At 32.7% G+C, this 72,089-nt stretch overlaps 2 protein-coding genes and 1 non-coding gene across 3 annotated transcripts; 1 reads left to right on the forward strand and 2 right to left on the reverse strand.

Annotated features, from left to right (window-relative positions):
- Positions 1–31,631: 31,631 nt before the first annotated feature.
- Positions 31,632–31,735, forward strand: LOC121214269 (small nucleolar RNA R71). The gene has a single exon (XR_005909853.1). It is a non-coding gene; the product is annotated as a small nucleolar RNA R71 (small nucleolar RNA).
- A 7,309-nt stretch (positions 31,736–39,044) lies between these two features.
- On the reverse strand, positions 39,045–41,631 carry LOC107921417 (homeobox-leucine zipper protein HOX11). The gene is made up of 4 exons (XM_016851271.2): positions 40,866–41,631; positions 40,462–40,757; positions 40,281–40,360; positions 39,045–39,715 (listed from the first exon to the last, which is right to left on the reverse strand). The coding sequence occupies exons 1-4, from the start codon at positions 41,128–41,130 to the stop codon at positions 39,391–39,393; spliced, it is 966 nt and encodes a 321-aa protein (XP_016706760.1). The 5' UTR covers positions 41,131–41,631; the 3' UTR covers positions 39,045–39,390.
- Positions 41,632–66,849: 25,218 nt separating this feature from the next.
- LOC107921619 (uncharacterized) lies at positions 66,850–67,678 on the reverse strand. Its single transcript, XM_016851449.2, has 2 exons — positions 67,104–67,678; positions 66,850–66,949 (listed from the first exon to the last, which is right to left on the reverse strand). Exons 1-2 carry the CDS (start codon positions 67,676–67,678, stop codon positions 66,850–66,852), a joined length of 675 nt encoding a protein of 224 aa, XP_016706938.2.
- Between the last annotated feature and the right edge of the window lie 4,411 nt (positions 67,679–72,089).

Consider the following 72,089-nt stretch of genomic DNA (forward strand, 5'->3'; position numbering starts at 1 on the left):
AATGCTTGAAAGATGACTCTTGAATTGTCCATTGGCTAGCCAAATAGACACCAGCTCCTTAATGGTGTTTTGAATGCTTGATTTATTCTTTTAAAAGAGCAAAAATAGCTGGTAGAAGAAAGGTTGTTGCTGAATTTTAAAGAGTATATAATGCTCTTTAAAACTTCCTTAAATGATGTATAAAACCCTTTTTGTAACAGCTCCTTCCTTTGTATTCAAATAGCACTTGAAAAGTCACGTCAATTAAGTTGTAACAGCCTTGAAATGTAACGGTTGTAAGCTGAAGAAACTCTTGTAATAAACACATTAAAATGAACTCATTAAGCATATTAAACACTAATTAAACATATCAAGGATAAATACTTAACTTAAGTAAATGAACTAAACATATGCATTAATTATTCCAGCAACTAGTTAATTAAAGAAGCAAGAATAAATAAACTTAACTCATGCCTCAATAAATAATTCTAGAAACTAGATTAATTAAGAGAAACACTTAATAAATAAAGTTCAAAGAAAACACTTATTAATTAAGCTAAGATGAGTTGAATAAATATCCAGCAACTCATTTATTAAACTAAAGATGAGTTTATTAAAATTTTAGTTCAACTTGGAATAAAATGCAAGTGAGGCCTATTGGGTTAATCCTTTCATGACGAATAGATTTGGCTTCTTGTTCATCCCAAACTCGATCCACATAGCTTGCCAATGCATCTTTAAAGTTCTTAGCTCGTGACCTAGTTATACGCCCTTGTGGCAGTTTAATGGATTCAGTAGAAACATCCTGGGCTGAGGTCGTATCACCTTAATAGTGAATTGTTCTGGTAGTGACCGTGGAACCTTTTACACAATTTTGGTCACAAAAAATCACATGCCAACACAAAAAGCCTTCTTAGAGATATCACAAAAGTGAGCGTAGAATTCAAATGGTTTCTTCCTTATTCATTTTTAAATTCTCAAACTTGGTAGTCAGTATTTGTAGCTTTGACATCCTTACAACAACTTTTCCTTCATGTTTATTTTGAAGAATTGTCAAAGCTTCTTCGGTAGTCTCACACATTGATGTAACCTTGAATTTCTCCATATCCACGTCACTAAAAATGTCATTTAATGCCTTGGAAATTTTGGTAGCTAGACTTATTTCTTCGGTAGACTGTGCCTTTCTTTTGAGCGACTAGTTCCATCTGCTTCGGTAACTATTGGTCGGGTCCAACCTTCTTTAATGGTTCCTAAGTAGCACCAGCATAGACATAATGAATGCTTTCAAACGTTCTTTCTAATAGGCATAGTTTGACGAGTCTGCTAGAAGCGGAGCTCGAGATACTGAACTTCCTTTTTTGATTGGTTTCATAACTTAAAACTGATCACTAGATTACCTTCAAGAACCTTATGAATCCATGTTTTGATGCCAATTAAAAAAAGATTAGTTGGCAATAATGGAACACTAAACTTTACTAATGTTTGTTGCAACGTTAAATAGAACAAGAATTGAACTTGTAAAAGGAATAAGTAAGAGGAAGAAGAAACAACAAAACCAAGCTTTGTTACCGCAGTGCAAACACAACGGTCCTATGTTTGTGGAGCCTCGCTCAAGATATACTCTTATTTAATCAACCGCAACAGTTCATCTCTATCGGTTAAAGCCCATAACCCATTTACAAGCTAAGTTCATATAGTCCTAATAGAAAACAATATCACAGTCAACATTCATTAAAGATAACTCCCAACTCCACTCAAGAGAGTTGATCAACAATCAATAAAGAATATGAAATGCTCAACACATGAACAAGAAGCAAAGGTTGGTTGCAAAAATGCTTAAGAATTTTGTAGCTTTCCAACTCTTCAGGTCGTGTAGCACCAAGGGAATTAGACACCTATTTACAGTGTCAATTAGTAGCTTGATACCACAAAAAATCCCTTGGATAAATCTTATAAAAATCTTTTGGTCAACCCTTCATCTAACTAAGGTTATATGAATAAGGACTCAACCCTTATCCAATAGACTCTGAGCTTTATCAAGACAGTCGGTTGAAGAGTTAAAGTGTAATGGCCCAAATTTAAGGTCATCAGAATAGTGGTTTCGTAACCAAAAATTTGATTTAAAGAGAAAATTATTATTAATTTTTAAGATTTATCGAGTGATTAGATATAAGTATTAGATTATTGATAAGAAATTTTATAGATTGCATGCCTAAATTGCCTATTAGGACTTAATTGCAAAAGTGGGTAAATATGAATTTTAGATGATAAATGATTTGTTTGAAGTGCATAATCAAAGTAGAGGTCCTTAAATAGTAATTAGACCATAAAATTTTCATGGACAAAAATAGGCATGCATAGATAAAAATAACTAAAGTTTTAATGAAGGGCATTTTAGTAAATGAATAATAAAAAGAATAAAAAGGGAAAAAGATGGCAAAAATATCATCTTCTCCATAGCTTGCTGCCGAATTTGAAAAGACACCATAGCTAGGGTTTTCACACTTTTTCAAGCTCATAGTAAGTGATTCTAAGCCCCGTTTTTAATGCTTTTTACATTTTTGAGATCCCGGTAGCTAAATTCAGCTTATTCTAGCAATAATTTAACCTAGGGTTTATATTTGGAAAAATACTCATAGGTGAAAAGTGTTTATTTTTATGTTTTATTATAGAACATGAAGCTAGAAATTATGTTAAACAACTTTTGCGAGCCAATTTTAAGCGAAAACGAGTAAGTTGACATAATCGGTAAAAATCCCTAATGTACATAAGTGTTAGAGTGAGAATTTGATGTTGTCATAGAAGAGAAAAATGTTCATCATGTTATATAACATAAGAATATGAGATGAAGTTTAATTTTTGAACTTTGGGGTAAAAGCGTAATTATGCAAAAGTTTAGGGGCAAAATTGTAATTTTGCCAAAGTTAGAATCAATGGCTGTTTTAATGAATGTGAGTATAAAATAAGTTAAATTTTCTATTATTGATCAAGAAAAAGGGAATTCGAGGTTAGATCGAGGAAAGAATAAAGTTGAAGACTAAATTGATAAGTTTGGCTATATTTGCTACCGAGGTAAGTTTACGGTAAATAAATACAATATTTTAATAATTATTATTAATCTGCTAATTTCCAGCAATTATTTATTTATTTCATGAATTTATTTGATATTGACTCAAGTATGAGATCATAGAGAATTGATATTAAAAAGCCCCGTTGAAACATTAGGAGTGTATTGGATACAAATGTCATGACATTTGGATAAAGAGATCCCATGTAAGACCATGTTTGGGACATGGCATTGGCATCATTGAAGTTATGAGAGGTCCCATGTAAGACCATGTCTGGGACATAGCGTTGGCACCAAGATGAGAGGTCCCCCGTAAGACCATGTCTGAGACATGGCATTGGTACCGATATGAGAACTCCCATGTAAGACCGTATCTGGGATATGGCATGGGCACCGATATGAGAACACCCATGTAAGACCATATCTGAGATATTGCTTTGGCAGTACATGAAACATCTCATGTAAGACCATGTCTGGGACATGGCTTTGGCATGTTATTATCAGAAAGAGACTCAAGTATCCTTATTACTCCGATGTGGTTCAACGGGCTAGTAAACAAATTATGTTCCATGAAAGTTCAGGTAAAAGCATAAATAGAAAATTCAGGTGAGTTATAAGAGTTAAGAACATATTATGTTATCAATTTAGAACCAACATTTCAGCAAGAGAAGAGTAAGTTATAATCATGAGTTATCTAAGTAAACAAGTAAGTGAATGAGTAAGAGATCAAGTAAAGAGGAAATTAAAGATTATGTTACTTGGCTATTATTATTTGTGTTTAATGTTGCTATTTATTTACTTGTAAACTTACTAAGCAATATGCTTAATTTTTTTATTTTCTTTTTATATAGCATTAATAATCAAAGTCGAGGATCCTAAAGACGTCGGAGATCATCCACACTATCAACCACAACGACTCGGTATTTTAGTATGAACTATGTTTGAACTATGGCATGTACAGGGACTTATTTATTTTGAATGTCGTATTATAATTTTGCTAAAGAATGATGTGTAAATATCTAATGATTAATGGATGTCAAAATGACCAAGTATGAAGGTGTTTGTTATTATACATGTCTATGTGATAAATTATGCATAGAAATCATGAAAGAGTAATAATTTGCAAAGAAACAAATTTCAAACAGCAACAGTGACGTGATTTTGAAAAATCACTTAGGATATTATAAAATGAATTAGAGGGTGTATGATATATAGAATGAAATCTTGTTGAGTCTATTTTCATGGAAAAATAACGGTTTAGAAAAAGGAATTTTATATTTTGAGATATGTGAATTTTAATGAGACAGGGTCAGAACTGTTTTTGGAGTCCCCTGTTCTGAGTTTAGAAAATCACTAAAAATTGTAAAAAAAATATTTATGAGTTGTAATTTATATGTATAGATTCCTTATTGAGTCTATTTTTTGTAGAAATAAGTGATAACACCATATGAAAATCCTACAATGAGAAAACTTATTTTTAGTGGCAAGAGATGAGGACAATCGAGTGGTGAAACAGGGGAGACTTTAACTAATAAACTGTACTAATTTACTGAACAAAAAATTCTGAAAAATTTATGGTAAGATGATATATGAGTCTAGTTTCAGTGAAAATATACGGATTTAAAGTTTGAGTTCCGTAGCTCGAGTTATAAATGATTTAGTGGCTGCTGCATGAGTGGACAGCTTTATCATAAATAGTGAGATAAATTTTAAAAGTAAATTTTTATACCCCGAACTAATAAGTTAAGTAAAGTAATGCCTTGAGCTTGACTCCGGCTATAGTCTTGGGTAAGGGGTGTTACATAAAGAGTCCTAATCTAACACCAACTGTTGTTTTGTTAAACATGTTAGTGTTTTTTAGGCTAAAAACATCAAACATCCTTAAGGTTAAAGCATCCATGACCAGAGTAGAAATTTGTTCTCGTTCTAATTGATCATGGATCCAACAAGACAAAAACTGAAACAAAAATAAAAAATATATAAGTAAAACTAATTTATGATGGTTAGAATTAATGAATTTGGTGTAAAAATAGAATACAAAATATACCTTTCATGAGCAATATTTGAATACAACCATGGGCTTTTGTGAATATAACGCCTATATATTTTACCTAAGCGTAGTACTTGAATTTAATATGTTGACTTGATATGCATATTTATGTGGGTTTATCTTAAGAAGTACAAAGCGTGACATACCTTTGTAGCATCATACTCAAATGTTGATACAATGTCATTCCTTTCAAAAGCGTATAGTTGTAATATAGTTAATTATTTTATCTTAAAATATAAAATAACAGATAATAAGGTACCCAGTTTAATTCAATCTTATGATGAATCTTTTGTCACTATATCTCCCTTTTAATCATATTCCATAAATGAATTTTATCACCACATACAATATTACTCCAACCAAAATTTAATACCTTAAATTATTTCACCTACATGTACATATATAGGATGGAATTAGATGAGTTCAATTTTGCAAATTTATTGAATAATAAAGATCAATGAATTTATAAAGTGTAGTTAAAAATGAGATCGAGCGATCAACTTCTTTAGTTGTTTGGGACAAACAAATTTCATCTTTTCATAAATCTATTTGACTATTTCGTTTAAAGAAAACTTAGATAAAGTTAATATTACGATGAATTAAAAATAATTAAATACAAAAATTAATTTTAAAGTTTTTAATCATATTCTAATATTTTTTTGTCTTATTTCGACTTCAATGTTTGAGTGTTTTAAATTATGAATTATTTTCAGTAATTCATTAAATTTCGACAGTATCTTCAATTCCACAAAATCAATAAATAAAAATGAAAAACCTTATATAGTAATAGAAAAAAGCATTGGAATCGTAAATATCGATAAAAAAGGGAAAAGTTACATACGTAATTTATATTTATGAAGGCATTTTGTACACAATATTTTTTGTGAAAAAATATTTTCATCAACTTGTGTGCCTCAACTAAAAAAACATTGGACTTTAAAATCTTTTTTAATAGTGCTACATATAATTCTCCATGACTAAAAAATATGATTTTGGTGGAAGATTCCAACGTTTACGATTGTTTTTCCTTGAAATTTATCTATTGTGAAAGCAAAATATATGACAAATTACCTTTTAGTCATTCCAAATGGAATACCAACTTTTATTGTTGGAATCAATGGGATACAATGTAAGAAAGCTCGACTCCCACAAATTGCCTAGTCGTCATTATCTAAAAAAATGAAAAATTAATCTTATTCCATTACAAAATCGAAGTTTTTTTTTGTGATAATTAAATTAATCTTGATAAATTTATAATAATCGAATTTTATCTATTTTTTCATTTCACTATTGGTGTAATGTCCATAAATTTTTTATATTAATTTTACGGTGTTTCAGATTAAATTGATAGAAATACTCTGAAATGCACAAGGCAATTCACATAATACAATAAACAACATGAGGGCCCATATTCTCTACAGTACATCGGCTATGTCCAAAAGAGTCCGACACATTTTACCAAGCAATTCTATAATGATAAAAAACAATTTATAGACACGTTCAAAACCAACTTAACTTAAATTAATTTCACAAAATAAATTTTAAGAATTCATGCATTTAAATTAACCACAATAAAAGGTAATAGAAATTTAGAGATCACAAACTTTAATTCCAAGTGTCGTTGCTTAGAATTGAGGAATTCTCAATGACCTTCACTTTTGACGATTCGCCTACCTTTTCACTTCAATGTGGAAAAACGTATGAATTTATTAAAACTAAATCTAAATTATTAATTTCTTTGCAACTAATCTAATTTTAATCTTAAAATATATTTAATTATTCTAAGTCAAACCATATATATAAGGATATAAATTTGAAAAGATTGCTTAGGTTTCATAGTGATATGTATGCCAAGTAGCATCCTAACTTGAAGACTTGTTTATCCTTTTTAGGTTAAAGTTGATAAGTTGAGAGACTGTTGTTATTGAAATATATTACACTTTATAAATATTAATATTTCATTAAAAAATGATACTATAATTTCGTTTACAAAATAAAACATTTAATAAAAAAATATTCTCTTTTATATGTTAAAATCTTACAACCTTTCATTGATTTTATTTATTTATTAATATTTTATAATTATTGACTAACTTTCTTTTACTATATTTCATTGATTCCTTTTTAAAACTAATTGATACTATAATTACCTTGATTTATATATATTTATATATATTAGTACCATAATTTCTCTCACAATTAAATGCAATTTATATGTATCTCACCCTCAAAACTTTTGCATAAACCTTAAGTAGCGACATCCTACCCTTATATATATACAGTGGCAAATTCAGAAATACAACTTAGGGGGTAAACTTATATTAGTATTGTGGACTACATGTTTTATTATTATTAATTTTCATGTATTATTATTTAATAATTAAAGTATACATATATATTTATGATTTAAATATGAATAAAATTAAAGTTTAACCTTATAACCTTTATAATTGCATTGTGCTTTCAATTTCTAATAAGTAAAACCAACATATCAAAATCCAAAATCTAGTATGATCTTCTACCATCTACAAAAAAAAGAAACCAAAATTAAAATATAATTTTTGAATATACAAATCATATGATCTAAAATACAAAAAAAAAAGGAAAAGAGAAAAGAGAAATCACTCACCTACTTGAACAATATGGGCATTTTAAATTGTAATCTCATTTCTTTCATGTCACAGAACTCATCAATAATTGAATCATCATCAAAGGTCTATGGAATTTCTCTTTCAATGTATGTGATCATGTAACTCCCCAAATAATCATCTTCCATTTTATTTTGAAGTTTTGTATTCACAATCTTCATAGCAGAAAATGCACGCTCAATAGTAGCTGTTGAAATAGGAAGAGTCAACACAAGTCGAATTAATTTATCAACAAGCGAGTAAATGACTAACTTTCTTGTTTTTGTCAACTTTTAGCATAATTTATGAATTGAGGAAAAATTCTGCAAAGTTGTATATTGACGAATATCAAGCTCAAAGTGTTCTAGTTGACATCTCAAATGCAACTTCTCTTGCTCTGAAAAGTCTTCAAGATAGAATCTCTCTATAAGCCTACAAATATTATCGATATTGAAAGACTTGTAGTCATCCCGAGGATCCAAACTGAACAAAGCATAAATAATTCCACCATATCTTCTTTAAACTTTTCATTCAATTCTTGCAATTGAGAGTCAATTGTAGCATGAAAGTGATGCTCCATTGTAATTGGATCATTTTGAAGATGAGATCGGCCTCGACTTGAAGTATAAAGAGCATTCATATCAAGAACATCTATTCCATGCTTCTCACAAAAAGATTTCACTTTTTCAAACAAAAGATCCCACACATCTTCTCTTAATCTTTGAATCAAATTTTTTTGTTGTAGAATCAAGATGCATGACATTCACAATATATTGAGACTTACATTGCAAAGGTTGACAAAGATCATGAGTAATTTCCATGATATCAATCATAATATGTAAAACGAACACAAATTCAAATGATGTAATAACATCATAAGCTGCATTTGAATCTCCTCGTTGAGCATAGGTTGCCGCATCAAAGATTATGTTTTTTTAAAACTGAACAAGTAGCTTCAAACATAATCTTTAAACTTCGAAGAGAGCTCAAATGGAAACTCCACCTAGTATCCCCAAATTGCTTTAAAGTGCCTATTTGGTTCAATCCTTTACCAGTTTCCAATTTATCAATGGAAAGAAGCCTTTCAATTCCAGCTGCTTGATTAGCTTGTAACTGATCATGTCTTTTGCAAGAAAAACCAACTATACTGACAACAACAGTTAACTTTGAAAAATTGATAAATTGTAATAACCTCTCGAGATGTTGCTACTAAAGCCAATTGAAGACGATAAGCAAAACAATATATGTAATAAGCATATGGACACTCATTAGAGCCAAAAGCTTGCAACCTAGACTATTCTCCACACATATTACTAGCTCCATCATATCCCTAACCACAAATATCTCATACACTAAGATTGTGTTGAAGAAGAACATCAAATATTGTCTGTTTCAAACTTAATGAGGTGGTATTAGAAACACGAACAAGATTGAAAAATATTCCTTTACAAAACCAACTTTATCTACAAACCTTAAAATAATGGCCATTTGTTCCCTTTTGGATTCATCCCTCGCTTCGTCAACAATAATGCAAAATTTTGATTCACCAATTTCCTCACAAATTGTAGGTCCCTAAAATTTTAATTTTTGAATTGTTAAAAATTGTCAAATGTGATTAATCTGATTTAGTGGTTAGGTGTTGTGAATAGTGTATGAGAGGTTTTGAGTTTGAATCCTTGTCCCTTTAAATTTTATTAATTTTTTCCCAACCCCTGACTTTGGATATTAGAGTTATATAATATCTTCGCTCAACTGATGACAAAAAGAGTCTGTTGGTTTAGTGTCAAGGCTTTAGCTTACCATTTGATCTTATATTCCAATCCTTGAGCGTGCAAACAATAATTATTTTTTCTTCCCAATGAGTGTGCCACACATGTTGGAGTAGTTAGATGATTAGTTTAATTTAAAATTCTTTTATACATTATCCCAATTTTTTCTTGTTCTACTGTCTCATTTTCCCTCATTCCCTTTCTTTACGTTAGTTGTATACTGTTAAAGAAAATTTTTTGATTTCTTCCTTTTCTTAAATTTTTTTGTTCTTCTATTCCTGTTTCTGTTTTGATAATTCATTCTTTTTCCACACTGTCAAGCATTGTGCTGGTTGTAAGTAATTATTGTTTAGCTATAGTTGTGTATCTTTTTCCTTGAATCATTTAGGTATGCTTTTTGGGTCAATTGTTCGATTAAGAACTCATGTTTTTGTCTTTTCGTTAGAAGAAGACCATGAGGGGTACGATATCCCTCCAGCAAATTAAGGGATTCGTTTGGCTATTGTTTCGTTCAAGGGTAAGTGAAGTATGATTCATTTAGAGGTGACTCTTTTGGTTAAGGCTTTTTGTTTGCGATTGTGACTGAAATCTGTTCTGGTGGTTTGACCACACATTTTGATCTGGCAACTTATCTGCATTTTTTTGAAATGAGAAAGACACTCACTTATAGGTGTGTGTAGTTGGATGGGGACTCGATACCCTCATTGGTATGTAGGGATGATCGGAGATGGTGTGTAGCAGATGGGGGTAGAATCTATATCTATTTCTAAATCTTAATATGTATGTGATTTTACATCTGTGTCTGATTATGAAAATGCATCTAATTTTGTATCTAAGTTGAAACTGTATGCTTATCTGATATTTTGTATGCATCTGATATACGGTTGGGTTGAGTTATCCACTGAGCTGGTTAGCTCACCCTTTTGTATGTTTCTTTTTATCAGCAAACCTGGGATCGGATGACACACGTGAACTCAGAATCAATTTCTGTTTAAAACGATTTAAATGAACATTTTGTCTTAATTTAGACTTTTTCAAACTTTTGGATTACGTTTTTATTATTTTGGACTTTGTTTTCGCTTTGTGGACTGTTGTTATAGATTTGGTGCTTTGATATTCCTATCTACAAAACTATTTGTTTACAAGTCAAACCATGGTTTTCAAAACTTCTTAACTTAGAAAATTTCGCTGCAAATCAAAATGATCACTTAAATGGTTTTCTATAATAATATAAATGGTTTTAGTGAAGATTTCTCCCTAAAACTAGAAAACGAATTATCAAATTTGGCACTACTTTACCTTACGATTTCAAATTGACTATCTAGGTTTTCTGGGTTTCAAACGAGCTGGTGTAACTTTTTCCAGATTCAACCATAATGTCCAAGTCGGGTGTGGGGTGTTATATTTGGCAATATTAGAGCGAGGTTTAAAAATTGGGCTATGATTTTTGAGTTCAAAATTTGTATGAAAAGTGTTTTAAATAACTTTTATTTTTAATAATTCTAAAAATTGAGGTTATAAAATTGAATACTGGTCTTCGGCGTTGATCCTGTAAGTACTTATACTTTAGCTATACTTGATAATCTAGTAAATATTTTAGTGCTAGAATTGCTTTACTTTAGCTACAGATTGTGACAACTCTGTAAAAACTTTTGATAAAAATTTAGAATTAGGGTTTTCAATAATAAACCTAAGCTAATGCATAAAAATCTTAAATGTATATACTTAAGCTTAATGAGTACACGAGAAACACATGGACGTGGTACTTGAGGGTGCGGTGGGAGTCGTAGAGGTGCTCAAGCTGAGCCATCATATATAGGCAAAATGCCCAATTTACAAAGGAGTGAGACAGTAGGGACACCTACTACAGAGACTAGGGACACCTACTACAGAGACTGAGTCCTAGTCCCAGACTGTAGGGGACAACACATTGTCCTGAGCTATGTTAAGGGTACTTTACAGGGTCACTGGGGTCCAAATTGGATCTGGGAGTTGAGGGTCAGTAACAGACTGACTCTGGTTGAATGGAGTAGAATTACTTAGGGGTGTTGCTAGGAACACCCCAACTATGGCTGAGTATTTCTTGGAGGCCACTGAAAGGATTATCAACGACTTGACTGCACCCCTAAGTAAAAGTTGAAGGGTGTGATATCTTTGCTTCGTGATGAGGCATACTAGTTGTGGAAATTGGTTAAGGAAGGCACCCAGCTTGAGCGAGTGATTTGGCTTTGTTTCAGATCGCCTTCTAGAAAAAGTATGTGGGGTGAGATATATCGAGGCCCATACACTTAAGTTCATTGGGTTGACAAGGGCAAGAGATATGTGGCCGAGTATGATGTCGAATTCCTGTGACTAAGCAGGTATGCTCAGAGTTTGGTAGAGACAGACTATGATAATAGTATCCGATTTGGGGATGGGCTGAAGTATGATATGAAGGTGTTGGTAACTCCACAACAGCAGTAAGTCTTCGAAACTTTAGGGGAGAAGGAAAGATAACTGATGAGATTAAGCGTGTGGAGCATAAGAGGATGGATCAGAAAAAAAGGTAGGAATAAGAATAAGAAGGATTCGGGTCTTTCGAGTTTAGCTCAACAACCTAAGAAACGGGTCAGGTTTGATAGGCTTTAGAAGGTTGAGGCACTGGTTGGTACTATTGGGATTCAAGTTTGTGGGGATTGCGGTAAATATCATCCAAGCAAGTGTTAGAGAAGGTTGGAAGCTTGTTTTCATGCGAGTCTATGGAGCACCATATTTAAGGATTGTTCTTATAGAGTATATCATATGCAAGCTCTGTTTTAGGGTCTGATTTAGCCATTGAAGGTAGTACAACAACCACCTAGGGGCTATGGTCAAGCTAAAAGTGGTAATGGTTTGGGTCATAGACAGAGGGCATTGAGTAGAGTTGCTAATCAGACTGAGGTGAGGCAGTCTGCATTAGTGTATATGGATAGGCGCCGCGAGGATAGAAATGTGGTCGATGTGATAGCCGTTACATTTTTTATCCATTGTCTTCCTTCCTTCGCATTGATTGATATTGGTTTGACACATTCATATGTAGTTATTTATGTTTCTGTTAATTTCAAAATTCCTATTGATAGTACTTCTAGTGAGATTTTTGTGATTATTCCGTTAGGTCAATCAGTACAAGTCAATAAGGTGTATAGGAGCTGTCTGTTAGAGATACAAGGGATTGTATTCCTGGATGATCTAATGGAGTTACCTTTTGGGGAGTTTACTTTGATTCTGGGCATAGGTTGGCTGGTGGAGTATCAAGTTAATTTGGATTGTACAATGGAGAGGGTATCTTTGAAAATCGAGGATGGTGTAGAGATTTTTATGGTAGGTGAGCGTGGAGATTATCTCTCTAATGTAATCTCCGCTTTGATAGCTAAAAGGCAAGTTCGAAAGGGGTGTGAGACATTCTTGACTTGTGTGTATGACTCGAGTACTGCGGTTTCTGCTATTGAGAGCATTCGAACAATTAGAGAATTTTTGAAATTCTTTCCTAAGGAATTGCCGGGGTTACCACTAGATAGAAAAGTCGAGTTCGGATTTGAGGTATTACCTAAGACAGCTTCGGTGTCCATCACTCCCTACCGCATGGCACCGAAGGAGCTTATGGAACTAAAGGCTCAGCTTCAGAAACTTCTTGATAGAGTATTTATCAGACCTAGTGTGTCTCCTTGTGGAGCACTAGTACTCTTAGTTAAAAATAAATATGGTATTATTAAGATGTGTGTGGATTACCAATAGTTGAATAAGTTGACGATAAAGAGTAATTACTCACTTTCGAGGATTGATGATATGTTTGACCAATTCCGTGAGGCATCAGGTTTCTTCAAGATTGACCTTCGTTCTGGGTAACATCAGTTAAAGTTAAAAGAAGTTGATGTGCTTAAGATTGCTTTTAGGACTCATTATGGGCATTACAAGTTCCTTGTTATGCCTTTCAATTTGATACAAACTCCAGCTGGGTTTATGGGTCTCATGAATAGGGTGTTTTAGTCGTATTTAGATCAGTATTTTATGGTATTTATCGAAGACATTTTGGTGTACTCTAAGACAGAGGTTGATCATGATAAGCATCTTAGAGTGCTTTTGCAAATTCTCCATGAAAAGAAGTTCTACGCTAAGTTGAGCAAATGCAAGTTCTGGTTAAGAGAAGTTACTTTTCTGAGACACGTGGTTTCACCGAGGGTGCCCGTATAGACCCTAAAAAAATTGATGTTGTACTTCAGTGCAAAAAGCCTAAGAATGTGCCTAAGATCAGGAGTTTTATATTTTAGCGGGTTACTATCAAAGATTTTTAGATGGGTTATCGCTTATCATAGCTCCCTTGACTAAGTTTTTTTGTAAGAATGCACCTTTTGTGTAGACCGATGAGCAGCAATCGAGCTTTGAGAAACTGAAATCTGTTTTGACTCAGGCACCTAATTTTCATATAACCTAAATCTAGTAAAGAGTTTGTTATGTATAGTGATGCATCTCTCACAGGTTTGGGTTGTGTAATGATCCAAGAGGGTAAAGTGGTGGCTTACACATCTAAATAGCTTAAGTCGTATGAAGGCAACTATCTGATGCACGATCTTGAGTTGGCTGGGATTGTCTTCACATTAATAATCTGAAGGCACTTCCTATTCAGTGAGAGGTGTATCATCTACACTGATAAGAAAAGCCTCAAGTACCTCCTCACTCAGAAGGAGTTGAATCTTAGGCAACATAGATGGATGGAGTTACTTTAGGACTTCGATTGTGTCATTGAGTATTATCATGGTAAGGCAAATATTATGGTCAATGTTCTTAGTCAGAGATCGATGTTAGATTTGAGGATGATGTTTGCTCACCTAAGTCTATTTTAGGATAGTGGTTTGTTAGCCGAGTTGCAAGTTAAGCTAACTTGGATTGATCAGATTCGGGGTAAATAATTGTTGGATGACTCTCTGGTTGTTCGGGTTCAGCAGGTTGAGGAGGGTAAAACTTCTAATTTTGGGTTTAATAATGAGGGGGTGTTGTGCTTCAGAGGTTGGGTTTATGTACTAAATAACACTGAGTTGAGGTAGTTTATCTTGCGAGAAGCACATAGTAGCCCTTATGCTACGCTCCCTAGTGGGAATAAAAGGTACCGTGATCTCTTGGAGTTGTTGGTGACCTAATTTGAAACATGAGGTAATTGATTTTGTTTCTTGTTGTTTGACGTGTCAGCCAGTTAAGGCTAAGCACCAACTACATTCAGGTTTGCTTCAACCCGTTAAGTTTCCAGTGTGGAAATGGAAACAAGTGACTATGAACTTTGTTAGTGGGTTACCCTTGACACCCACTAAGAAGGATTCTGTTTGGGTCATCATAGATCATTGATTAAATCTACTCATTTTCTTTCGATTAAGACCGATTATTCTCTACAAAAGCTAGTGAAGTTGTATATTTATGATATTGTTAGACTTTATGCGGTTCCAATGTTTACCATTGCAGATCGAGACCCTCGATTTATGTCTTGATTTTAGAAAAAATTGCATGAGGCCTTGGGTACTTGGTTAGACTTCAGTACTACATTTCATCTATAGACTGATGGGCTATCCGAAAGGTGATTGAGGTATTGAAGGATATGTTATGGAGTTATCTTATTGACTTCTGTGGTAGTTGGGAAGACTTTCTTCCACTGGTTTAATTTACTTATAATAATAGCTTTCAGTCCAATATTCAGATGGCACCATATGAGGCTCTTTACGGATGTAAGTGTCGCACTCCCTTGTGTTGGACCGAGTTAGGTGAGAGGAGGATTATGGATCCAGATTTAGATTCTGAGACTGAGGATAAGGTTAAATTGATTTGGGATTGTCTTGAGGCAGCTTCTGATAGACATATCAAGTTTTTCTTAAGGTATCTTCATGGAATAAGGTTCTTTGGTTTGGACGTAAGGGCAAGTTGAGCCTCTAGGTTCATTTGGCCTTATCAGGGTTTGAGACGAGTTGGGTTGGTCACCTATCAATTAGAGTTGCCTCCGAAATTAAACCATGTACACGATTTTTTTTACATATCTATGTTAAGACAGTATCGATCTGATCCATCTCATATTATGTCTGTTGTGGAAATTGAGGTAAGGTCGGATTTGACTTTCAAGGAAGAACCAATTTAGATTCTGGATTGAGAGCTGAAGGTCTTAAGAAAAAAGACTATTCCATTAGTTAAGTTTCTGTAGCGGAATCATTGTACAGAAGAAGCCACATGGGAACCAGAGGACTCAATTCGACAACAATACCAACATCTGTTTGAGTTAGGTAAATTTCGAGGCCAAAATTTCTTTTAGGGGGGACAGTTGTAATGCCCAAAAATTTTAGTTTTTGAATTGTTAAAGATTGTCAAATGTGATTAATCTAATTCAGTTGTTAAGGGTAATGAGTAGTGTTTGAAAGGTTTTGGGTTTGAATCCTTGTCCCATTAATTTTTTTAATTTTTGCCCAACCCCTGACTTTGGATATTTGAGTTATATATTATTTTCGCTCAACTGATGACAGAATGAGTTTGTTGATTTAGTGGTAAGGCTTCAGCTTATCCTTTGGTCCTGTGTTCAAATCCCTGAGCATGCAAACGGTAATAATTTTTGCTTCTCAATAAGTGTACCACACATGTTGGATTAGTTGGATGGAATTCAAATTTTAAAGGAAAGCTGATTAAGTTAGTGTACATGATTTAGTGGCATCTAATGGAGAGGTGGTTAGTGTAATTTAAAATTCCTTTTGAAATTATCCCCAAATCTTTTTCCCAAATTCTTCTACATTTGTCGTCCCCTTTTTCCTCATTCCCTTTCTTCACGTTAGTTTTATACTATCAAAGAAAATTTTCTAGTTTCTTCATTTTTCTAAATTTTTTCATTCTTCTTCTGCTCCTATTTCTAATTCGATAATCCATTCTCTTTTCCACACTATCAAGTGTTGTGCAGGTTGGTAATTAGTTGTTGTTTCGCTTTAGTTATGTATCTTTTTCCCTGAATTTTTTAGGAATACTTTATGGGTCAGTTGTTCGATTAAGAACTGATCATTTTGTCTTTTCATTAGGAGAAGGCCGTGAGGCGTACGACGTCCCTCCAACGAACTGAAGGGTTCGTTTGGCTATTGTTTCTTTCAAGGGAAGTGAAATCTGCTTTGTTTAGGGGTTGACTCGTTTGGTTAAGGCTTTTTGTTTGTGGTTGTGGTTGAATTAGTGGCTTAAATTTAGTAAATCGGTGCTAAAAAATTGGTTTTAATCGTCGTTCCAGGTACTGGATTTCTCACTGTTGGGATTGCTTCAAAAAATAATAAGGTGTGTTGGTCGTTGGGCCGTTGGGCCACAGGAACGTGTTGACCCATTTTCTAAAAATTTTTCTTAGAGCCATAGTGATGTGTGATTCATATTTAGCCACTATGTAGGGTCCGTCCTATAGAAAAATGACTCTGAAACATGAAATCTGATATACTGCTATTGTATGTAATATGGATATGGTTTGTGAAATATTTATATGATTTGTCATCAAATAATTCTATTAGCACATTTTGATGTGGAAAACATTTATGACATATGTGCATTTGATATCTATTAATATGTACATGTGGACTAGGGTGGGATAATGATGTGACGGAGGAAGTATTTTCCGTTTAATAATTTTCCTTATCTAATAGTTTAAACCACATATATCTATTTTGGTGGCTTGACCGATTGTATCTGATCTGGCAACTTGCCTGCATTATTCTGAAAAGTGACATGCTCACTTATAGGTGTGTGCGATTGGATTGGTACTCGTTACCTTAATTGGTGTGTAGGGATGGTCAGAGATGATGTATACTGGATATGGGTACGATCTATATCTATTCCTAAAAATGAATATGTATCTCATTTTGAATCTGTGTCTGATTATGAAATATGCATCTGATTCTGTATATGAGTTGCAACTATATTTGAGTATTAAGAGACAACATCCAAGTATTAATTGAGTTGCAATAGTCTAGAAATATTAAAACAAGAATTAAGCACACATAATTAAGCATAATATCCAAGTATTTATTATGTAACAATAGAAATCAAAAGACATAATTCATCATAGGGTTCATCTCTTCTAGGTATTTAGAAAGTTAGTTCATAATCGTAAATAAAGAAATCTCAAAAACAATATAACCACAAGAAATAAAGGAACACATCATAAACTTCAAAGGAATCAAAATGAGATCTTCAATCTTGATGGAAATCTACTTCAAAGTCGACTTCAATGGTGTTTTTCAAGTTGTTTTCTTCAATATTCTCTGACGGTTTTTTTTCTATCTTCTTTTTCTTCATATAAGGGTCTTAGAATGCCTGAAAAACCTAAAAATTACATTTTTTCCGTGTGTTTGGAGTGTAGTTTACGAAATCGACATGGTTTGGCACATGCTCGTGCTGCTCACACGGCCGTGTGCCCAGCCTGAATGGGAGAGTCCATCCCGTCTGGCCCTTGTGCCTTGTTCCTATTTTCTGGTTTTCACTCGTTTTTTGCTTCTTTTGCTCCCAAATGCTCTCCTAAGTATAAAAAACATGAATTTAAAGGATTAGGAGCATAAAATTCACCATTTTAAATCAAATAATCATCCAAAAATGCATTAAGAACGGGATGAAAACATTTTACTTTTATCACTTATCAAATATCCCTACACTTAGCTATTTACTTGTCCTCAAACAAAATCCTCAACCCACAATAAAATTAACTTTCTCAATTTGTCATTTTCATTAATAATGTTTGAAGATAATTCACAAAGAATCATGCATTAGAAATTCAACCAAAAGGATTGTAACATCCCGAAATAAGGCCTAAACGGAAAGTGGTTGCGAAACCACAAATCTGAGATAGAAAAGTTTATTGTGATTAATTTTTATGATTTACCGATTGATTGGATGCATGTGTTAGAATACCGATAAGAAATTTCAGCGATTGCATGTCTGAATTGCATATTAGGGTTTAATTGCAAAAGTCGGTAAATATGAGCTTTAGATGATAAAGGATTTAATAGAAGTGCATAATTGAAGAAGAGATCCTTAAATGGTAATTAAACCATTAGATTTTCATGGACAAAAATTGACATGCATAGATAGAAATAACTAAAGTTTTAATGAAGGGCATTTTAGTCATTTGGTAATAAAAAGAATTAAAAGGGAAAAAGATGGCAAAATCTGCTTATCTTCTTCCATAAGGGCTGAAACTTCAAGGGTCTCCATAGCTAGGGTTTCTTCACTTTCTCAAGCTCATAATCAAGAGGAACGAAATCCAGAGTTAGACTGGGGAAAGAAAAAGGTTGAGGACTAAGTTGCTAGATTTGAACGTATTTTGTACCGAGGTAAGCTTACGGTAAATAAATGCAATATTTCAATAATTATTATTAATGTTGTTATTTTCCAGCAGTTATGTACTATTTCATGAAATTATTTAACGTTGACTCAAGTATGAGATGATAGAGAATCAGTGTTAAAAAGTCCCGTTGAAATATTAAGAATGTATCGGATACAAATGTCATGACATTAGGGGGATGAGAACCCATGTAAAACCATGTCCAGACATGGCATTGGCATTATTAAGGTTATGAGAGGTCCCACATAAGACCATGTCTGGGACATGGCGGTGGTACCGAGATGAGAGGTCCCCCGTAAAACCGTGTCTGGGACATAGCATGGGCACCGATATGAGAACTCTCATGTAAGACCATACCTGGGATATGACATTTGCAGTACAGGAAACATCCTATGTAAGATCATGTCTGGGATATGGCTTTGGCATGTTATTATCAGATAGGAGACCCGAGTATCCTTAGTATTCCAAGTGGTTCAACGGGCTAGTAAATAGACTATGTTACATGAAAGTTTAGGTAAAAGCATAATAATTAGATTCAGGTGAGTTATACGGGTTAAGAATATTTCAGTTATCAGTTGAGAAAAAAATTTTCAGCATGGGAGGAGTAAGTTATAATCATGAGTTATTTAAGTAAGCAAGTAAGTAAACAAGTAATGGAGTTAAGTAAAGAAGAAAGTAAAGATCATGATACTTGATGATAATTTATGAGTATAATTATTTATGATAAATGTTGTTATTTATTTGCTTGTAAACTTACTAAGCTTTATACTTACCCCCTTTATTTTCCTTCTTTTTATAGTATTGCCAAGCCAATTCGGGGATCGTAAGGGCGTCGGAGATCGTTTCACAGTATCAATAGACCATCTTGGTATTTTGTGATTCGAAACATTTTAAGTTATGGCATGTATAAGGACTTAGTCATTTTGTGTGTGTGTCCTTATGATATGGCTAATGAATAGCATGTAAATACTCAATAATGATTAGCTATTGAAATGGCTATTTAAGAACATGTTTTGGTGTTATGTATGCCTAAATGAGAGTTAATACAAAGAAATTACAAAGGAGTAAAAATTTGCAATTGAACAGTTTTTGGATAGCAACATTGACATGATTTTGAAAAATCACTAAGGATAGTAGAAATGGAATTACAGAGTCAATACGATATAGAATTAAATCTTATTGAGTCTATTTTCACATGAAAGAAACGGAGTAGGCAAAGGAATTTTATATTTTGAAATATTTGAATTTTAGTGAGATAGGGTCCGAATAGTTTTTGAAGTCCCCTATTTTCACTTTAGGAAATCATTAAAAATTGTACAGAAAGAATTATGCGTCATAATTTATATTTCTAGATTCCTTAGTGAGTCTATTTTCAATAGAAACAAGCAGAAGCACCACATGAAGCCCGTACAATAAGATAAGTGAATAATGGTTAGAACCATTAGACAGTGAAATAGGGGAGACTTTAACGAATAAACTGTACTATTTGGCTAACCCAAAAATTCTGGGAATTTTATGATAAGAAGATATATGAGTCTAGTTTCTGGAAAAATTTACGGATCTAAATTCTGAGTTTCGTAACTCGAGTTATAATTAAATTAGTGACTATCACGCAAGTGGACAGTTTTATTGTGAATAGTGAAATAATTTAATTTGATTTATTTAAGTATTCGAAAAATTTTTAATGTTTCCGGTTCAGACCCGAACTATTTCCATTGCTTGTTTTAAGGTCTCAAGGGCCCTTTTTAGGGACATATTGATTGAACATGAGCAAATTAATTTTAAAAGCAAATTTTTATGCTTCGAACTAGTAAGTTAAGTGAGAAAACACCTCATACCCGACTTCGGCAACGGTCTCGGGTAAGTGGTGTTACATTTATTGGTATCAGAGTGAGAGTTTAGTCAGTTCTCGGAATATTTAGTATGAATAAGAGTCTAGCTATACATGACATACTTGTATTTTGATAGTGTGACGACTCTTGACGATTTTAAAATGTTTTTCTTTTATATTTATGGATCTCGAACGAGCTAGTGCAGGTGATGTAGAGAGTAATGCACCCGCTCTCGCAGAAGAGACGGTGCCACCAGATAGTAGTGAAAGGCCCGTTACAGTTAGTCACGGAGGAGGGGCTCGAGAAGCCTTCTTCCAAGCTATGAATGAATGGTTTGCCGAGTTCGTTCGTATGAATCCGGCTGTTAGACCTCTACCCCCTCATGATTCTCCGATCCCTTATGTAGCTCCTCCAGTCACAGGTACAGTTATAAGAGAAAGGCCACCAGTTGATAAGATCAGAAAACAAGGGGCTGAAGATTTTTGGGCTACTAAAGATGATGATGCAGAGAGAGCAGAATTTTGGCTCGAGAATACTATCAGAGTCTTTGATGAGTTATCCTGTACACTTGAGGAATGCATGAAATGTGTTGTCTCACTCCTTAGAGATTCAACCTATCATTGGTAGGTGACTCTTGTGCTAGTTGTACCAATCGAGAGAGTTACTTGGGATTTCTTTCAAGAGGAGTTCCGTAAAAAGTATATCAGTCAGAGGTTTATTGACCAGAAAAGAAAAGAGTTCCTTGAGTTAAAGCAGAGTAAGAAAACTATAACCGAGTATGAACGTGAATTTGTGAGACTCAACAATTATGCTCAAGAGGGTGTGTCTACAGAGCCTATCATGTGTAAAAGATTTGAGGATGGGCTCAATGATGATATCCGAGTGTCAGTTGGCGTTCTAGAGTTAAAAGAGTTTGTTGTTCTAGTTGAAAAAGCCTGCAAGGTAGAGGAGTTGTTAAAAGAAAAAGAAAAAGGCAAAGCTGAAATTGAGGTTCAAGACACGAAGAAAAGGCAGATGAGTAGATCATTTCAGTCTACATCTAAGAGGCCTAGAGAGTTCTTTATTAGATCGAATTTTTCAGCCGGGTATCCTAGTCGAAACAGAGGTAAAAGATTTGTGGGTTCAAGAGCTCAGACTACTACAGTTGCAAGTGAGGGTAGTTCTCGACCACCTAGACCAGAGTGTGCTCAATGTGGTAGATGTCATCTTGGTGAGTGCCGAGCAAATGAAAGTGCTTGTTTTAGATATGGTGCACTCGATCATTTTATTCGTGATTGTCCTGAAATTGTTAAAAGATAAGTAATACTGAGTGCAAGATCGAGAAATGCTCTCACTAGAGGCAGACTATAGAGGAATTTAGGAGTTCGAGCAAGTAACAGGGGTACGTCCAGAGACTCAGAAGCTAGACTAGATGCTAGAGCACCAGCAAGAACTTATGCTATTCGAGCTCGCGAAGAGGCATCCTCCCCCGATGTGATTATGGGATTGATGTCTAGTATGAACATGCTTATAAAATCTACCGAATTTTTGATTAAACTATCAAATCCATTAGGCCAGTATGTGTTAGTAGATAAAGTATGTAAAAATTGCCTTTTAATGATTAGAGTCATTGTTTTCCGGCCGACCTCATGCTATTGCCATTTGATGAGTTTGATGTGATTCTTGGTATGGATTGGTTGACTGCCCATGATGTGATAGTGAATTGCGGAAAGAAATACACTGAGTTGAAATGCAAAAATGGTGATATTATCCGGGTTAACTTAGATGAGTCAGATAGTTCTATTCCCATGATTTTTGTTATGTCTGCTCAGAAATGTTTGAGAAAAAGAAATGAAGCTTATCTTGCTTTTGTATTGAATACTAAAGATCCAAAGTTGAAAATTGAATCAGTGCCAGTAGTTTGTGAGTTTTTCGATGTGTTTTCAGAAGAATTGTCAGGTTTGCCTTCTATTAGAAAAGTTGAGTTTGGTACTGAGTTGGTTCTAGGTACCACTTCCATTTCTATTGCTCCTTATAGAATGGCCCCGTTGGTATTGAAAGAATTGAAAGCTTAATTGGAGGAATTTATGAGTATAATTATTTATGATAAATGTTGTAATTTGTTTTCTTTTAAACTTACTAAGTTTTATGCTTACCCCCTTTATTTTCCTTTATTTTCCTTCTTGGTATTTTGTGATTCGAAACGTTTTAAGTTATGGCATGTATAGGGACTTAGTCATTTTGTGTGTGTGTCCTTATGATATGGCTAATGAATAGCATGTAAATACTCGATAATGATTAGCTATTGAAATGGTTATTTAAGAACATGTTTTGGTGTTATGTATGCCTAAATGAGAGTTAATACAAAGAAATTATAAAAAGAGTAAAAAATTGCAATGGAACCGTTTTTAGACAGCAGCATTGACGTGATTTTGAAAAATCACCAAGGATAGTAGAAATGGATTTAGAGAGTGAATGAGAATTAAAGCTTATAGAGTCTATTTTCACATAAAAGAAACGATGTAGGCAAAGGAATTTTACATTTTGAAATATTTGAATTTTAGTGAGATAGGGTCAGAATGGTTTTTGAAATCCCCTATTCTGACTTTAGAAAATCATTAGAAATTGTACAGAAAGAATTATGAGTCATAATTTATATGTCTAGATTCCTTAGTGAGTCTATTTTCCATATGAAGCCCGTACAATTAGATAATTGATTTCTAGTGAATAAGGGTCAGAATCGTCAGACAGTGAAATAGGGGAGACTTTAACGAATAAACTGTACTATTTGGCTAACCCAAAAATTCTGGAAATTTTATGATAAGAAGATATATGAGTCTAGTTTCATGGAAAATTTACGGATCCAAATTTTGAGTTTCATAGCTCGAGGTATAATTAAATTAGTGACTATCACGCAAGTGGACAGTGTTATTATGAATAGTGAAATAAATTATTTTGAATTATTTAAGTATTCAGAAAATTTTTTATGTTCCCGGTTTGGACCCGAACCATTTCTGTTGCATGTTTTAGGGTCTCGAGGGCCCTTTTTAGGGACATATTAATTGAACGTGAGCGAATCAATTTTAAAAGCAAATTTTTATGCTCCGAACTAGTAAGTTAAGTCAGGTAACACCTCGTGCTCGACTTAGACAACGGTCTCGGGTAAGGGGTGTTACAAGTATACTAAAGATTCAAGTAGTCCAAGCTAAAATTTTTAAAGCACAAAAACATAGGTGTCTCCCCTTATCTAAATAATTACCTTAAATTCAAAATCAACAAGAATTGACATCCTCACTAAAGATTCACTCAAAACACTCAAAATGTTAAAGGCTTAAGTAATACGCTCTCAATAGTCGAACAAGGAATGTCGTTACCATAGGCTTGCTTAAAAATCAAATCTCCACCACTATAAAATGAGATGACACACCAGTCAAAAGGTCTTTAAAAGGTTATAATGAGACTTAGGTTAAGGGTATGGAAAAGGTCAGAAAAGTCGGTTATAATCGAATTGATAAGTTATCGAACTAGAAATCCAATCAGTTGTTGAATTAACATAATTTACATCAACATGACTAATCAATAATAAAAAAGAGCTTTTCAACAGAATATGCAACTAACGATTCATGATCAATCAAATATATTTTTTTCATTTTCATCATTTTTTTTCATTTTTTTCTTCTTCTTTTGATTTTTTTAAACAAAATATAATTCAGCAATTTAGATATTGAAATATAGTTAGGCAACTAATGAAATCAACTCTTGACAAAAAAGAGAGTCAATAAAAAGGATAATTTTACAGCATACATATGAGTTATGGGTTAATATTAACAGGTTAGAAAAAAAAGTGTTAGGATCACTAGGGTTTACTAAGGGTTAATTCAATAGGTAAGCTTTTTACAGGTTAAGTGGGTTTAATCCTAAGTGTCTCTATCATCTCAGTATATCAAATCAATAATGTGGTCTCGAAATGCATAATCGAAGTAAGTTCTAGAATAACAAATCAAGTTGACATACTCACAACCAAAAATAGAATGAGCATGAAATAAAATATATGCTCTATAGCCCCAAAAGCTCACAAAAAATTATGGTTTTGATGTCAATTTTGCAATTTCAAAATTTCAAGATAATAACTTAATTCAAGGAGACAACCTAAAATATTTATTTTTGAAAAAAAAACCTTATCATGCTTGACTCTCTCGTGTCTTAAAGTATAAATCAGCCAATACATAAAAATCTACAAATTAATCCAAAACAACATCAATAAAAATCCCAAATAAAAAAAATCCACTCTAATGGAGGGTATGAGAAAATTACTTAAACACAACAAATAATTCAGGGATTTATCACAAACATACAAATAACCTCTCCACACTTAAGATATACATTGTCCTCAATGTACAAATAGATATAAGCACAGAATAAGCACAATATCAAAAGAGAGAGAGAGGACTGAAACTACCCTGAATTTGGATGAATGCCAGAATAGTGAAAACTGAAATTGTGGGCAAATCTTAATGTAGTGCATGTTTCAAAGGAAACTAATAAGAAGATAAACAAATATAAATACGAAAATAAAGAGATTACAAACTTGAATAAAGACAACCTTCAAAATAATAAAAATAACAGCATAGTTCAAAAGAAAAATAAAAATAAAGAAGTTCTACAACTCAAAATAAAACAACAAAAATAAAAATAGAAGTACAACCTAAAATAATATAAATAAAGTAAATAAAATGAAACAGATCAATGATTATCGTCGTGAGGGCTGTCGGGATCGTGCGCTGCATAATTAGAATGGGAGATATGAAGGTGCTGGTGAATCTGATGCAAAGTTGCGTCAATCCTATCAAACTGCTCAAAGCATCGTTGCTCAAAACGGTCAAACCACTCAGAGAGGTCCTCAAGTGTAATAGCAGGAGCAACAGTAGGGTAACTTTGAGGCGAAGGGGAACAAGGTGGGTCCGCATGGCAAGAAGGATCATCATCTGGAAACTCCTTATGCTTATCTTGTGGATCGAAATGAGACAGTATATATCGACGAGGACCCATTCCATGCCATCGCTCAAACATCCTCATATGACTCATAATCGATAATCCTTATGGGATCATCTGTCCAATCAGTGTAAAGATGGATGTCTACCTCAGAGTATCAAAGAAACCAAAATTCCTCGTTAGGCGATTCACATAAGGGCCCAAACAGATAGGACCCTTCCTACTACTGTTAGACTGGTGGCAAAAAGGGTGATGAAATATACAAGATCAAATGGGCGTCGCATCGCCATGCTCCAAAGAAATATGCATCACAAGTACCGACGACCCCGGTGCTCTCCCTCTGATTGGTCAATGAGTACGCCAAAATGGCTAGGATATAGTGTAGTGCCAGAGGTAGAGAAGTTGCCTTCAACTGACTTGGGTTGTATGGTGTCGTAGTCATAGCAATATCAATCAAACAAAGAAGGTGACTGATAGATGTGGCGGTATAATGTAGGGAACTCCTCAGTACTCATGAACTCTTCGAAATAGAGTCCAAGGGCGGCCCCAAAACCTGGGACGCTCAGATAACGCATCGTACCATCGAGTCTAAGGAAAAAGTGCGTGACTCATCCCATTACGACATAACTTGCTGTAAAGAGAATGTCGAACAAAACTCTAGTGTGAGTTCTGAATAAATAGGCTCAATGATGGTGAAAAATCGATCCCATAGAGCTGTATCAATCAGTGCTCGCACTCTGTTAGCTAAGTGAACCGCTTGTAATGCCTTTCAATCTATGCAATGACCTAAACTCAAGGGTCACTGCCTAAGGTGCTAATATTGGACCTTGTGAGGACCCAGTGGAAACTATAGACATGGATTGCATGCGGCTGAGATGGGGCCTAAAGAAGAAGTCACGCTCAGTGTCTTCTTCGTTTTCAAAGTGGGAACAACGACCTTAGATTTATTGCAAGTATACGTCATATGTACCTGAAAGAATAGATAACTAAAAAAAGAATCAATAGCAATACAAATTAGCATAAGCACAAATCAACAACCAACCCATCTAATGACGAGAGCCAAATCACACAATTTATAACTAAGATAGACTTCTAATATGAAACTAAAACTAATACTAATAGTAAGCAAGTACAAATAAATTAAGTAAGCTAACCAACTAACTAAAAAAATACTAATAACAAACAAAATAATAAAACTAATATTAATAGTAAACAACCTAAAACTAGTGCTACTAAATAGACTACTAATATTAACACTAATAATGATAATAAAAACAATAATAATATGAATAATAACCAATAAACAAAACTAAATTTAAATAAAATAAACTAAAAACTAATACTAATCAAAACAATAACAAGAAAAAGTAAAAGGATAGAACTAAATGGTGGGGGTAAAACGGCGATGGTGCAGGACTGTCGATGGAGGGTGCGCGGTGGTGGTGGACGGAATAATGGTGAAATGGTCCACGAGAAAAGGGACTACAACAAGGGTGTGAGGAGCGATGGAGGTAGATCAAGTTGATGGAAACAGAGATCTAGAGAGCTTGGTGAAACAGGGAACGGAAGAAAGCGTGAGAGGACTCATGGAGAAAGGAGATGTGAAAGGTGATGTGAAAGGGAGACAGAGGTAAACAAGGGGGAAGGGATTCAAGGATGTGTGCAGATGGCTGGTGAGGAGGCGTCTGCAGCGTGAAGGTGTTGGTTGGTGGTCGGATTGGTGAGGGGGGATGAGTAATCGTTGACGAGGCTCGAAAGGGCACGATGGCAAGAAAGGAGAGAGTGGTTGGAATGGGCAATGGTGGCTAGGGATGAACGGTAGAAAAAAAAGTCAGAACAGTTTTGTCAAAAGGGTGAAGAACAAAAGTAAAAAATATGTGACAAACCCTAAATGCCCATATTGGGCCATACGGCCATGTCTGAAAATCGTGGACATGCCCATATCCCGTGTGACATTTCGAAAGTTTTAAAAAATTAAGTTTCAAGACTCACACGGTTGTGTCACCAGGCTATGTGGTCAGTCGTAGCCCATGTGATACTTCAAAATTTAGAAAAAAATATTCCCAGTAGTCACAAAGCCATGTGCAATCACCCTTCACTTCTCTCGCGCCCATGTACGAGGCTCTGTGGATTACATAATCTCACACACGTCTATGTGACAGGTTGTGTGGGTTACACAGTTTTGCACACACCTATGTGACAAGCCATGTGTCTCACAAGGCCATGTCTCTAGCCCATGTAAGTCTCTGTACCCATGTGGGGCAAATTAAAATTGAAAAAATTCGCTCCAGATCCACATGGCCTGAAACACACCAGTGTTTCCAAGCCATCTGACCCTCTTTTTTAAAATTTTTTAAGTAATAAATATAAAAACGAATGTAATTAGTTTAATTTTTTAAACTTTTTTTTAATTTTTTTAAGAAAGTAAAATAAATAAATAACAGAAAAACACTCGAGTTGCTTTCCGAGAAGCGCTTATTTAGAGTCTAAGGTCGACTTCCTTTTTTAAGCTCACGATTAAGGTGGATCTTGGAGATGAAGCTCCTCTCTCTCGATATCGACTTTACCACCAAAATAAGGTTTGAGATGAGTATTGTTTACCTTGAACGTGTCGAATTCAGAATGTGTTACCTCAATTGTACCGTAAAAAAATTTTTTTTTACCACACATGGATTGGCCCCTTTTGACTTAAATTCTAGCGGAAAGATTCATGGATCCAATTTTTCTAATAGTACTTTGTCCCCAACTTTGAATTGGTTCATTCTCTTCACATGCACATCATGGCGGTGTTTTATTTCTTTCTTTTGTTTTTTTATATCTCATCAACCTTCGGCCGCCATTCATCTAGTTCGTCAAGTTGCACCATTTGCTCTTCATTTATCCCTCGAGTTCTATCACTTTTATTAAAATATGGGTCAAACACATTTTCATGAGGGGTTTCCTACAAAGAACGTTGAGCCACATCATTACTAACATTAACAGAACAATTACTATCATCTCACTATCTAGGGACTCTTAGAAAATCTCATGCTTGAAGAGTAATCTTTTCATCACCTACATAAAGCACAAGTTCACCAATACCCACATCAATAATAGTTCTAGTAGCGGGAAAAAAGGGTCGACCTAAGATCATAGGCACCTCAATGTCCTCATCCATGTCCAATACAACAAAATCAACAAGGAATATAAATTTATCAATTTTCACAAGTACATCCTCAATAATATCCCTAGGATATCTAATTGATCTATCTGCTAATTGAATACTCATCCTAGTGGGTTTAGGTTCCCCAAGACCAAGTTGTTTGAACAACTTATAAGGCATGACATTTATACTATCCCCTAAATCAGCCAAAGCACTTTCAACACTTAAACTACCAATGAGATAAGGAACAATAAAACTCACTGGATCTTTAAGTTTGTTGAGTAGTTTGTTTTGGAGAATGGTCAAGCAAACTACATTGAGCTCCACAGTCGACAAGTCGCCTAAGTTCATTTTATTTGTTAACAACTCCATTAACAACTTTACATACTTTGGCATCTACGAAAGGGCTTCCACAAACGGTAAGTTAATGTGCAATTTTTTAAAAGTTCGAGAAATTTATCATATTGTTCTTTTATGTGGCCTCTCTTCAATGCTGCTGGATATGAAACCCGAGGTTTGTATTCTTTAATTACCAGTTAACGCACTTTCTTACTTTCCTCAACTTCATCACTTTTCACAACAAGTTCTAGCTTCGACTTCTTTTCTGGCTCGACTAACCTTTCTACATTTCGTATAGTGATTGCGTGGATTTGCTCCCTTATGTTAGTTTCAATGTTGCTAAGTAAGCTCCCTTGTGGTCTTTCCGAAATAAGTTTGACAAGCTGTTCAATTTTATTTTCAAGTCCATGAATCGATGCTTGCTAATTTTTATTGTTGTTTCAGTATTTTGAAATTCAGTTTCTAACATCGAAATAAATTTAGCTAACATTTCCTCAAGGGTCGGTTTCTTTTCTTGCTGATAAGGTTACTGAAAACACAAAGGGGGTGGTGACCTTTGATTTCCTTAACCACCCCAAGAAAAATTTGGATGATTCCTCCATCCTGCATTATAAGCATTAAAATAGGGGTTATTTTGAGGTCTAGAATTATTACTCAAAAAGTCGACTTGCTTATGCTCCATGTTAGACTTGAAGAGTGAATATTCTTGATTAATCATCTCCGTCATTGGATTTACCTACTTAGAAAAATTCAAGCCATCAAATTTTTTATCCAGTGCTTCCATTTGGCTTGCCAACATAACAACTGTATCTATATTAAAAATGTTAGAGTATGCCTAAAGATCAATCATGAGATGGTTGTAATAACATACTTGATTTATCATGTTTATTAATATAAGGCATTACCATTATTATTTTAGTTTCTTTTCTGTGTGTATAAATAAACTGTTTTATAATAATGTCCTAAGAATAATATGATTATTCTTAAAAGTTCCTTAGTCAAGTATTATTGTTGGATAGGACAACGACAATGCATTAAGACTAACATGTAGTTGGTTGATGATAAAGAGTTGTCATTAATATGGAATGTCAGAATCGATGCATGAATATGTGTGTTAGAGAACAACATATTGGACTGACCCTTTATGAGTATGTTTCTTGGATTGTTATGTAATTGTCACAACATTACTCATAGTGATTAATATGTATATGATCCTCAGACTTGAGATCATCATAATCCCAACATCGTAAGTTGTATATTTTGATACAGTCAAACGTACACCGTAACTAGTTGTACTATAAAGGCTGATGTTGGATATACCACGATCTATGTAGAGGGATATGGTTGATCGAGATAGGATAAGCCCCTCCTACATAATGGGAGTAATATCTTAGGCCACTTGATTGAGTGAGACTAGAAATGCATGGCCATGCAAATAAGTTGATATGAGATGTCATACTTATTTGTATATCGTAGTCTGCTTAAGATATCAAGGAACATGGAATGGACTATGCAAGTGTGACTATTCCATGACTTGCGTCCAATCTAGAGATAAAGGACTTAAAGATTATTTCATAAAAGTTTAATCATAAAAGGTTATATCGAATCATGATTTCTTGTGACTTAGGTAGCAATGATGTATTGCTAGATGCCACTCATTGTTTGTAACATTGGAATCGTTCTAGTATTACTGCTAACGTTACAGGAACCTACAAGGTCACACCCTATAGTTGAAATGAACGGAATAAAACATAGTTGGTATTGTGTTTGGTTGTCGCTTGAATTAAATTAATTATAGAATTAATTTAATTGGGTAATCAAATATCGAACACAATATGTACAAGGTTGTTGTACGCATTATGAGAACATGAATTTAGTTAGTATATAAATTCAAATAAATATATGGTTTACCAAAATTATATTATAATTAATGTAATTATAATTTTCGGTTTAAAATATTATTATATTTATTTTAATTTCTAGAAACCCTAAAAAATGATATATAAGAATCCCGTTTTTTTCTTTGCTTGGGTCTAGCAACTATCAAAGAAAATTCATTTCAAAACTGTTTTGGGGATTCCTTCCGTTCATAATCAACTGGGTGGATTACATAGAGGCCGGGGTCACGATAGATTATGGCTTGGTTCGATAGCAGATCAGACTACTCGTTGTTGAGGCGTTGCTGTCTACTCAGAATAAACATTAGGTAATTTTGTAACATTTATCACCCCGATTCGTTCCTCACACATGGATCCGTGGTTAGGGTCACTGAATTTTTATTTTTCTGCTGCCCCGTAGGGGTGCCGGCGATCCAACAAAAAACACCGGCTACTTTCATCGATTTTGTTCGACGTGCCACTGATAGTTATTCAGTGTTATTTCTTCAATAAACTCTTGAGCTTCCTTAGGTGTTTTATTATTCAGTGTTCCACCAACCGCTGCATCAATTAATTGCCTAATTGAGATATTCAAACCGTTGTAGAAGGTTTGAACTTGTAACCACAAAGGTAACCCATAATGAGGGCATCTTCTCAAAAGATCTTTAAATCTCTCTCATGCATTATATAATGTTTCCATATCAAATTGAACAAAGGAAGAGATGTTTCTCAACTTACCTGTTCTGGCCTGTGGGAAGTACTTCAACAAAAACTTTTTAGTCATTTGATCCTAAGTCATGATAGAACCTCGTGGAGGTGAATTCAACCACTATTTTGTCTTACTCCTCAAAGAGAATGAGAATAACCGTAAGCGTATGGCATTATTAGAAACGTCATTGATCTTGAATGTGTTGAAAATTGATAGAAAGTTACCAAATGAGTATTTGAATCTTCATCTTGCAAACCATCAAATTGAACATACTGTTGTACCATCTGAATTGTGTTTGGCTTTAGTTCAAAATTGTTTGCAGCAATGGTAGGTCTCACAATACTCGGTTCAGTCCCAATAAGAGTAGGCTTAGCATAATTATATGAAGTCCAAGAAGCAGGACCTGCAAGAGGTAGCTAATTATTTTGATTATCACTCATCTCCACAATAATATCCTTTTCTTCTTGATCATCTACTCTATTCTTTTGACTTTGCCTTGCTTTGCTAACCTCTTTACGATTTTTGCGAGCAGTCTTTTTAATCTCACTATCAAAAATTAATGGATCCAATCGGTTTCCCCTAGTCATAAACCAAAAGAAACTGTTAGAAGCAAACAAACAAAAAATTAGAATGTAAAAATTAAATAAAAATATTAAAATAAAAATGGCTAAATTAATATAAATAAAGTTTTCCTAATATTTTAGTCCCCGCCAATGACACCAAAAACTTGATGTCCACGAAACCAACTAAAAAATTGACAAAGACAAGTGTACCTATCAATTAATAGTATAGCTACAGTGAGCAAAGATATCGTTTCCACAAAGACTAAAAGTACTAGCAATTACCGTCTTTCTATTATTTAACAGATAAATTGGAGTGATTGATTAAAACTAAAATTAGCTAAATTAATTAACTAAAGAACACAACAAAGAACAAATCAAGAATATAATCGATTAACAACCAAGAAGCGAGGCAATACCCAGGAAAGAATTCACCTAGACTTCATCTGTCACTATCAATCTAAATTACGCAATTTCTTCATTTAGTATCTTGATCCATAGAACTCCCCAAATTATGCTAATATCTCTCTTCAATACTAAGAGCAACTGACTCTAGGTTGATTAATTGAAATTTCTTTCTAATTAAAACCCCTATTATCGTATTAAGTCGATCTATAGACTCTCTATTAGATTTGACTCTAATATGGTAGATTTATGTCATCCTATTTCTAAGATTGCATGCCACTCCACTCAATTATGCTAGATCTACTCTTAAACAGGGCTTATTCCTCCTCTGATTCAAGCACATCAAATATGGACTAATAGTCTAGAAATATTAAACCAAGAATTAAGCACACATAATTGGGAACAATATCCAACTATTTATTGCGTAAAAATAGAAATTAAAAGACAGAATTCATCTTAGGATTCATTTCCCCTAGTTATTTAGAAAGTTCATAATCACAAATAAAGACATCTCAAAGACAGTGTAACCACAAGAAATAAAGAAACTCATAATAAACTTCAAAGAAATCAAAAGTAGATCTTCAATCTTGATGGAAATTTGCTCCAAAGTCGGCTTCAATGGTGTTTCTCGAGTTGTTTTCTTCAATATTCTTTGGCTGTTTTTTCATATCTTCTTATTTTTGTCATATATAGGTCTTAGAATGCCTAAAAAAACCTAAAAATTACGTTTTTCCACGTGTTTGGAGTGTAGTTTACGAAACTGACACAGTCTGGCACACACCTGTGTTGCTCACACAGTAGTGTACCTTGCTCCAATTTTCTAGTTTTCACTTGTTTTTCGCTCCTTTTGCTCCCAAATGCTCTCCTAAGTATAGAAACATGAATTTAAAGGATTATGAGCATAAAATTCACCATTTTTCATCAAATAATTATCCAGAAACGCATTAAGAATGAGATTAAAAAATGTTACTTTTAGCACTTATCAATAGTACTAAAATCTATGCTACCATCTTCAATTGATTATTATGCATTCACAAACTATGAATTTATTTTGATTTTATACGTTTTATGTTCCAATATTTCATATGTCGCTTGCAATACAATTCAAAATATTTCCTTTCTAGTTCTTATAATTGTTCTCCATAAATATCGTATCCAAATTTAATTCATGAATAAACCCTAAACCAATGAAAAAATCCTAATTAAATCACATATTCCTTGGTGTGTATAAGCCCCTAAAATTTAATAAAAATCTACCTTCTTCAGTTTATTCACTTTCCATGTACAAGCAATAATTCAAACATCAAAATTAATTGAAATTCATCCACGAATGTCTCATCACAAAAATAATAATAAATAGTTGGAATTGAAGTTGAAACCTATAAGAAATAAGTTTACACGTTACGTAAAAAAATTATTTTGTTAACGTTTATTTATTAAGACCTCAATCATAACTGACTTCCCTCTTATCATATATATCCTAAAACTTTTGACATATCTCATTATTTTAGTTGTCGCCATCTCCAGTGACCAACCATTGTAGTCATAAATTAAGATCCTTGAGTTTTTAGTTAAACAAATTATTCAACATCATAAATCAATTAAAATGAATAGAGCAATTTATTCAAAACGAATTTCTTTGGAATGCAAGCAACCAAATTTCATACACGGTAATTATAATATTTTAACTAATTTATTTTGTACAAATCATATTATTATTAAACATTCACGACATATCCAATCATGGAAATTTCTTATATAAAGTTCATACGAGAATTACTCCTATTAATCCAAATTTACCATTTACTTGATTAAAATCGATCAAATTCAGTTGGGTATCAAACTTATGTTTCATTCTGTAATAAATTATATTACTTACAATAATGAATTGCCTAAATTACCATCACAAAATCTTACCTATCTAGTAAATATTTCCTATTCCATATTTTTGTAAATCATTAACTAATATTAACAATTAACCATTTATATATCTACAGTCTTTTAAATTTTTCTTTCTACCTTCTCCATTTTCAATTGTAATTTGTCTTCTCCAATTTTATACCACCACCTCTGCATCTTCCATTACAACACAACACCCTCCAAACTTCTGTCCCTACACTACTACAAGTCCTTATTAATTTTCATAACTCTATCATTTTAGAAAAACCAATAATCTTAAACAGGTTTCTTGTTTTAAAAGGAATTACAATATTATAACCAAACTTTCTCATGTTGGATAATATGGACCTCATATATATAATAAGAATAATTAAATCTTATTTACTATCATTAAAAGTTAGCCTAAATTAAAAGTGATCTAATTTGGTTAACGTTTATTGGGTTTCAGTTATTATATAAAGTATGAGTCAAATATATATATAGACACTCTAACAACTAATTTCAAATTGATGATGTATTGATTAGAAATTAAGCTTAATGGGCAAGAGTGTTATATTAGGGTTGTGGTCCCTAAATTACACAGACGTAACTTTCCTACATCACATGTGACACTCCACACTGGATCTGAATATGTGACATCACATTATGTTGCCAAAGCAACTCAGCTTAACTTGACATAAATTCACAAAATTAAATTCATAATTATTGTTCATATCAATTAATCCATCCACCATGAGTATACGTACATTTATAGTACATAATAATCAATTACATCTAATTACAGGGTTATGACACATAAATTTGAGAGTTAGGACTCAAATCCAAACTCAAGTATCAAATTTTAACCTACTGTCTAGAGATAAAGAACCTCATGTCTCGAGACAGACTTCATTTTCTATTTGGAAATTTTACTTTGATGTCAACAAATCTCGAGACAAAAAAGTTCATTCTTGAGGCAAAGGTCATCAAGTCTCGAGATTGGATCTCAAGACATGTCTCCCTTATTTTAGAATTTTAGATTCGATGTTTGGATGTCTCGAGACAAGGGGTTCTTCTCTCGAGACCTGGTGTAGGGAAAAAATTATTTATCTTCAATGTGGCATTGTCTTAAGACAAATGCCACTTGTCTCGAGACCTAGATGAGTTTGTGTTGAGATCATCTTGACATATCTCTAGATATTAAGCACTCAATTTCATAATAAGGTAAAATTTGTTTTTAGAAATCTCAAGACATGTTACTGTTGTGTTAAAACTTAATGGTCAAATAGTTCAAATTTCACTTTTCCAAGTATCCAAAACCTTGTCATCTTATACCTAAACTTACCTAAAACTTACCTCAATACAAAATCATCAATTCAACATATCAAAAACACATACAATCACCACCAACTCATGACTTCCAACACATAAATACTTAAACAACTAATTTCCACATTCAAACCTATATAATCAAGCATAAATAACTAATAATCAAAAGATAAAATTCAACCATATTAACATTATAAGCCAAACTACCAAAAGTACCAAGACTTACTTAAGTGTCCACCAACCTAGGTCTATGCTATACAACTCAAAACACTTATATACATACCAAATAACAACAACATGACTTTTGAGCTAAACTGGAGAAGTTGGATGCTTGATGAGTCTACTAAAGCTCTCGTTTGAAAGCTGCACACGAAAGCAAACATAACTGTATGTTGAGTAATGTATACTCAGTGGTACTAACATAATTCGAATTCAATTATAAATAAAACAAAACCAAATAATGAACTAAATATCAAATGTAACATGTTAATCATTAAGTAATTCAATGTCATTATTGTTAGGACACATATAGAGTTCCAACTAAAGTGACTGAAAAGACCCTTTATGAGTTATGGATAGGTAAAATGACTAGCTTAAAGAATTTGCACATTTGGGGATGCCCAACTAAGGCTAGGCCATATAAGCCAAATGAAAGGAAACTGTACTCAAAGACTATTAGTTGCTATTTCACAGGATACTTCAAATGGTCTAGGGTTACAAATTTTATGATCCCACTATTAAGACTGTTTTTAAGATGTATAATGTCCATTCTTTAAGAATGTTGAGTAGCCGGGAGGGGGGAGAATTACTATAACACCCCTTACTCGATCTAATAACAAACTTGGACAAAAGATGTTACATTAAAAAGTTCCAATAACTTTTCATAACATTGAGACAATTTACTATTATTGGACTCAATTTCAACTTTTGAAATTCGCTTTTATATTATAGATCAAAATTTATACATATATCCACCATCCAAACTTTTTTTGATAGCCTTAAAATGTAATTTTACTTATTCACACAAATTTATAAATTTGTATACACAACTCAAACAAATATTCCAAATCGCATACAAATAACAACCAATCTAACTTACAAATTTCAATTTTCTACTATTTAATTTCATACATAATTATTTATCAAATATTTCATGGAATCAAGTATATAACTATCAAGTCCATATTTAGCCCATATACCTCAAATTTTATAGTTTTTTTACAAAATAGTCCCTGAAATTAAAATTTTACAATTTTTATGATATAGTCCCTAAAATCTAAAGTTTACAATGCCTTACAATTCAGTCCTTAAAAATAATATTTTCTTATTTTAGAATTTGATCTTAAATCTCAATTTACATAGTTTTGTAAAATAGTCCTTTTTTTAAATTTCAAGATTTTATAATTTAATCCTTACTATTAAAATTTTTTGTTAATTTTTCACAAATTAGTCCCTAATTTTCGAACCATTAAACTCTCATATTCTAATTTCAAAATTTTAAATTCTCAAATAATATAAACTAGTCCTAAAACTCATGTTTTCAAATCCTTACAATTTGGTCTTTTTTAATTTAAAACATGCTAATTTAAGTACAAAATTTCAAATACTTTATATCATGTTCTTATAGTCTTATCAAAAAAAATCCAAACTTGAATTTCTCTATTTAATTCCTCGATTTTGAAATTTTTCATAATTTTCAATTTAATCCTTATCAAATTTTATCAAATTAATCACTTAAAATCATCCCCAAATTATTCATAAAATCATTCACCATTCACATCACACACGAACATAATACTTTCATCACATAGAACATAAAAAATAATTATACACTTAATCCTTAGAATTTCACATCAAATTATACATTCAAATAAACATAACATAATAATTGGAACAACTTACTCATGCTTTCTCCCACATTCGTCTTAATCTTCAAGCCTCCATGGTTGGTTTCATGTGAAAGAATACTCTTGAATTAGAATTTGATGTGATAACAAGCCTCCATGGTTGGTTTCATGTGAAAGAATACTCTTGAATTAAAATTTGATGTGATATCTCACATTTTATTCAAAGAATTTTAGGTTAGAAATATGCTTAAATGGAAAGCTTTTTTCCCTGTCTCCTCCCTCGATGTACCCACGTTGGGGTTTTTACAAAAGAGAATAATTTCTTTTCATATCTCTATACTTTTCTTTTTTTTTCTTTGTTTAACATTGAATTATTTAATAAATTAAATCGGTTAACATTCAATCAAATGATTTTAATCTAATGGTTATAATTTCTCCCATAAAAACATCTCTCTTTTTATAATTTAAAATTTAAAAATAATATTTAATAAATAAAATAACCAAATTACCCTTTAAAAATATTTTTTTGTGTTATTTAAGACATAAGGGTAAAATGATTATTTTCCCATTACTCATTTATTTGAGACATGGCACACTTATGTGTCCTAAGTAATTATTACTTATGTAGATATTATTTATTTATAGTATAATTGCAATTAAGCCCTTTTCTCATAAAATGGTAAAATTACACTTCAATCCTTATTCTTTTCACCACTTTTCAATCTAGTCCATATCTAAATTTTTTAACTCCACCTATCAATTCATATCCATGTGATATTCATAAAAAATATATTTCTTAAGATTTTCCCTTTTCTCTACAATAGTAAATCTGCAATTTTAGTACATCTTTCATAATTTTTACTAAAATTTTAGTATTCATACTATATATTGCCTGCTTCCTAAAAAAAAAACTTTGCTGATTTTTTTTCAGTTTTATCAGATTTTGAAAAAATAACTCGTTAACCATTGTCTAATAGGTGTTTTCTAAATCATTTGTTCTTTTACCACCGAGTTGAATTAAAAGACATGTTATTAACTTATTTATCTTCCAAAAGAAACCCACTTGCTTATTTTGATTTACAGTAGAAACATCATAACTTATTTAATTTTGAAACTGAACATCTAATTTACTTAACAACAAATCATACAAATTATTTAAACTAGTTAACTAAAATCCCAACAAAACCCAAAACTAAAAATAAAGTCCAAAACATTATCCGAAGTCAAAAAGCCCATAAAATTTAATTTAAGTTATCTTATGCAAGCATAACATTACATCAACCATCATGTTATCATTTTTCACGATCAACTATTACATTAGCCTCTACATCAATAGTTACGTCATCACTTATCAATCCATCAAAACAACCAAAAAAAACTCTTTTAAAAATTTAATTTATTAAAATTTTTTGTTAAGAGTTTAGTTTATCTTTTACTTGTTTTACGAGTTTTTTTAAACACTTGAGCCTAACTAAATGAAATTAATTTCTTTCCATAGTGAAAACAAAACCGACAGGTGGCAACTTTCTATGAAATTATAAAAATCTATCAATACCTCAAGTCTAGTTTTTTTTTCCTCTTCCCATCGTTCAAACAAGACAGCCCCTATAAAAATTCTTGCAAGCCAAAATCATTTACAACAAAATAAAAAAATGGGGGGTGTTCATGTTTTTTCAGAGGTCACATCCAATGATTTGAAGAAATTGCCTGGTGGGCTTGGGGATGTCTCAGGGTCACATGTGTTTGCAGAGGAGAAAAAGGATGGGTATCCAGTGGCGGCGGTGGCGGCGGAGCCCTTGGTGGCAAGGCGCTCACATGACGGGCACATGGTGAGGGTAGTGGCAGGTGACTGCATATAAAATGGTTGACAAGTTTTTAAAACTCTCAATTCTTGCAGTTCCTTCTGTAACCTCTTATTTTCTTCCCTCAGTGTCTCGCAACTTCTCTTTAAATACTCGCAATCTACCTCGGTCTGCTTCAGTTTTGTCCTGTTTTGTCCCATAAAATATTTCTAAAAAAACTTGTAAATTACTTCAATATTATTATACCTTAATTCAAATCATTAAAAAAATCAAATATGAAAATTTTATAATAAAATACCTTGTAGCCTCTTATATTAAGATTCAGATTATATTTTACTTTTATAAAAATGAATAAATTAGTGCATGTATGTTATATCAAAGAGTAAATTGATCATTTCTATTAAAAATTTCATCCATTTGCATTGTTAAAAATTAACGTAGCTGACAGAATAACCAGATAATAACACGTAATATACCATATATACGTCATGTTGACATACAAGATTCGACTTTAATAATAAAAATGAACGAAATTTTTAATAGAAAAACTAGTTTGCTCTTTGATTAAACATATAGGGACTAGTTTGCTATTTTTTAGTAGAGTGAACAAAATTTATTCTGACTCTTAATATAACAACTTTGTAATTTTACCAAAATTTTATTTATATAAAACTATAATTTGGACTAATAATAAAGCTATAATTTACTCTAATATGATCTTATAAATTTTTAAATATAAAAAAAAGAATACCTTGCTCTCCTATTCTGAAACCAAACTTCCACTTGTCGAGGACGAAGATTTAATTGCTTGGCCAAAGCAAGCTTTTGCTTCTAAACCAACATTCAAAATTTCCCCCCAAAAAAATCAATAAAAATGTTTGAACAAATTAAAACCCTAAAGCATGGAGATTATTTATTTATTTTTTACTTACAGGATTTAGAGTGTTCTGTTCTTTGAAACTTTCTTCGAGAAAAGCAGATTGTTCTTTAGAGAGCCTGAGTTTCTTCCGAGTTGACCCGTTCTCATCGTCATCGTCACTCACTCTTTCAACTTCAAGGTCTCTCTTCCCTTTGTTTTTTCCATTTCTAATCCCAAAATCCATTCGAAAAGACGACACCGTGCTGTTCGGAGATGAAATCCCCGCTCCTTCCTCAGATTCCTCATCATCCTCCTCCGCCGCCGCTTCCGGTGGCAACTGGTTCACGTCTAACCCTCTGCCGTCTCCATCTAATGTAACAATGCAAAAGCTAATAATCAAAATCCAAAAATAAAAAAGATCCAAATATCCTATAATGATAATCATTTTTTGGGCAAATAGAGAATATAGTGACGTACATTTATGAGTGAGGCAAGGGATACGAAGCTGAGTTTGGGAAGAAGGAAGAAGATGACGGTAAAGAGGTAGATCTGAAGGAACCCTTTTTTCATCACTATCTCCTCCTTTACTTTGAGCTTCAAACGCATCGATTTTATGTTGTGATTTGAACCCATCTCCAAGCCCCATACAAAACCCTAGATCCTTGCTTCTTGATAGCTTTGGGGTATTTCCAAGCAACGAAAATGGCTTGGAGGGATCACCCAAGCTCAAAGCCAACTCCATGTCAGCCTTTTGTTTTTTTTCATACAAAAACAGCACTCGAGAAACAAAAAGAAGAAGCTTTGAATTGATCTTATGTATTGTTGTTCCTTAGAGAGATATTGATATATACGAGGAAAAGAGAGTTAAAAGAAAGAGAAGGTATGAATGTTGTTTAATGGAAGAATTCTGAAGAACACATAAGACCCGCGTCCCCTTCCTTTGTAACATTCCTTTTCTATTTTGCCTTGAGAGAGAGAAAAAGATTGACCGACAAATCCAGGTTGACAAACGCACGTGAATATATATAAATATACACACCACTTCATACACCATCACGGTGGACAAAGGGGGGAGAAGGATATATGTTTTTCTTTTTCTAAGTAACTAAAAACTAGTAATATAAAAAGATTTTCTTGCCATACACATCAAGATTTTGAAGATTTTAAATTTCAATTTTATATAAATTTTTTAAAAAATACGAACAGTTATATCACCTGACCAAATAGATACCAGCTTAGATTATATAACAAATGGTACACATGTATTATACAAAAAAAAAAATCCAGCACCACCACATTTGGATTAAAATTGTTTTTCCCACCAATAAGGAAGATACTTGTTTATACCAAAATGATTATAGGAAAAGTGGAACCCTTTAGCATGCTTTTTCCGTTTTGGCTCAAATTCCAACTTGTTCCGCCTGTACCGGCATTTTTCATTCTGTTTCGCTCATACCGTTCAAAACACTATGTACTGCCGGTACAAAAACTTAATGGCTTGAAAAGTTTAAAGTTAACGAGGCTTTGAACTGCTTGCTTGGCTGTTCTGAAATTTGCCTCAAACTTAGGTCGTGATGCGGTTGAAGGGTGATTGCTTGGTCTTAATTGAGAAACTAGGGAGAAGTTTGATGATTGGTAAAAGTCGATCCAGTTATTGAATATTGCAGGTATTTTTGCTTTCAATTTCAAGCTTTCTGGTTTGCATATGTTGGGGAAGGAGGGTAACTCTGCGGCTCATGGTTTAATTGCAAATAGAATGGAGGGAGGAAATGTGCTATACATTACGGTAGTTTTTGGTATGATAGGAAATGATAACTTTCTTAGATGTTTAAGTAATTGGAAAGTAATTATAATATTTGGTATGTTAAAGTTTTATTTATTTTCTTTAGAATTTAACCTTTTTTAGAATCTAATTTTATTTTGAGAGTTATTTTTTCATGAATATTACAATGTGGTTCTCACGATATTAAGATAAAATTAATTATATTTTATATTAGTTTAGGGTACTAATCTATTAATAAATGTAAAAAAGAAGTATTGTATCCTTCTTCTCTATTATTTCAATGAATTTTTTTGCAAGTAAATTTTTTTTCTAATTTTATTTTTTATATGCATATTTAATCATTTATATAGTATATTATTTACACATTATCTTTATTTTCTATTGGCTTTCTCTCATTTCTTTTCGTTATATTAATTGAAAATTTAATTTTATTATAGTCTTTATTTACAAGAAAAAGGAGAAAAAATTATGGTTAGATTTAGCTTACTGATTTAATCATAATCTATTTTCTGCATGATTTAGCTTTAAAGAATTTGTAGTTTTGCCTAAAGTAGTACTTGGAATTAAATTCTTTTTTTTTAACATTCCTATGTGTTAGCTTTTAGTTAAAATAAAATGTGATTTTAAATATTTTTTAAGTATTTATATGTACATTATTATATTTAGAAATATATATGCAAAACAAATTTGCTTCCAATTAAAATTATAAATTAAAAAATAATTTAAAAATGATCAAGTAAATTTTATTATTAAATATTTAATCTAAATACTAGTTAAGAATAAAGTTCATTATAAAAATTAAATACATGAATATTATCTTTTATTTAATAAGGGTAAATTCATAAATTATCTTTTATGTCAAATGTTGTAAAGTAACATTTCCCATAATCACACTCCCAACAATCACATTCTATTAAATCATAACATGAAAAAACACCAAACACTACTTATATTAAATAATATTTCAACCCTTTTAATAAATGTATCTCTTGTTTAAAAAAAGAGAAAGAATTAATAAAAAATATTTGTTTAAGACTAAAGAAAATGTAAAAGTAAAATTTAATAAAAAAAGTAACGTAAACAAAAAAATATATATTCGTGGTATATTTTGGATTTATTTAATGGACTATATTTGGTAAATTTTATTTATAATATACAAAATTGATAAATATTTTATATTTTAAATTTACTTTACATTTGTAAATATACAAATAACTTTTTTAAATATTAATAAATTTAAAATGATATAACATATTAATATTAATATGTATTAATATCAATAGAAAAATAATATATCCACTAATACGATATTGATTGTATTTATTTTTTTATTATATTTAATTTTAAAATTTTATTATCATCATCTCAGTTAACGTATTTTTTGGTACAAATTTAGCAGCATCACCCGTTCCTTGGTGGAAATTAAGATTATTAAGTTAATTAATGGTGCAATAAATAGACAAGTAAGAGTGATTATTACGTTGTAACCAAAGAAGGGGCCAGAAAAATCCTGATCATCATCACCCCCAACATGAGAAAATGATTTTCCATCCAACTACATTGAGATCATCAAATATTCTTCCATCCTTTCTCTGACTAAAATTTTGTTTACTTACATGCTCATAATGATGATAAAACTGAAAAAAAAAAGAAAATAATGATTAAAATGTGTTGTTTTACCAAACACAATTATTCAGCATTATTGTCACTGTTTTTGGTTTTGGAAATGATGGCCATTTTTAATCATCTCAAGATTTGCAGTTTTCCGAGTGGTCAATTAACGTATCTCCCAATGACGTAAACTTAAATGAAGGCCAATCGCGGACTCTTAAAGTAAATGTGAGTTTTTTTTTTTTATCAAAATTTCAAAATTTTTATTTAAGTCAATGAATTATTTAAGAGTTTTTATTTAAGTAAGTAGACTATTATATTTTTCTTTAAAAGTTCAGTTAACAAGTTTCAAGTAATGATTTAACAATCGATACAGTAGATTTATACCCATCAACGAATATAATAACATAGATTTGATCAAAATCAATCTAATAGTTAATATAATAACATAGATCAAAAAGAAAGTTATTTAGATTTTAATTTGTAACTTTGTGACATTTAAAGTTTTTTTATGAAAAAACCTAGGCTGTAGAAGAGAAAAGGAATGAGAACTTTCACTTAGTTCAGGTAGTGCAAATAGAGAAAGCCATACAACAACGATTTTAGTAGCAATAAAAACTTTCGAATAGTTCAATGATCATTTTGTAAACTTTTGAAATTAAATGACTGAAACATAAACTTATTAATAATTTAGTTAATTTACCCTATAAAAATATATAATTTTTTAATTTAATTTTGAAGTGAAAAATATAAAATTTTAAATGATGATAAACATAAACATTATAAAAAGCTGTTTAAATGACGTATCAAAACAATTTAGCATTTACAATTGAGTTTACTTTAAAATTAAAGGTATAAAACTTAAATTATTAATTTTTGTTATCGTAATAGGACTAAATATAGGAATACATCAAATAGTTTAACCTTAAAAATTGCTGCTTTACTAGATACTTCCTTGGTGCATTAACCCATTGGAAAGAAAAAACAGTTTGTCAAATTAGACATGATGTGTATTAGATTTTGAAAAGTTACTTGGTAAGTGGTAGAGGAAGTTTTAAATTCCATAAATAAAATCAGAATTATTATAAAAATATAAAAATATTTAAAAAATAATATATATTAATTTTTTAAAATTATTTATAAAATAAAAAGATATATTATTAGTATACTAAATATTAATTTAAGGGTTTAATCTGAACAGTTAAAAGATTAATTTAAAATTAGATAATAAATAAAGTGAAGACTGAATTAAAATTTGGTAGCTCATTAAATTATTAAAGAATGGGAACACTGAAAAATAGATGTAAACAATTCCATAGTTTTGTTAGCTATGAAAAAAATAATTAAAGTGAAAATAGGGCCTAATATTTGGAAAATCAAAGAATCAATCATTTCAGAAAAGATATTGTATCCTATGTGCATGTGGTAACCCAAACATAATTCGAAAGGGACCCCTTGCCTTCGTAGAGGGCATCAACATGATCCAAGGGGACCCTCAGGCTTCTCCACCTTCTCCTATACTCTATTTATTGACCACTAATAAATTGGGGGTTATGTTTAGTCTCTAATTTACAGTAGGTTACGAAACTATGTTTAAAGTTTTTCTGTCACCCAATTGATTGTGTTTATTTCTTTTTTGGTTTAATTATATTAACTTTCGCTCGTGATGGAAAGATTATATGACAGGTTTTTAATTAGCGAAAAAGTAAATTTAACCCCAATTTTATATTTTCTATTAATATGATGCTGATTCTATTTAAAAATGTTATTTAAATAAAATTTGGCCCTGATTCGCAAGAAAAACACTCACTAAACTCCCTTAACTCTCTCTCCTTCTAAAACCCAGAGCAGTAGTTGCATTTGCTAATTATTTTTCTTTTGGTAAAATTTAGTTTTTACCAGACCCTAATTCATAAAAGAACTAATTTTTATAAAAAATAAACCCCCTCAACAAGGTTACCTTGTTATAGGTTTTCTACAATTCTCTTTTTACTTGTATTTGAATTATAACAACAATAGATTCTAATTTTCGTGTGAGACTAAGATGCGAGGATTAATTATGATGCACAAAAGTAATAATGTTTGAAGAAAAAAAAGGGGGGGGGAGATTAACTTATTATCTTTTAGGTTAATTTATTTGCTTTATCTCCCAAATCCGCCGCCAAGCACAAAGCCCCCGTCACTTGCCTGCTCAGCATCCAACCTTCAAACGCTGGAGCGCCCCCCTTGATTCCGAGCCTCGAGTGCGTTTAACGCACCATCGTCCAAGCATTTCACGTCGGACAATTCACTTGCCTCACACCAGTAAAGCTGTGGCCCCAGAGCCTCATGCACCAAGCACCTGCCTAAGTCCCGGCCTAGCCACCTTTAAAAGCCCCATTTGCCCACTAAAATAATTTCATATAGAATTTTAAGACACGAATACGAAAAAAATTAAAATAAATAAATAAGTTCTTGAAAAATAATATATTAATAAAAGATAGAAGATTGGTAGAACAAAATATAGTTTTACTAATTTTAAAAAAAATTAAATTAATACTAGGTTAGGTTATGTAAATATATTAACATCCAAAAAATGTTGAGAAAAAAAAATTCTCTTTTGTCTTCCTTGTTTTGCTCTCTCCGTTTCGAGCCTATTTAGAGTGTAAGTTTCAGTCATGCCGTTGTGCATGCTTGTATAGCTTGTCAAGTTTCTTTTTGTTTAATTTGTTGTTCGGTTGTGTTTGAGCATGGAAGTCAATTTTAGGGGTCTTTCAATTGAAGAGAAGGAAAATGCTAAGTTAGTGGTTAATTCTGAAGAAATCCATGGGAAGAATTTGATTACGACCATTGTCTAGGTAAGTTTGTGGGTGAAAGGGCCATCAACTTTAATGTGATGGAGCATACGCTCTTATCTCTTTGGCATCCGATTCACGGTTCTAGTATATCAAGATTATTGTAGATAATAGTCTTTATTTGATCCAATTTTTCCTTATTGTGGATTTAAGGAAGATGATTTCGGGAGGTCCTTGGTGTTTCAATAATTGTATTTTGCTTATTTATCAACTAGCCAAAGGTGAAAATCCCGATGAGATCAAGTTTTCTTTTGCATATTTTTGGATTCAAGTGCACGATCTTTTGTAACAATGTAACACTTTATACCCGACTCGATTATTGATTCTAAGCTACGAGATGCTACATTCGTCGTCGGAGCAACTATAATCGATTACATACAAATTTCATCATTAATAATTAAGTTATAGGTATTACAAGTGTAAAACATGATATATAATTATTTTCAGGTTGTATATGGGCTTACAAAAGCTCAATACCATCTTGAGGTTGAACTACGACTAAACTAAAAAGTTTTCAAAACATTTCAAGTGGGTGTCGCAAATTCCAAGGCTTGGTGTCGTGACATTGAAGACAGTAGCCCAGCTTCCCCACTTGAGGACCAAATTGTAAACTTTTTGAAATAAAACAGAACTGATGTCGCAACCTCTAGCAAGGGACATCGCAACGAGATGACCTAATGTCGCGGCATTGTAGGCAGACAATTAAGTCCCTATTTCAAATTATTTCTACTTAGCATGCTTAACATCATTTGACACCAATGCCCCAATTCAATCATTCCATACTATTAAAACATGTTCAAAACATAGTTATCAAGCTATTAACATCATTTTCATGTATGAACAAAACCAAACTCACAAAATCATAATATTTATACAACCATTTCAACCATTTCTAACATTATATCAATTATCCCTAGGTACATGCCATTGACATAATGAAAAATGTCATACAAACTTAGGTTGAGTCGATTGTTGCTTTCTGGATGCTACCTCATTTTCCCAAGGCTTCGAGATTACCTGAACTTGTGCATGGAGTAAACAAACCGTACGTTGAGTGATAGGGCTCAGTGGTACTTTCATGATTCAAGATAACAAAACATTTACAATGGTTATATATAACATAATCACATAATCTATGCATGTTATAATCTATCCAACCAACTAAATTTCATATCCTAGATACAAGTGAGTACATGAATATAACAATTAACTAATTCATTCTTCAATGTTTACAAGGTAAGTGATCAATGCATACCATTTGGCAAGTACCATTTCTTATACCCTAGTACTATCAATTTCAATCATATAATCACATATCTTTATCTACCATTAGCAATATACCATTCATGTTCTATGATATTCATACCATTTACCTTGTTATCTCACCATTCAATCTCATTTTTGGAGTCTATTGATCCATTCGTATTCGATTCGGCCCCCAGGGCTTGTTTCCAATTGATTTGCACAATAAGATATAAACTTTCTTTGTTAAGCTAAAAAATATACATTTTTATCACATATCATCAGCTTATTTTGTTCCAATACCATTTACTAAATTTACCATTTATAACCCTATATTACGCTCTCCAAGTTTGGATCTTAGTGCATCATTCACTTTTTGGTTTGAACCATAAAATGGGAAAAATCATACAACTCTTTATTCTTTTTCTTGATAAAAAAATATTTTTTCTTATCAAGATAAGCTCATCGTGTTTTTATTATATATTGCTTGCGTCTGTACCATACATTGCGAGTGTGGTGAAGTTGTAAATATTCTAGAAGGCATTCAATCTTCGAAGCTTGCCCCATTCATTATAATAGATAAAGAAACAAATTAAGGTCCACTAAGAAAATATCATTAGTTGACTAGGGGCTATTCCATATTCTTTTAGCACCTTTCTGAAGAATGGATGCAATAGGAGATACGAACCTCCTCAAAGACATATAATGCTAAGAAGAAACCCTCAAACACGTCACTAATACAGTTAACTCCATCATGGATTGGAAAATCAAATGCATAATTAGCAGTTTAATTCCTTACAGTTCCAACATCCATGCCATCTCCTCGATTGTTTTACATTCCTATTTGTTGGAGAAAACGACCATAGAGAACTCCTTATATTTGTCTAGATTCTTCACTATTGTTGTATGCTTAAACTTGCTTTACCCTTTCCCTTGTCCTTTTTAGCCACATTATTCTTACTCATCTGGTTACCACCACTAGCCATTGTATCTAAAACCTAAAGCTTGAATCTACTATTTTCCTTAAACCCTAAAATGAAAAAAACCTAATATTTTAAAACTTACCAAAGGCAATTGAACACAAAATCGTTAACAAAGATCTTAAATAGCAAATTATTTCTCGAAAGATTTCCTTAATCTCCTAAGGTCTCAAAGAAAATAACAAAATAGTTCAATCAAATTCTTATATACTATTTATATAAACTAAGATGTCCAAGGGAATGTTTAAACATCACAATTTAGAATGCTCAATATGGTTTTTACATGTACCATATACATTATGACCTGCTTAATAGGTAGCTTATTAACACCTAACATGTGTTTGTTTCTTTAAATAGAAAAAAACTTAATTGAAGCTTTCTTAATTTAAATTAAACCCACCACAAAAATCTTTATGTTCACAAAACATACATTTTCCTTACCACGTGTATACCACCCTTTCACCTTTAACAAACAAGTAGGCAACTTGTATTGAGGAAAGTCACTTTATAACCTCCCTCTTAATTGGGTGGAAATTATAATCAGAATCTCACTAGAATAGGCCTTACCACCCACACTTCTCCTAATTGCAATCTCGTTGATTAAAACTTCACCTGAGGGCAATACTTTGCTAATTATGGACCTCCCAAATGTATATATATAACACGTAAAGCACCTCTGATCTACCTTGCCATTTATAGGTGTTAGATCCATCTTTTTATGGAGCACACATGGACCTCGCTTGGTTTATTTCAATCTTATCGCCCCTTATCTAGAAGGCTAATATGCTTTATAGCCAATAATGAAAAGATAGTTGTAAACCACATGTTAAGACTTAAGGCTAAGGCATGGTTACCCTTGCCTATAATACCCATCATTGGCCTTAAAAGTGGGCTTGTTCTTCAACCTTCCACTTCTATGCATGATACTCATCTTCATCTTCATCTCCATGAGAACTGACATCCTTTTTCATCTATCTATTTTAGTCCTCAACAAATACTATTATATTAAATAAGTTTTAGTTTATGTATCTTATTTTTTAGTGCTTTTATTTATTTTTTAATCTACATTTTATTTACAATCTCTAATTAATTATATTTTTTAATCTACATCTTTCAGCACTAGCAATAGTGTTGATGGCAACTAAAATAGTAGTCAGTCAGTGATAGTTGACATAATCAATTCGAACGTCATTTGAAAATTTAAATATACGTCTTTTGTCTATGCACTAGTAAACTTAAACCAAATTAATTACTATTTTTTTGGTGAACAAAGACAACACTAATGTGATAACAAAAATAATAAAATACAACTAAGTGACATTAGTCAAATGGTCAAAATCTAACTTGAGTAAATTTTTAACCGACTCTAGGTTCTCTACAAAAATCCGTAACTCATTGCAATACGTACTTGAAAATTTAAACATATGGTCTGCAACTTTGTTTATGGTCCCTCGGAATATATCGAAGACAAACTCTTCAATTATGACCTAAGAGTTGATGAATCAGACGCAACTCTGACATCTTGCTATTTGCAGCATCACCTGCTAGGATAGTTTCAATTAACAAAGCATTATCACACTCTACCTCTACTTGTCTAAATTCAAAATCCCATGCTATCTTTAGACCTTTCAAAATAGCTTTTGCCTTAATTTTAAAAACTGATTCCTCCCTAGTCTTCATAGTGTATCCACAAATCTATCTAGCACCATGATCTCTGAAAAGTCCTCCAATTGAAGAAAAACCATTATGGGCTAAAACTGCACCATCGATGTTGAGTTTAATCCAGCCTCTTTCTGGTCCAACCCAGCAATCCCCAACTATTCTTTAAATGCGGTAGATCTCATTCGACTTCGAGTTTAAGATTTTTTTTTGTCCAAGTCTCACTTGTGCTAACAACATTCTCAACATTTTTATGGCTATTATTGAAAATACAATTGTTACGACTCTTTATAGAAGCCAACACAATATTGCAAACAAAGTCGGCCATTCCTTCTCCTTCTCCGTATCTCCTCCTTGGTTCGTAAGGTTCCACACAATCCAATCTTGAAAATGAGTAGAGAAAAACATGTTTCTTATTGAAATTGGAACAACCAGTTGCCATATCGCTCTTGAAAAGCCACAATCACATAAAGCATGGATGCATGATTCCAATGGATTTCCACAACGAACACAATATCTGACATCAGTCATGTGCCTTTGAGCTCGTTTGTCATTTTTCAAGATCTTATTCTGCCATAATAAGCACAAAAAAACTTGAACTTGTTGGGGAGCCTTACACCTCCATAATAACTCCCAGTTAATATTTGGATCCACACTACCAAATCTAGAAAAGTTACTGTAGGTTTCCCCCATAGAGAAGGAATTCTAATTGACCTCTTCCAGTTGATTCTGTGAAAACACATGAGAAATCACATATGAGAAAGTATAGTTGACCTCCTACTTATATACAAGGGGGAAGTATGGTTGCCATATGAGAAAGCACATGGTTAGGTAATAGAGAAACTAATCTACACCAATCCCATTGTCCTTCTGCATCAATCATGTCACAAACTCGAAATGTCTCATCTGGTTGGCTAGATCCTTCAAAGAAAGGTTTGACTAGCCCAATATTTTTAATCCAAGTTTTGTTCCAAAAATTCACCAATTGACCATCACTAATTGACCAAAAAACATTCTGGATGACTTCTGGCCAAACTCTCATAATATACCTCCAAAGGAACGAAGAACATGCTCTTGAGATAGAGCACGACATCAAACTCTTAACATTTTATTTATTCCTTAAAAATCAAACCCACATAGCATCTGATTCAGCAATAATGTTGAAACCCAACTTAAGTAAGAATACTTTATTTTGACCAGAAAGTCTTCTGATTCTAAGACCCACATTACTCAAAGGCCTGCAACAATCTACCCAATTCACAGTAGAAGGTTTTCACACATCTCCACTCGAACCCCATATGAAGTCTCGAGCTATATTTTCAATAGTATCACAAACTGATAAAGGAAGACGAGCCGTACACATGAAATAATTCAAGATGGCTAGAAGAATTGACTTTACCAAAGTTATTTTTCCCGCCATCAAAAGATTCTTGGCATTTCAACCACTAAGCTTGCTACGAATCTTACATCAACTACAAAGCCAAATGTTGATGATGTGATTCTTTAGTGAAAAATAGGCATACCCAGGTATTTCCCAAGATCATTTACTCTTGAAAATCTTAGTTTCCCCGTAATAGTACCGACTATCTCCTCCAACATATTATGGGAAAAGAATATTTGTCTTGTCTCTATTGATCTTTTGTCCCGAGTATTGACAAAAAGAGCTTATAACCTCATTCACACATTCTACTTGTGCTATATTTGCATTACAAAATAAGAGTACATCATCAGTAAAACACATGCAAAATTTTAGGCCCTCGCCTTGAAAAAACTAGAAGAATCCACAAATTCATTTCAACCAATTTCTCAATTAAATGCCCAAAATGTTCTATACATAAAACAAAAAGATATGGAGAAAGAGGGTCTCCCTATCTTACACCACTTGTTGGAGAAAAAGATTGAGAAATTGCACCATTCTAAAAGACTTGAAGAGTTGATGTAGAAACACACTCCATAGGGACATTAACCAACCCAATTGGAAACCCTGCATGCATTAAAGTATCTGTCAAAAAATCCCAACGAACTCTATCATAACCTAACCTTTTTCCAAATCTACCTTAAAAGCCATCCATCAATTCCTCCTTGTAGTTGTCTTCATGGTATGAAAAGCCTTTAGCACAATAATAATATTATTATTAGAAATATTTCCTCCTGCAATAAAGATTGAGATATGATCTCCGAACCCTGTACCTTCGAAATCAATACAATCACAGTTCTATTGATCATAGATTAAGCCCATGTCTTTCAAGAACCTTCGGAACCATCGAACACACAAGATCCCCAATAATATCCCATTGGGACTGGTAAAATTTCGCATGATAACCATCGATACCTTGTGCTTTTAGTGGCACCATGCTAAATAATGTTCGTCATATTTCTTCATTTGTAACCACTGTAGATAACATTTCTGGTGAACATACCCTTGTACGAAAATGCCTCTATGATAGAAGTCTCCGATCTGTATAAGTTCTGCAAAAATTCAATTGCATGATAATTTGATATTCAATTTTAAGGGAGATAAAAGGACACTAGATAGCACATTAAGGGAACATTATTTCATTAACAAGTGACGAGACATGCCTTTTCAACTATACATGAATCAAGTGAAAAGACATGACTCATTGGCTGCCCTACATGAGTTAAACCGAATTTAAATGCTTGTAGTAACAACTAGTAAATGTCGAATTTGAAAGGTCTTATATAGAAATTTGAATAATCATATTAGGGCCTATAAATAACTTGTAAAAGGACATTGTTGGCTAATGAAAATTTTTATTTTTATTTTGTGAGAATTTTATCTATTTTTTCTTGAAAGAACTTATCTGGGCTTATTAAGATTTACCTTGTGGCGTCAAAACCTTATACTATTGGTTCTTATTTTTCTAAATAGCATGTCACAGTTTTCCTTCTTCAAACTTGTTCGTTTCTTCACTTTATGGAAACCAGGTGACGATCTTTCATATCGATTGGTTCATTTCTAAGTGTTTATTTGTGCAAGTTATCCATCCAATATCACTTCCGTTCTAACCATTGAACAAATATTATTTATTCTAATTTTCATTGTTAACATTATTTAATAACGGTACAGAATTAGACGATCGGACACTTTAGTGACTTGTAATAAAATTCACGAATACGAGCACTCATAATTTGGTATTAGAGCTACGAAAATCTAATCAGGTATCGTGTTAGAGGTCTCGAATTCAAAAAAAATTGAGGAAAAAAAGGAAAAAACAAAAGATGATTTATGAATAGGAGAAAAAGTCTATAGACCCTTCAAAAAAGATTTTATTCGATTAATATTCTGGAGCATATTTTACACCTTTTGACAAATTATCATGCTATCAAAAATTTTTCGATTAGAAAAATTACGTTTTTACCTATAAACTCGAAGTATTCAGCAAGCAATTTTTAACCCATTTTCCATCTTTTTGTAACTTTTGGTCAAATGAATTTTTTTTCTAGAAATATATATACAGCCAAAATACGCTTAACCTTTCCTACCCTTTTGAGCTTATCTAACAACATACCATCCGTACATTTTAAACTGACAGTTGCAAGCGTTCCTTGTTCAAGTTCTAATTAGTTCAATCTGAAGCTTTGAGAATAAATGGAGTGGAAAAAGGCATGAGTGGTGAGATTGAAAGAGCGAGAAGAAGCCAAACTGAGTGCAAACATGAGTGGAGCGAACAAAAACAATTTTTCCTTATGAGGGAAATTTGTGAGGTTTTCTAAGTGTAAGGAACATATTGTTATTAACATTATTTTGTGATTGATAGATATCATGTCGAGGAGTCCTAAATGGAATAATCCTAATGAAGGTAGAGGAGTTCCAAACTTGGCTTATCAAACATTGTTGAGGGAGATGGAACGAACGATGCAAAATCAATTAGAGCCCATCCAAGAGCGGCTTGATCAGTTAGAGAGGTGACCACAACGAGGCCGTTCACCTCATGTTCCTAATGTTCAACAATAGTGAGCACCTGTAAGAAACTACCGAGATAACTACTATGGCAATAATGGAGTGGAAAACAATCAGGCGTTAGAATGAAGTGTGAGATGATATAGTCGTAGAAATTAAGAGCCAATAGGGTGAGAGCAAATTGATGACAACCTTGGAAATATTAAGGTGCAAATTCCTTCATTCTGAGAAGAAACCGATCCTAAAGCCTATTTGGAATGGGAAAAGAAGATAGAATTAGTTTTTGAGTGTTACAACTATTCAGAACTGAAAAAGGTAAAACTCACAGCTATTGAATTTTCAAATTGTGCTATTAAATGGTGAGATCAATTAACCATGAATAAGAGACAAAATGGAGAATGAATCATAGAAACATGGGCTGAAATGAAGGCGCTCATGCTAAAAATATTTGTTCCCAGCCACTACCAACGAGACTTGTTTCAAAAACTCCAAAAACTTACACAAGTTAATCGGACCATGGAGGATTACTTCAAGGAGATAGAGATAGCCTTGATTTGAGCCAATGTTGATGAAGATTGAGAGGCTACTAGAGCAAGGTTTTTTTATTAAACCGAGAAATAGCTAATGTAGTTGAACTCCAACACTACGTAGAGTTGATGGATATGGTTCATATGACCATAAAAGTTGAACGGCAACTTAAGAAGAAAGGTGTGTATCGAGTGGCATCCAAAACTGGTTCTATTTCAAAATAGGACGAAACGTCTTATAAGGATACAACCATGCCTGCAGAAGATAAATCTAGGCTACCCAAATTCTACAAGCCAAGTGATGTTGTGAACAAAGGAAAGACAAAAATGCAACAAGGTTGTTTGCAAGATGTCAAGTGCTTCAAGTGTTTGGGGCCTGGACATATTGTTAGTCAATGTCCCAATCGAAGTTTGATGATCCTTAGAGACAATGGAGAAATTGAGACTGAATCTAAATTTGATGGTGAACAAATAACTCAACTTGCTGATACAAGTAAGGTGGAATATCTCGTAGATGGTGAACTTGTGGTGAAGAGGAGTGTGAACATTCACGCCTCAGATGATGAACAACAACATGAAAACATATTCCACACCCGGTGCCATATTCAAGGTAAAGAATTTAGTGTAATTATTAATGGTGGAAGTTGTACTAATGTTGCAAGGAATGCTCTGGTGGAAAAACTTGGTTTGCCAACACTTAAGCACCCTTAGCCATAAAAGTTGCAATGGTTGAATGATGGTGCGGAGATCAAGTTACTAAGCAAGTTGTAGTCCCATTTTCCATTAGCAAGTATAGCAGCAAAATGCTCTGTGATGCTATTTCTATGCATGTCGGACATCTTTTACTAGGGAGGCCTTGGCAATATGATCGGCGAGTGGTGCATGATGGCTACACCAACCGCTATTCATTCAAGCATAATGAAAAAGCTATTAGCTTAGCCCTAATGACACCAAAAAAAGTATACGAGGATCAGATTCGCTTAAAAGAATAGAGTGAAAAATCAAAAGCAAAAGAAAAAGAAAAGAGAATAAAAGAATAAGAAAGAGTCTGAGGTAAAATTGAAAGAAAATATGAGAAAAGAAAGAGAGAGTCTGAAAAAGTGAGCTTTTATTCCAATAAGAAAGAAATTAGGAGAACTTTAGTTCTTAGTAATCCACTACTTGTACTTGTGTACAAGGAAGCTCTATTTAACACAAACAAACTCGATGAGACTTTTCCATCTTCTATTGTTTTGTTGTTACAGAAATTTCAAGACATCTTTCCTAAAGATGTGCCAAATGGATTACCACCCATTAGAGGTACTGAGCACCAAATCAACTCTATCCCCAGTGCCATCATACTGAATCAACCAACATATCGAAGTAATCCTAAAGAAACTAAGGAACTGTAAAGGTAAGTTGAAGCATTAATGGAGAAAGGTTATGTTCGTTAGAGTTTAAGTCCCTGTATTGTACTCGTGCTTTTGGTTTCAAAGAAAGATGGTACGTGGTGTATTTATGTCGATTTCCGAGCTATCAATAAGATAACTATTAAGTATAGGCATCTGATACCCCGGCTCGATGACATGCTGGATGAGTTGAGCGGTTCACACAATTTCTCTAAAATTGTTTTAAAGAGTGAATACCACCAGACTCGAATACGAGAAGGTGACGAGTGGAAGACAACCTTCAAAATGAAACATTATTTGTATGAGTGGTTAGCCATGCCATTTCGCTTAACTAAATCACCAAGCACTTTTATGAGGTTGATGAATCATGTATTGCGACATTTCATTGGTAAATTCTATGTTGTTTACTTTGACGATATCTTGATTTATAGTCAAAACTTAAATGAACATGTTTAGCACATAGGATCAGTTTTTAAGGTTTTACGCAAGGAGAAGTTATTTGCTAACCTTAAGAAATGTTCATTTTGTACAAAAAAACATGTTTTCTTAGGTTTTGTTGTAACACCCCGTACCCGAGACCATTGCCGGAGTCGGACACGAGGGGTTCACAGACTAAATTCGCTTACTATCGCAGTCCATTTTAAAATTTTCCAGGCAGTTGGCTAACTGCGACACTGTCACCTTAAAAATCATATCCTGAGTTTCACAACTCGAAAATCAGTTTCATAATTTTTCCCTGAAACTAGACTCATATGCCCATCTACATATTTTTTCTAGAATTTTTGGTCGGGCCAATTAGTACAGTTTATTAGTCAAAGTCTCCCATGTTACAGGGATCGACTACACTGACCTTTGTGCATTACGACTTGGATATCTCCCTGCACAGAGCTTCAATACTGATACCGTTTCTTTCTATAGAAACTAGACTCAGAAAGGAATCTATACATATATGGAATGACTCCTAATTATCTCTGGTTAATTTATAATGAATTTCCAAAGTCGGAACAGAGAATCCAGAAACCGTTCTGGCCCTGTCTCACGAGAACCTGAATATCTCTTAACATACTGTCCATATGATCGTTTCGTTACTTTCCTATGAAAATAGATTCATGAAGGTTCATTTACATAATTTATTCATTATTTAATTCCAATCCTACTATTTTTAATGATTTTCCAAATCTACATCACTGCTGCTGCCAGCATCTGCCTTTAAGGTAGACTTTACCTATTTCATAGTTTCCATGATTCAACTAGCCCTTTTAGCATAAATAGCACAAATTATGATAGTGATTAACCATTCCATACCAAATGATTATAACATTATGCTCAAACATATATAAGCCATTTTCGCATGGCTATATACATTAACCAAAATATTCTTCCGCCACTAGTCTATTTTATACATGCCATAAGATAATCCAAAACATAGCAGTACCAAACAGTGGATAGTGATAGTGTGACTAGTTGCTGACGATCCCTGAGCCTGTAGCTTCGCAATGAGATCTATAAAACAGAGGAAACAGAGTAAACGGAGTAAGCATTACAATGCTTAGTAAGTTTTAAGCAGTGTCAACAGATAACAATCAAATTATAACATAGTTGTTCGTATTTTTATTTCACTCTTCCTTCGGGCATACCATCCCTTTACCGAATATGCACATCTCATCATATACAATAGGCAGATAAAATTTCACATAAAAGTGAGCTCATGTGACATAGATATATCGTATGATTTCACATCACCTCTCACACTGATCCGATGTCACATAATCATAGGAATAGTCTCATAGATTGCTCTCGTATGCATCACATAACTACCTTATGATTTAGTGCAAATCAAGCTCACATATAAACTTGGAGTACATACCTGTTTAACCTTTCGCATTGAATATATTTATAAGCAATTCTTATTACGAAGTCTTACCCGGACATAATCTCCACACGAAGTTATCGGGTCTTACCCGGACAAAATTCCCACACGTAGTCATCGGGTCTTTAGAGCTCGGATATAGTACGAGCACGAAGCTTACGGACATTAATCAGTGATAATATTCTCCCATAAAGCCTGCGGGGTTTTAACCCGGATATAGTACTGACACAAATGCCCTTCGGGACTTATCACATTTATGCACTTTCACATCCATCACGTTGGCCACTCGGCCCTGTCACATATATACACCTTCACATTCATCACATCGGCCATTAGGCCTTATCACATATATACACTTTCACATTGATCACATCGGCCATTAGGCCTTATCACATATATACACTTTCACATTCATCACATCGGCCATTAGGCCTTATCACATATATACACTTTCACATTCATCACATCGGCCATTAGGCCTTATCACATATATACACTTTCACATTACCAACCCTTTTATTCATACACAAAGATCAACTTAGCCAAAGGCCGGTAGCTCATTTATCAACAGAGCGAATACTTATTTGTAAGGGCTCAACTAATTCAAAGCACATACGAAACATACCTCAATGTTGGGATGTTTCAAGCGTATTAACTGAAATTTTTACAGCAAGATCATTCATTCCCAAATCACATACCTTCGGAATTTAACCGGATATAGCTACTCGTTCAAATGCCTTTGGGACATAGCCCGGTTATAGTAACTCGTACAAATGCCTTCGGGACTTAACCCGGATTTAGTAACTCGCACAAATGCCTTCGGGCTTAGCCCGAAATTAGTATCTCGCACAAATGCCTTCGGATCTTAGTCCGGATATGGTCACTTAGCACAAAGCCTTCGGGACTTAGCCCAGACATCATTCAAATAACCATGCACATTTAACAATAAATCATGGCACATTCGTATTTCATTTTCATTAGCAAAACTCAAACACAAGACACTTATCATTCTTGCAATTTCGGCTCAATAGCCACACACAAAGAGCATGATTTTGATTTGCTTAAAACATGATCTAATCAAATCATAATTTAAGCTCTATTACTCAAGAACTTACAATATCACGATTTAGAATTCAAGTATGGGTTTAATCAATAGCTTGTGAGCAACTAAAACAAGTTTATCAAGGTTCACAACATAATCTCAAATTCAGCACAAGCTGTTTTTCCTGAGCAATAGTCACTAAATTATTTATAACTGGAGCTACAAAACTCCAAATCACTTTCCGTTAATTTTTCCTGAATATAGACTCGTATATCTTCCACCCATAAAATTTCCAGAATTTTAGGTTTGGCCAATCAATACCAGATTTTTCTTAAAGTTTCCCCTGTTTCACTGTTTGACTAATCTGACCACTCTTCACTATGAATCAGATTTCTCATTTTACAGAATTAAAAATGTGTTGTATTTGATTTCATTTGAAACTAGACTCATTAAGAAGTCTAAGCATATAAATTTTATCTTATAACCATTTTTGTACAATTTATAATGATTTTCTAAAAACGGAACAGAGGATTACAGTGTCATTCTGCACTGTCTCACACAACTTTAAATATCTCATTATCGGAAATAAATTTTCTTACACGGTTTCTTTTATAAGAAACTAGACTCATTAAGCTTTAATTTCATGTCTCATTAAGCCTCTAATTCAAGTCCATAAATTTATGGTGATTTTCTAAAGTCACGTTACTGCTGCTGTCCGAAGCAGACTATTTCAAATTACCGTCAAATTCCCAAGCTCAAACACTTAAGAACTTACCATTTGAGCTTAGAACATATCATGGCCACATCATATCTTACTAAATCAACTCATCATGTCCTATTATAATTGAATTTACTCAACGTTTAAACACTTAAAACTTACCTCGGAAGTTGCCGAACGATTACGACGGCTCTTCGATCACTTTTTTCCTTTCCCTTATCCAACTTTGATCCTCTAGGCTCTTGAGCTAAATCAAACAAATTTACTTCTCAATCAAACACATATATATGGCAACCATATACATTTCAAAAACCAATTCGTTCGTATCATTTATCCATATATTAGCTTTTAGCATATTTGGTCATTAGAGCGACCTATTTAACTTTCAAGCATTCATTTCTAATTTTAAATTAAACAATGCCGAATGCCATTAGCTACTAATGCCACACACACACATGTGCATAAAATTCATCCATACATAACCTCTAGCTCATTCGGTCATTCATCTCTCAAACCTATCAAAGTTTCATGTCGAACTTCCCTGGCCGAATACACATATAAGCACATAATGCACATTTAGAATTTTTTTTATTTACTTCATGATACATTCGGCCTTGGCAACAATTTCATTAGAAATCCCTATTAGCCACTTCATCAATCAATTATATCATCTACTTAATATTTCATAACTTATCATGCTAGCTGAATATTATTTATTAAAGTTCATCATCTTCATATTCGGCATTAGCATCAAATATAATAGCCCATTTCTTCCCACTTTGAATCTATGCATCCATTTAATCATAGTTTGTTCAAGCACTCATACAACAAGATTCATCCAATTTAACAAGAAACAAAAACTTTATTCCTCCATAGCTACAATGGCCGAAAGATCTAGACATCTCAATACCGAAATTTCTAACATGGGTTGCCTAAAGAATTTGGTAGGGAGTTCAAATTTATCTAGCATTTCAAGTAACTTAACACATCCATATAGCTAACATGCTAATAGTCTCAAGGCTTCAACTAAAACTTTTGAAGTCTCTTAGTCGAATACTAACTCTCTAATAATCCCAAATCCATCCATGAGATAGTTAGAATTTAGACTAATCATCCAAGGGATGTATGAACTTTCAAAGCAACACTAAACATACCTTAATCTAGTGAGCCTTCATAGTCGATTTTTCTCCAAGCTCATTCCCTTCCTTTCTTTCTTCTATTCGGCCAAAGATGTTCAAGGATGAACACTTTTTTTTCTTTGTTTCCTTTCTTCCATTCACGGCAAAGGGGGGGGCATGGATGAGACCATTTTTTTTCATCACTCCACCTTTTTGCATTACTTTAATCCTAACCCCTTTTTTTTATTCTTTCTAACATAACTCACTAACACAACATGTTTGCAACATGTTTCCACCCATAGCATGGCCGGCCACTATGCTTTAATTTTGGGTAATTTGACATGCAAACCCATCATTTCACAACATGCATTATTAGGCCACTTTACATTTGCCTAGCACATTTCCAAATTTTCTCACATAAGTCCTATTTGATAAAATTCACTTACTATTAACAAAATTCAAACATGAAATTTTCACACATGCATATGTACATATAATGAGCATCAACTATGACGGTTAATTATCTTTATGACTCGGTTTAGTGGTCCCGAAACCACTTTCTGACTAGGGTCACTTTAGGGGTGTCACATTCGTGGTGACTTAAAAAGGTCTAGAATTTGATCAAGAGAAGGTGAGTGCTATTCACGATTGGCCAAGACCGACAAGTGTAAGTCAAGTTAGAAGGTTTCATGGACTAGCTAGCTTCTACTGAAGGTTTGTTAAGAATTTTAGTACTTTGGCTACACCTTTAACAAGAATCATTAAAAAGAATTCGAATTTCCATTAGGGTGATGAGCAAGAAAAGTCTTTTAATTTGATTAAAGAACAACTCACCAATGCTCCATTATTAGCTTTACCTGACTTTACTAAAAACTTTGAAGTTGAGTGCGATGCTTCAGGTTTAGGCATTGGCACAATATTGATACAAGAAGAACGTCCCGCAGTACTTCAGTGAAAATTTGAATGGAGCCACTTTGAATTACCTAACTTATGACAAAAAAATGTATGCCTTAATACGAGCTTTGGAGACATGGCAACATTACTTTTCGTCTAAAGAATTCGTTATTCACACTAATTATGGGTCATTGAAGCATTTGAATGGACAACATAAGTTGAACAAACGACATGCGAAACAGGTAGAATTCCTTAAAATTTTCCCTATGTCATCACGTACAAACAAGGTAAAGAAAATGTTGTCACATAGGTATACTTTGCTATCAACTTTGAATACAAAATTACTTGGATTTGAGTATATTAAAGAATTATATGATTTTGATTTTGATTTTGAGAGTGTATATAAAGCTTGTGAGAAAGGATCATTCGGAAAAATTTTCAGACATGACGGTTTTCTTATTAGAGAAAACAAGCTTTGTGTTCCTCAAGGATCCATTCATGATATTTTTGTGAATGAAGCACATGGAAGAGGACTTATGGGCCATTTTGGTGTGATCAAGACTTTAGACGTGCTACAAGAGCATTTCTTTTGGCCACACATGAGGCGGGATGTTGAAAGAATTTGTGAAAGGTGTATCACGTGCAAAAAGCTAAGTCTAGACTTAAAGCTCATGGTTTGTATACACCGTTACCCATACCTACGGAACCTTGGGTTGATCTATTAGTGGACTTTGTTTTAGGCCTAGGTCAGAAAATGGTACAGATTCTATTTTTGTGGTGGTTGATAGATTTACTAAAATGATACATTTTATACCTTGCCACGAAACTAATGATTCTAAGCAATTAGCTAATTTATTTTTCAGGGAGGTGGTTTGATTGCATGGTATTTTGAGGAGTATAGTTTCAGATCGTGATGCTAAATTTTTGAGTTTTTTTGGAAGACCTTGTGGAGCAAGCTAGGCACAAAGCTATGTTTTCAACTACTTTCCATCCACAAATGGACGAGTAAACTGAAGTAGTTAATCAAACTTTTTCTACATTGTTACGAGTGATCATACAAAGGAATTTAAAAATGTGGGAATATTGCTTACCCCATGTTTAGTTTGCTTATAATCTCATTGTTCATACTGCTACAAAGTTTTCACCATTTTAGATTGTATATGGTTTTAACCCTCTTATGCCTTTAGATTTAATTCCATTTCCTTCTAATGAGATTGTTAACTTAGACGATAAAAAGAAGGCTGGATTTGTTAAAGAATTACATAAAAGGGTAAGAGAAAATATTGAGAAGAGAACTAGACAATATGAGTCAAAAGAAAACAAGGGCTGCAAGAAAGTTCTGTTCGAACCCGGGGATTAGGTTTGGGTGCACATGTGTAAAGAACGATTCCCAGCCCAATGGCGATCAAAGCTCCTTCCGAGAGGAGACGATCTTTTCCAAGTCAGGAAGAGAATTAATGACAACTTTTGTAAGCTAGACTTTCTAGGTGAGTTTAACATAAGTGCTACTTTTAATGTATTTGATTTGTCTCCTTATGATGTAGGTGACGATTTTAGGACAAATCATTTTGAAGAGGGAGGGGATGATACATGCATGGGAATGTCTGATGTAATCTCGAATGGGCCAAATACCAAGCTATCTATGTCTATACCATTTGGGCTGAAAGATTAGGAGAATTCAAGAGAGAATCCAATTGAAATTCCTATTGGACCTATGACTCGGGCTAGATCCAATAAGCTTAAAGAGACGATGATGGGCCTGATTCAGCAAGTTTGGGTCGAACATGAGAAGTCTAACCCTTATTGGACCCAAGATAACATCTTAAGTCCATGCAATGTTTTGCATGTGGTTGTTTGTTTAGTTTAATTAAGTATACAACTTTTAATTATGTCTTGTTTATTATATACATATTTAATTAATGTATTGCATTATATATCTGCATCTTTTAAGATTTTCATTATGTGTTCTGCATATTAATTAAGGTATACATTAAAGCATCTCATATGTTAAAAAAGTTTGGGTTTAAGTTGCATGTTCATTAATAAATTCCTATGTATGAGTGTTTAGTATGCTAATTTTTATGTGTGCCTTTAGTAATTGTTTAATGATTAATTATCTATCTTGTACGTGACTATTCATAGGACTAATGACTCTTCAAGTTTGGACAATTTTCAAGCCTTCAAAGCTCATTATGGTGGCTGTTCAAATGGACCAAGGAAGACTATTCAAATCTGATAAGTTTTGGAGCCTTCAAAACTTATTATGACACCATTTTAAGAGGTTTTTGCACAAGTCCTTCGATATTCAATTTTAAGGGAGATAAAAGACACTAGATAGCACATTAAGGGACCATTATTTCATCAACAAGTAAAGAGACATGCCTTTTCAAATACATGAATCAAATGAAAAGACATGGCTCATTGGTTGCCCTAAATGAGTTAAACTGAATTTAAATGCTTGTAGTAACAACTAGTAAATGCTGAATTTGAAAGGTCCTATATAGAAATTTGAATAGTTATATTAGGGCCTATAAATAACTTGTAAAATGACATTATTGGCAAATGAACATTTTTATTTTTTTGTGAGAATTCTATCTCTTTGTTCTTGAAAGAACTTATTTGGACTTACCAAGGTTTACCTTGTGGCATCAAAACCTTATAAATGTTGGTTCCTATTTTCCTAAATAGTGGGTCACAGTTTTCTTTCTTCGAAATTGTTCGTTTCTTCACTTTATAAAAATCGAGTCACAATATTTGATATCGATTGGTCCATTTCTAAGTGTTTATTTATGCAAGTTATCCATCCAATATCACTTCCGTTTTAACCATTGAACAAATATTCTTTATTCTCATTTTCATTGTTAACATTATTTAGAAATAATACAGAATTAGAAGATTGGGCACTTCAGAGATTTGTAATCAAATTCACAAATACGAGCACGCATTGGTATCAGAGTTACGAAAATCTAGTCAGGTATCATGCTAGAGGTCTTGGATTAAAAAAATTCGAGCAAAAAAAAAGGGAAGCAAAAGACGATTTACTAATAGCAAAAGGGAAAAAGGGCCTAGAGACCCTTCAAGGAAATTTTTATTCGAGTCATATTCTGGAGCATATTTTACACCTTCCGACAAATTTTCACACTATCGAAAATTTTTTTATCACAAAAATTACCTTTTTACCCATACACCCGAAGTTTTCATAAAACCCATTTGTAATCAATTTTCCATCTTTTTGTAACTTTTTTTTTCTAAAAAATATATATACCTAAAATACCCTTAACCTTTCTTACCCTTTTGAATCTATCTTACCACATACCATCCGTACATTTTAAACCGACTGTTGCAAGTGTTCCTTGTTCAAGTCCTAATTAGTTCAATCCAAAGCTTTGAGTGGAAAAAGGCACGAATGGTGAGATTGAAAGCGCGAGAAGAAGCCAAACTAAATGTAAACACGAATGGAGCGAACAAAAACAATTTTTCCTTACGAGAGAAATTTGTGAGGTTTGCTAAGTGTGAGAAAAATCTTATAATTAACGTTATTTTGTGACTGACATGATATGTCAAGAAGTCCTGAACGAAATAATCCTAATGAAGGTAGAGGAGTTCTAAACTTGGCTTATCAAGCATTGTTGAGGGTGATGGAACAAATGATGCAAAATCAATTGGAGCCCATCTAAGAGCGGCTTGATCAGTTAGAGAGCTGACCACAATGAGGTCATTCACCTTCACAACAAAGTCGTTCACCTTGTGTTCCTAATGTTCAACGACAACAAGCACCTGTAAGAAACTACCAAGATAACTACTATGACAATAATGGAATGGAAAGCAATCAGTATCAGAAAGAAGTGTGAGACAGTATGGTCGTAGAAATCAAGAGCCAAGGGGACTAGAGCAAATTGATGACAACCTTGGAAATATTAAGGTGCAGATTCCTTCATTTCAAGGAAGATTTGATCCTAAAGACTATTTGGAATAGGAAAAGAAGATAGAATTAGTTTTTATGTGCCATGACTATTCAGAACTGGAAATGGTAAAACTCGTAGCTATTGAATTTTTAGATTAAGCTATTATATGGTGGGATCAATTAACCATGAATAAGAGACGAAATGGAGAATGACTCATGGGAACATGGGCTAAAATGAAAGAACTCATGCGAAAAAGATTTGTTCCCAGTCACTACCAGTTAAACTTGTTTCAGAAACTCCAAAACTTTATACTAGGTAATTAGAGTGTGGATGATTACTTCAAAGAGATGGAGATAGCCATGATCCAAGCCAATGTTTATGAAGATTTAGAGGCTACCATGGCAAGATTTTTTTTCAGGATTAAACCGAGATATAGCTAATGTAGTTGAACTCCAGCACTATGTAGAGTTGACGGGTATGAGTCATATGACCATAAAAGTTGAGCGGCAACTTAAGAAGAATGGTGTGTTCCAAATGGCATCCAACACTGGTTCTACTTCAAAATCGGGTCAAACGTCTTATAAAAAGGCTAGGATGATGGGTCAACTCCCATTTTTGACCCATTATTCAAGGATTTTTGCCCTTTCCCTAACTGTAGCCCACTAGTATTAGAAATGGGTTTCAAAACTTTAAGACCCACTTTTGGCCCACTCACGCCTACCAATCCGTTCCCCTTTAAATTTACTCCTTTTTTCCTACGACTTGCCAAATTTTTTGAGCTTGTTTTACCCCTATTTTCTTTGGCCTTATCTTTTTCAGTTATTCTTTCCTTTTCCATAACCGATTCAGCCATACCATCTCCTCTATGATTCTCGTTTAGCACATTAAACCTAGATCCACCAATAGATTTTCCTTGATTTTTGCCTCTATTAGCATTTGTTTCCCTTCCTTTCCGCCGCTATCGGCGTTCAACAAGCATCCAGAGCCCGTAGCTCTCCTTTGTAGGTCCTATTTATTCGGTGCCGGTGAACTAAAGATGTTTTCTTCCATCGGCTCCGGTGCTTGATCCTGTAGGAAAACATTAATGCTATGTCTATACAACCCACAACCAAATCACACATTAGGTAAGGATTCATATTCTATCCTCTACGTTCGTCCATTGATTTTGATCTTCGAAAGTAACGACTTCTTTAGATATACGCAAACAATCATTCATACAAACCGTCCCCTACTTGCATTCTCCATATTATCATCTGTTTTGACCATTGGGCCAATTGCTTGGCGAATCGCTTGTAGGATAAAGGTTGAATAATACCTTTTTGACAGCCCATGTAACCACATCCAGACCACTTGAGATTCCACCTCATCTTGTGTCGTCGAGAAGTTTGACAACCAAGGCCTTACTGTTAAATATTGTCCAAAAATCACCCAAGGACCTTTTGTCAACACATTCTTAACATCTTCCTCATCATTAAACTGCACAAGATAGTAGTCATTTTCCAGGTCCATCAATTGGAAAGGACTTTTAGTTTTCCAGAGTGTCTTAATTATGTTCAATATAGCATTGAAAGTAATCTTTCTCCCTAAAAGTTTAATGACCACTGTCTTGGCCATTTTCTTTTCAATAAATTTATGCACTCTTTCAGAGAAAATAATCGATGGAATTCCACTGATAACTTTTGTTTTAACATCTCCTTCTTGTACTTCAATGTCCTCCAACGCTTGAAAAGGATCCGTTGAGTTTTGCGAACCCATCAACTTGTTCCTGTAGGAAACTTTTGGTGCAACATCCTCCATTACCTTCTGTCTATTTTCCATCTAACGTTAGATCATCCTTATCCATCAACATATCAGGTCGACGTCTGACTTTCTTCGTAACTCTATTCACCCCAGAGTTCAAGATAATCGGATTAGCTCTGATAGTAAATTTTGAAGCAGTCAAATCTCCATTCATTTATTCTTTTTCAAAGATACTTTTTGTTAACCGAATTAATTACTATTATTGGATAATAAAAGTCAATCAATAATAACATAATATAGTGGTTGTGATTGATTATGAATAATTGGGTTGCATAATCAAATAAAATCATGAAATAAAGTGGAATAATTACGGACTAAGTCAAATTATTCGTCGACAAATATTTAATTAGATGCATAAAACAACCAAATAATGATTTCTTGCCTGTTGTTTCTCATTAATTATGACAATAAAAGTTCATCGCAAGAATCATGTTTGATAGTATCATCTTTGGACTGATTACTAATGATCTGATTACTGATTTATGTAACATTACAACCCTACTTAATCTAGAATTTCAAACATGGTAAGCCTCTACTAATTAACATATCAATGATAAAAAAAAAACAGCGACTTTATAGAAAAGGTCAATGGTTTAAAAATTCTATCAGAATATCAAATTAATCCATTTAATCTATTAATATGTTGCATCAAATAATAATTTAAATATAAAATAAACATTAAATTTAGTATATACTTAATAAAAGATGTATCTTTGAATTTTGACAGAAAGATTGTAGGTTTAAATTTTGAAGATAATATTATTAAAAAAATAATTATAATTTTCAAAAAGAAATCGTAAAATAAACACAAAAATATAAAAAAATTATCTCTAGAATTACTATAATCTTTAATATGAGATGAAGAGTAAAAGATTCAAATGTTTTCGCATATGATATTATTTAAAAGATAAATTAGTTTTTTTTCAATTTTTTTAGTTTTTACGTGTTTACAAATTCTATAGTTTTTCTTTTACCAGTTTGAATTTTTATTATATTTTTTAATTTTCTATTATGTACGGAACAGAACAAGTCATTTATTATCCATGCAATTGGTTGAATCGGTTCTGATTTTCAAAATTTTGGAGCTTTTAACATTTAAAAAAAATCTGTTTTTATTTTTTTTATGTACCAAACAGACATGCATTGGATTTTATTCAACCATTTAAACTTCTTGATCCAATCCAATTTTTTCGATATTAAAAAAACTGAAAATTTTATTTATCTAAATTAATTTTTCTAAAAAATTCTGAAGATTTTAGACTCGAGGAATTCGAAAATGAATATTTAAAGATTCTAAACTTTTGCATTAACCAATATTGCCAAGGATTAAAACAAATATTTGAGGTATAAATATTGAATTTATGTGTATAACATTGTTTCTTTCTTTCTTTATTTGATGTTATACACTTGTTAATGTCAGCAAGTATAAAATAATCATAAAAATCCAAGGGTGTAAATACATAATTTTTATATTTCTTACTTAAAGAAAGGAAATGAAGATTGCAATCCCATGGAAAAAAGCATCTTCTTGCATGTTCCCTTCCTAGACATAATCATTAAGCATTTTCCATGCTTTCTTTCTTTGGATAAACTACTCATATAATCGCACAAAGTTGAGAATGCTTTTATTTTGCTCATCAATTTTTTATTATTAATTTTGTCACCTTATTAGGTTAACTTTAAATTGTTGTCATTTTACTATTAAAATATATTTGGTCTTATATGGTCAATTTTATTGATATAATAACAAATTTAACTTTTAACGTGAAAAAGAGAAAGTACATTAATGATATTATTTTAAACTGCTATTAGAAAATATTAAAAATATATCTTCTACAAAATTTAGAATGTGATTTAAAAATGATTAGTATATATTATACCATAAATATGTTTTCCAACTATCTTTTAAATTTTAAGGACATTATATATTTTTAAATAATATATCAATTTTTTTAAAAAAATTAAGTATTTTTATTATTTTTTAATATTTTACAATTATTTTTAATATTTTATAAATTTTATAAATTTCGGAATTTTTTACATATATATATTTTATATTTCTTGAATATTTAGAATCCGGACAAATTTAAAAGAATGTGTAAACGTTGAAGGTTAAATTCAATAAATTTTTTAAAATGAAGACTAAATTAATAAAAAGTGTAAACTGAAAGGTCAAAATTTATTATTATACCAATAAAAATTACTACGTCAACATTTCGTTTAGTGAATAAATAAAATTTAATAGTGAAGTAATTAGAATTTAAAATTCACCTAAAAAATTTGACAAAAATTACAAAAAAATTCGATGAACAAAACAAGAGCACCCTAAAATTTGAGTGACTATTTGGATAATTTACCATAATCATAATCATCATCACCATCATATTTGATGCTGTTCGATGCTGAAAAAGTATGGGACAAAAGTCCCTAAATTTACAGCATTTTATTTTAGCGAGAGAAAAATGATGATCATCATCATGAACATCCTTCATTATAGGCTTATAATAATTTAACATTTTCACCCTAGTAAAAAAGAAGAAGAAAAAATTCTCTATGTGAATTTTTCCACTTTCCCCAAAGTTTGAAAAACAATCTCCATTTAATAATTATTTTGTTGTACTTTTTTTAATATAAATAAAAATATTTTAAGATTTATATTAGATAATAAATTTATATGACCTAATTTAGTGACTGTGCATCAAATTTAAGTAATTAAATTAGATTAATATTTGTTATTCGTATAAAAATTTACATACAAAAAGTTAGTAAAATATGAAGCAACAATTACTTATTAATTTATTATTCTATTGTAGTAATAATTTTTCTTACATCCGCTATTAAAAAGGGTTGAGTACAACATACTAATGCATATGGCATAATTAATAAAAGAATTCAAGTTTAAATCTTAAAAATAACTTTATTAAAAAGAGTGAGTATAAATCTGAAAAAAAATCTCCATTAATTGTAATGCAAACAATGAGGATACCTTAATTAAAAAAAATCACATAAACCATACTCATATTCAACTACTCAACATTTTATTTGTTTTAATTTTATTAAATTTGACCTTCAAATTTAAAATTTTATTAAAATTAAATTTGAGGTCAATTAAAAATTTAATATCAATTCCTTCCTCACTTCACCCATAATTCAATTTACATGCATATAATATTTTTTTCAATACTAATTGATAAACTTTTATAACATACTAAATTTAAAATTTTAATATATAACTATATCTCTCAAAATATATATAACTATTAAAATTTAATTCCATTCAACATAATTTTACGCAAAAATCAAAATAAAATTATTATGTCTAGAAGGCCAAGAACCAACATTAGATAGAGATGTTGATTTCAAAAAATTAATAATAAGGAATGTTGACCTTTTTTTATGCCTTTAAACATACTTCTCTCGTCTCCTCGATCATTCTCTTTGAATGCAGCTATCATTAATTTAATTTCTTTCTTCTTTCCCAAGCTTATTATTATAACTATCATCATAAATATCATTATTATCTTCGTCTTCTTCTTTACTGAAATCGCCACCATCATCAACCACAGTGTAGTCAACCAGTCATGCCTACGATTTTCATAGTTTTTTTTTTTTTATAAGTAGAGAGTTCATTATATCCAAAAAGAAAGCAAAATGTTGCTACAATAATACTGATGTCTTCCTACCCCACCAATATCTATACATTAAAATCCCTGTTCCTAATAAGTTTGATGGTGCTAATTACATTGTGTTTACTATTAACAAGCTTAATCTGTACAGTCTCATTTACATGGTTGAAAAGATCCTCAGCTTTTTGTTGAGTTCCTCCATGTAGCCTCAAAGTTCCATGTCAGTCTAATAACAATTGTATATATGAAGACTTTTTCCATTTCCATGAATATACACCCATTGGGTCATCCCCTATCGGAAGAATAGGTTAAAATGAGTAACTCATTAATCTTGATCAATTGTGAGTACAAATGTTCTGTATTTATACCGATATAATCAGTAATGACTAATGTAAAACAAAATACCCGAATCACACAACTACTGCTAACTACTTAACTATTTCCTAACTACAATACCTGCTCTAATACCCCCCCTTCAGGTTCTCGACAAAGGGAATCAGCAGGAACAACATTCATATGATCTCGATAGCGAGCAAAAGATTCTATGGTTAATGGTTTAGTCAGCACGTCAGCAACTTGATCACATCCAGGAACATAATTCACCTGTAATTTCCCACTAAGCACATTCTCTTGAACAAAATGCATGTCAAGCTCTACATGCTTAGCTCGAGCATGTAAGATGGGATTCACTACAAAAGATATTGTGTTGGAATTGTCACACTAGATTATTGGTGTACCAGTGACCTTTACTCCTATCTCATCAAGCAATGAGAAATACCAAG

The sequence above is a fragment of the Gossypium hirsutum genome, chromosome D01 (genome assembly GCF_007990345.1).
Source record: "Gossypium hirsutum isolate 1008001.06 chromosome D01, Gossypium_hirsutum_v2.1, whole genome shotgun sequence".
NCBI classification, from domain to species: domain Eukaryota; kingdom Viridiplantae; phylum Streptophyta; class Magnoliopsida; order Malvales; family Malvaceae; genus Gossypium; species Gossypium hirsutum.

What these genes read in the sequence shown, in the direction of transcription:
- LOC107921619 (XM_016851449.2), bottom strand. Translation starts at nt 67,678, where the DNA reads ATGGAGGATGTTGCACCAAAAGTTTCCTACAGGAACAAGTTGATGGGT. An exon ending in GAGAATGCAAGTAGGGGACG is followed by an intron (nt 66,950 to 67,103) that starts GTTTGTATGAAT and finishes GTTTTCCTACAG; the next exon opens with GATCAAGCACCGGAGCCGAT.
- LOC107921417 (XM_016851271.2), bottom strand. Translation starts at nt 41,130, where the DNA reads ATGGAGTTGGCTTTGAGCTTGGGTGATCCCTCCAAGCCATTTTCGTTG. An exon ending in CCCTTGCCTCACTCATAAAT is followed by an intron (nt 40,758 to 40,865) that starts GTACGTCACTAT and finishes TTGTTACATTAG; the next exon opens with ATGGAGACGGCAGAGGGTTA. An exon ending in TTTCAGAATAGGAGAGCAAG is followed by an intron (nt 39,716 to 40,280) that starts GTATTCTTTTTT and finishes GGGACAAAACAG; the next exon opens with GACAAAACTGAAGCAGACCG.